The sequence below is a fragment of the Chaetodon auriga genome, chromosome 9 (assembly GCF_051107435.1).
Source record: "Chaetodon auriga isolate fChaAug3 chromosome 9, fChaAug3.hap1, whole genome shotgun sequence".
NCBI lineage: Eukaryota > Metazoa > Chordata > Actinopteri > Chaetodontiformes > Chaetodontidae > Chaetodon > Chaetodon auriga.
In genome coordinates this window covers 3,699,332-3,771,420 of record NC_135082.1, presented here as the reverse complement: position 1 = coordinate 3,771,420, position 72,089 = coordinate 3,699,332, and the positions used below count along the sequence as shown (strand labels likewise).

General features: G+C 40.9%; 3 protein-coding genes, 1 long non-coding RNA gene and 1 other non-coding gene across 5 annotated transcripts; 1 reads left to right on the top strand and 4 right to left on the bottom strand.

The window, feature by feature from the left end:
- Positions 1–28,897: 28,897 nt before the first annotated feature.
- Positions 28,898–38,149, top strand: tctn1 (tectonic family member 1). Its single transcript, XM_076739873.1, has 14 exons — positions 28,898–29,192; positions 29,492–29,609; positions 30,787–30,920; positions 31,201–31,349; positions 31,450–31,552; positions 32,558–32,670; positions 32,922–32,942; positions 34,595–34,729; positions 34,982–35,107; positions 36,412–36,500; positions 36,653–36,790; positions 36,887–37,040; positions 37,577–37,708; positions 37,819–38,149. The coding sequence occupies exons 1-14, from the start codon at positions 28,898–28,900 to the stop codon at positions 37,963–37,965; spliced, it is 1,854 nt and encodes a 617-aa protein (XP_076595988.1). The 3' UTR covers positions 37,966–38,149.
- Positions 38,132–42,874, bottom strand: hvcn1 (hydrogen voltage-gated channel 1). Its single transcript, XM_076739874.1, has 6 exons — positions 42,815–42,874; positions 41,633–41,854; positions 41,052–41,156; positions 40,723–40,954; positions 40,033–40,145; positions 38,132–38,894 (listed from the first exon to the last, which is right to left on the bottom strand). Exons 2-6 carry the CDS (start codon positions 41,804–41,806, stop codon positions 38,838–38,840), a joined length of 681 nt encoding a protein of 226 aa, XP_076595989.1. The 5' UTR covers positions 41,807–41,854; positions 42,815–42,874; the 3' UTR covers positions 38,132–38,837.
- Positions 42,875–46,611: 3,737 nt separating this feature from the next.
- LOC143325452 (uncharacterized) lies at positions 46,612–49,549 on the bottom strand. Its single transcript, XR_013077536.1, has 4 exons — positions 49,491–49,549; positions 47,821–48,198; positions 46,870–46,924; positions 46,612–46,677 (listed from the first exon to the last, which is right to left on the bottom strand). It is a non-coding gene; the product is annotated as an uncharacterized LOC143325452 (long non-coding RNA).
- Positions 47,450–47,648, bottom strand: LOC143326347 (small nucleolar RNA SNORA74). The gene has a single exon (XR_013077623.1). It is a non-coding gene; the product is annotated as a small nucleolar RNA SNORA74 (small nucleolar RNA).
- Positions 49,550–50,390: 841 nt separating the features above from the next.
- Positions 50,391–55,203, bottom strand: cfap96 (cilia and flagella associated protein 96). The gene is made up of 8 exons (XM_076739458.1): positions 55,101–55,203; positions 54,620–54,728; positions 54,152–54,371; positions 53,791–53,928; positions 53,220–53,295; positions 52,092–52,277; positions 51,797–51,960; positions 50,391–50,943 (listed from the first exon to the last, which is right to left on the bottom strand). Exons 2-8 carry the CDS (start codon positions 54,717–54,719, stop codon positions 50,889–50,891), a joined length of 939 nt encoding a protein of 312 aa, XP_076595573.1. The 5' UTR covers positions 54,720–54,728; positions 55,101–55,203; the 3' UTR covers positions 50,391–50,888.
- Positions 55,204–72,089: the final 16,886 nt, after the last annotated feature.

Genomic DNA, 72,089 nt, shown 5'->3' with positions numbered 1-72,089 from the left:
CAATCATTCACATATTATCAGACAATTCAAAGAGATGTCTTAATCTTCCACTCCTGATTCAGTAAGAGTGCTCTTTCAGATATTTGTTCAACTTGACAAGAATACAGTTTTCAAAGAACACTTCTGTAAATATGATGTGAAAATACAAGTGAAAATATTGACAAATAAAAATATCAGTCAGTTCTCAGAAAGCTACGATGGCTGCAGGAAACATGACTACTGAGAGAATACCTTACATTGTAAGTTGAATTCTTTGAAGACATATAGGCTACACACACGCACACACGCACGCACGCACACACACACACACACACAGTGATGTGACCAGTACCCCCTCCTTCAGTGTCTGCCATGACAAGGTGATTATAAATGGAGAACGGGGGCTAGAGCGGTCAAATGGTTCAACAATAGAGCGTGTGTGTTGGTGTTGTTATGTTTCAATACATGTGCGTGTGTTTCATCCTGTAAGTGTGTGTGTGTGTGTGTGTGTGTGTGTGTGTGTGTGTGTGTGTGTGCATGTGTGTGTGTTGTGGTGTATCAGGGTATTGGCTGCTGATAAATGGCTGCCTCTTTAGGGAACTTATCTCTTTAAGTGTTGCCGCGGTGAGGGATGACATCATTTGGATCCCCCGGCTAACTGGCTGCCATGACGACACCTCACCAACCTATCCATTTACCAGATGGCCTGATAGTGTCTGCACACGCACACACACACACGCACACACACACACAGGTAATAGGAGGCCATGTGGAAATTACAGCTAGAGACTGTGGCAGCTCCTAGCACTGATACACACACTGCTGTGATAGGGAAACACACACACACACACACACACACACACACACACACACACACACTAATAATATACGCTCAGTAGCAGATGTCTTACAAACACACACACACACTAAAGCACACAGCCCCGCCCCCTCCCTCGTCTTATCACACCTTAACAGAGAAAAAAGCATCGAGGAGGAAAAATTAAGTATTGATCAAATTAGCAGTTTTTAAAGCATCCCTCATGGGTGTGTGTGTGTGTGTGTGTGTGTGTAGGTGGTGGGGTGGGGACAGTTGGGGGGATTTAATGAACCCATCACATGGCAAACAAAATGGAAAGGCCAGAAGGATGCTTGACCTGCAACACACTCACACACACACACACACACACACACACATATGCAAGAGAGGAAAATTTACATATCCAATATGATGAAAAACATGATACACATCGGGTGACAAAGATGCATCAGTGCTTCTTCAACATCCCACAGACATCCTCCGAGTTACTGGTGATGCAGACACCGGCAGCACAGACAGACAGTGGAGTCAGTGATGTGTTTGGGTGCAGAACAGAGAGCTCAAGTAGTTATAACAGCAGAGCTAACAGTAGAGTTTGAGGTCTTCCTGCCCGTGCAGGCTGTGTGAATTGATGGCGTTGGGTCGATAAGTCTTCATTTTACTGCTAATTGGCCCTGTCTGCATGAGAACTGCACAAGAACACAGACTGCTAGAGGCTGTCAAACACAGCGGAGAGCTGATCAATAATACACTGGATGTCTCTGGGAAACACTTTATAGTTAGTAAAATAGTTTCACATTTTCTCATTTTCTTTCAGAGAGTGTTCAGATTGACACCATCCCTGTGTCTGTTAGCGCAAACATGAAGTCGGGACGTAGTTAGCCTGGCTTAGCACAGAGAATGGAAGCAGCTAGCCTGGCTCTGTCCAAAGTTCAAAAAAAAAAAAAAAAAAAAAAAAATCAATAAACAGTGAAATTTGAGTTTAAAATTTGTTGTGCATATTTCATTTTGCAATAACAACATTTTTAAAACACTTTCCACAATTTCTGCACATTGCAGTTATATTATGTTCAAGGTTAGGGGAAGATTGTTATCTTAAAAGGGCTAAAGTTAATTGCAGGTCAGTGAACCACACGCCCATCCACCACCCAGCTACACACACTTATTTTACAGTAGTAATAATAATAATAAGAAGAAGAATAAGAATAAGGATAAATTTATTTGTATCGCACTTTTCATACAGAAGGAAATGTAGCACAAAGTGCTTTACGATATATGTAATAAAATAAAATACCTAAAATTGATTAAATTAAAAATGTGTTAAAAGCCAGGCTAAAATGGTGGGTCTTAAGTTTGCTTTTAAAAGTATTTATATTACATATTGCCCTGAGATCTTCCGGCAGGCTATTCCATAAACGGGGGGCATAGTAATAAAAAGATGCCTCACCGTATGTTTGGGTACTGTAAAAGGCCACTTCCAGAAGACCTGAGGGCTCTGCTGGGTTCATATGGTAAAAACAAGTTAGATAAATAAGAAGGAGCAAGACCATTAAGAGCTTTATAAACCGATAGAAAAATGTTAAAATCAGTTCTAAAACGCACAGGAAGCCAATGCAGAGACTTTAAAATCGGTGTAATATGAGCTCTCTTTCTGGTCTTTGTCAGCATTCCAGCAGCTGAGATTTGAAGTAATTGTAGTTGAAAAATATTCTTTTTAGGGAGACCAGAAAGAAGAGCATTGCAGTAATCAATCCTGCAGGTAATAAAAGCATGAATAACAGTACACCACACGGAGAGAACACTACTTCTTGAACTGGCACTGAACATTGAGAGGCCTGATTGTCCAATATGAACATCATTTCCAGGACACAGTGCTATTCATTCTGCAATCATGCCTACTGGCTTGCCATGGTAGTCTGTCTGCTGTTAGTTATTTAGTTATTTAGTCTGTTTCTTTTTACCGGCATTCAGTCCATTTGTCCATTCATCCATCCTTCACAGTATAGTTTATTCATAGTTGGGTTTCTTTGTTTCATGGATAAAAGGTTGTCAGTTAATATTTTTCATCATTTTCGCTGAAGACAGTTACACTGGGTCAATAAAGAAATTCCAAAAACATGTTTTGTCAAACCCTCATTTTATTTTTTTAATTTGCATTTATGTGCTTTTGTTTTGTGGAATCATAAAGAGCTTTTTAACGCACATCAATATTTCCTAATTCCTTCCCTGTGGGTGACATCCCATAGAGGAGAGTTGTTCACATTCACAGTTACTGATAGGGCCGCTCTTCACTATCAGAGTGACAATTACTCATTCTTAAAATGAGTGGTTTGTCCCTTTAGAGCCCTCCAGACTGAGCTAATAGTTGCTATCAGTGACAGAATAAGTCAAACAAATGCTGCTGGTAATGATGAGCTATATGTTCAGCCTCTCTGGACCTCATACTGAATATTCAGACTGGAAACAATACAAATACACACTGACCTCACTGACCTCACAAGCAAGCACTGGCACGCACACACACACACACACACACATACACACACGCAAGGGGAAACTTATTAGGTTATTATCTTTCCGCCCCATAAAATAGGAATAACTTAAAGTGCCGCCGCAATTAATAACCCAACTATAAATCTGAATATTCCCTATGAATATTATTCTATATTACTCACACACACACTCACACACACAACGATCAGCAGGGTGTATGGGAGCAGGGAGAATGATAAAGCCATCAGAGAACGTTCTGGATGAAGTGAGTCAAACGTGAACGTGTGTAACAGAGCATGTGAGTGTGTGTGTGTGTGTGTGTGTGTGTGTCCCATCAGAGTGTGTTCTGCATGGTAGCTTTATGCATCAACACACTGATGCATTCTCCATCTCCATGTTGAGGGGCCGTTCCCAGTGCTGCTGGATGCACTGGTTAAATCAATGCTCTACTCAGTAACCTCTAACACTGAAACACACTCTCACACACACACAAACACACACACACACACACACACACACACACACACACACACACACACAAACACACACACACACAGACACTTCATCTGCTGTGACCTTGCTGCCCGGTAGCAGAACGGCACATGCACAGACACAGAAGACATCTTCATAATGTTAAGGAATGATAAGAGTTGACTGATAAATCCACTTTGGCCTTTTAAGAGATCTTTCTGTTGGTTTTGTCTCCTTTGCTCGTCCATTTGGCCTCAACATCAAGAATCACTCATGTATAACTACTTCTGTCTGTTGACTTTGTAGTATCCATTCTCTTTAATCATGTAAGCTGTTAATGACACCAATTTGCAGAAAACATTCTTGTTAATTGGATTTAGCAAGGGAATACTAAAGGGTTTCTAATGAGTCAGTCTTCATAAAACAATTATAAAATTGTGATATATAGCTTTATTAATGGTAAATAAATAATTCACTAATGCTTTACAGATCCGTGATCATTTAAAGTTCACTTCCTGGTGTAATTCGTCCTCCACAGCTAACTATTGACAATTTCTAATAAGCTAGTTAGCCAGTAAATGCCAATAAATTGTTAACATATGTTGTCCCACATGCCCAGAATATCAGTGTTGAAACAGTCCAATGGAGAGCTAGATAAACAAATGGAACAGGTGTCACACTGGATGAGGATAAACACTAGTCAGCTGGAATTGTCACAGCCTCGCAACTGAAAAAGCTCTTATTAGAAATGCTTAGAATGGATCAAAAAGCATTAGTAATATATGAGCGTGACACTTCAAGACCACTTATAAGCCTGAGTGCTGCAGGAAAAACTAGAAAATGAACCTTAAGATAAGGTTTGTTGGTCAAATACTGTTTGTCATTTATCAGCCATTTAGTACTACAGCATTAATTACAATGTACAAGCCTTTCTGAATGGTGGCTTATTGGAAAGTGGTGCAGTTTAGTTATTTTGTTGTTGTGTGATAAATGTAATCAGGTTTATGAGGAACCACAACCATTGCCATTACTTAATTCCTTCTGTAGGTTTAACAATTAAACACATATAACTGGTCAAACTGGTCAAAACCATATTTTTTACAATTACAATCGTTGAATGTGCTCCTTGTTATTTTAAATTCATTCATTTAATTTAATTTGCAGGTTAATTTACATTACCTATACACATTGTAGAGTGTTTTTGTTCATCAGTTATGACTTGCAGGGAACACAGACAGGCCCTCCAGCTCCATTATTCTCCATTATGATATCTTGAGTAATGTATATTGTGTTAATGTTATAATTAGCAAGAGGACTATCGGTCCAGCTAAAAGTATTGCTTTCACTATCTGCTTTGGGGGAGACCTACACTATCTGTTAAAAGAGGTGATGAAACAGACGTTAGTCATTGTAACTGTGGTTCTGTGATGAAAGGTGTCAGCCTTTAGTGCAGCTGAGGCACCGTGAGCCCACAGGTGCACTGACCAACTCCAGAGTTTCTCAGTTCTAGGTTTTTTCCATAGGCCCAGGTCAGTCTGCGTAGCTGTACCGTGCCAAGCCACACCGTGACGACATGTGTTTCCACTGCAGCTTCACAGCAGGGGCGAGCTGCGTTACACCATGCCATGCTGCTGTGGTTCTGCCTGCTTACAGGGTTATCATATCCAAGCATTAAGAGAGAGGGAAGTCACAATATCATGCCCAGCAGTTCAGTTTGGGGCTTTTTTTTGTTGTTTGGAAGCTTTAAAAAAGTGAAGGGATCAACTTGTCTGAGTGCCGGCATTGATTGCTGTGTGGTTGTCTCTGTCAGGAATGAAAGGGTTTACAGAGAGATGGTGGACAGATTGTCTACCATTGGAACTGCACAGCCCGACAGTGTAGAGAAAAGAGTAAGATTAAAACAGGGTTACAAGAAACACAAGGACCACAACAACAGAAGAGGAGACAAATCAAAAAACACACCAGTGGGGCGATGCCATGGACACAGTTCTGGGATTGTGACATGATAGAATCAGCCATAATACATCGTCACTGAAGTCACCAACTGCTATGTTTCTTTTTGCTGGAAGATTGAAACGTTAATAAACTGTTCTCATATGTGGCTTAGACAGTCAAAGGAATGCGGCCTGGTCAGCTGTGGCCCGGCCGTATTCACCAAGGAGAAATGTCTCTCTACTCTGCTTACATTGGCACCTAGAAACCCCCCACATGTGATCTAGGTGAGCAAGCTAGGCAATGCTTTTTAACACACCACCACACTGTAATGGAAAAACAGTGGAGTTGTGTGAAAAACCCTTCTACTGTACCAAATGGTAAACAGAGGATGTACACTCTGTGTAGAGCACACACAGGCATCATCATGACACACACAGTCCTACGCTGGGGGCAAGGCTGGAGTACAGCTGTCCCCAGGACCCTAGAATCCCAAGTCCCAAAGACTCCTCAGACCAAGTTAAACACATCATAAACTGAAATGTTAATTAAGTTGTACACTGTTATTATGTTAGTTTATATCAGATTGGCACAATGCATTTTACCAAATACGTCACCAAGAACGAATTACAAACTAGGGGGTGGGCAGTAGGGGCCCACTTGTGATTTTTGAGTAAGGGCCCCCCATAGGTTGATCTGGACCTGACTGGAGATTGGTGATAAAATAGTGTGTGAGTGGGTAACTGTGAAATTGAAGAAAGTTTTAGTTTTATTTATCCAGGGTTTGATATATCTGTCTCTAATATTTTCACCACATACTGCTCACAACAAATATTTTCATTGTTATTTGGGTCAACTGACCAGTTAAGTTAAATGACAATTTTAACAACCTAATAGATATCTGCTCATCCACACATATCCACCTCTAACCCTTGCCTGATGTTGGAATCAGATGTGCCAAGCATGCTATCATTCTCTCTCATTATCTCTGTCTCACACACACAATGCTGACAAAGTGGGGTCAGGACTACTGACACCAGTTTATGTTATTCTTTGTCCCGACATCCCTTGTTCCCTCTCTTCCTTACATCTTTCTCTCTGTGTCCGTGTGTCTTTGTCCCTTTCTTTCCTCCCTCTGATCTATGTCCTACAGCTCAATCTTTTAGCCCCAACACCAACATTCTCCTCAGGCCTGGCTTCAATTCCAGCTAAACAGATACCATCAGAGGAGAGGAGAGAAGAAAGCTTGGTTTCTTGACATCTCTCTCTCTCTCTCTCTCTCACACACACACACACACACACACACACACACGCACGCACACGCACACTCACTCACACACACACATCATAGCCACTCAGTGAGCTGACAGATGTGGTAGGACAATAAAACAGTTTGTAATAGAGGTAATATGATTTAAAATACTATCTATTAGCCTGGATAGGCCTGTCAGGTGTGTGTATGTGTGTGTGGGAGATAAAACAATGAAGATGGCAGAGAGAATATAGGGCTGCACATCTAAATCACAGTCCACCCCCCCCCCCCCACACACACACACGCACACACACACATACACACTCACACACACAGTGTACAATTTATCCCATTAGACAACACAGATCTAAACCTCAAACCAATCCTGTGAATACAGTTCATACAGTACCAATAAGACCCATATGTCACACAAACACTCCTGATAAGAGAGAATATAGTGAGCAGCGACAGACCTGTAATACATATCTCATAATAACAATGCTGGAGTTGGAATGCACCCAAAATTCAAATATAGTGAAAAACTTTCAGCATGAGACATTGACATTTTTCTGATTGTCAAAAGATCCCGTGAAAAGATCAAAGCCAACAATGACTTCATCCAAAGCCATGTATCTTAGATAGAGCAGAGGTGGGTCACACATTGCACAAGTCACAAGTAATGTGCAAGTAATAAGCAAGTCTCAAGTCTTAACAGTCAAGTCTCAAGCAAGGAACAAGTTACTGTGGTGAGAATAAAGTCACAAGTCAAGTCATACAAAATTCTGATGATCTCCCCCAGTTTCCACATTTGAACCAGTCAAAAGACGGTGGTCATGAAAAGTTCAGTTTCATTTTCAATATTAACAAAACTGTTAACACCTTAGGAATCTTACTGATATCTGATATATCATAGCAATCAATAACAAGCCTCCAGAAGGAACAGTAACGGAGAGTTGGATCGAACAAACAGAAGAAACACTACTATTAAGATCAAATCATGGATACTGTATATATATCAACCAACACCACTGAAGCTGTTGTCGACATACACTCAGATTGTTTCAGTGGGAAAATGGATTACATCACCAGCTGGAAAACTTCACTGACCGCTACTACCTACAGTGCATCATGCGTCACACTCCACTCTGAAACAAGAGGGAGAGTGGGGCTCTCAAGATGTAATATAGCCATTTTGGATCAGTTCTAACATGACAGTGACAATGGTGCACTATAAGTTGGGTGGTCAAGCAATTAAAAATGCATCTAATCAACGACATGCTTTTTGATTAATTAATCTATATTAATCGCATATAATCTGTCACAGATAGGTGTCACACTAACTTCACCTGTGACAAGACTGGTTGCGCACTGTAGCATCAGGAGCTGTGTCGGGTCAGACCTCTGAGCTTGCTGCTAAGTGCTTTGTGTTAAGGTGATATTTCAGGCTTGATGTAACTGATGGTACAACAGTTCCTTACTGTTAAACTTGCACAGCGCTCCTATCAACAGCTCCATCTGGACACTTTTTTAATGTATATTTTCCATCGACTGTGCGGACTGAAGTTTTGTCTTCTGCTTCCATCATGTTTACATAGCGACTGGGAGCAGTTGTATGTTCAGTGAGGAGTGTCATCAAGGGGCATCGTAGAGTGTGAGAGAGAGAGTGATTAATCTTAGTTATTTTTTTAATGCATTATTTTTTTTCTATCATCAATTCATCGAAATTAATGCATTATTTTGACAACTGTAATTATAAGCATACGCTACAGTCAGGTCATGTTGAATCCCTTTTTTGCAGCCTTTCTCACATGGTTCAGCTCCATCATTTGCAGCAGCAAAAGTAGCAGGAATATAAAATGGAGAAATAGATGAGAATAAAGAATACAGAATAGAAAATAAAAATTAGCTGTGTATATACATTCTATACAAAAAAAAGAGGGCAGGTGTCTAATATTGCTGATGGGAAAAAGATTGAAAATTGCACGTGGATTAAAAAACTATTAAAAAGCTGCACATGGTTTAAGTACAGTGTTTTTCCACTAGTGTACAATAGATTAAAAAAATGTGCAATGCAGCATATAAAAAACATATGCTCGGTATGAAAAAGATACAAAAAATATATAATATTGATGTTGTGTTTTGACTGATTTTACAGGACCCAAAGTGGCAGGCTTGGACAAATGAGGAGGTGGGAAAATAGTTTTAGTTTAATGAAAAAAAGGCAATGATGGAGTTCAAGCAAAGCCAAGTCCTTATACTGAGCTGATGGTTCCTTGGTGAGAGTAGGTAGACAGGTCCAAGTCCTCTGTGAGAGCAACTGACTGATCCAAGTGATCCAAGCACCTTAGCACAACAGGGAAAACACAACTGATTAGGAATACTGAAGGTACACAGGACAAAAATTGACAGGGTACTTAGCATGAGCTTCAGATTTGGTCATTTCCATCCAGCAAGGCAGACGATACCACAAATACTGGTTGTAATCCAGGTGCTTATATACTGAACGAGCAGGTGGGTCTTGATTGATGATAGTGTGCAGGTGAGTTCAGGAGGCCGGTCCCAACCTGCTGGCCACGCCCTATAGCAACACAGACATGGATTAGACAGACAAGGGAGAGACAAACAGGAGATGCCAGGGAGAGGAAACTCTGGAATACAGTGGGACAAGAGGGAGGGAGACTGCAGATCTCCACAACTGAAGAAAAATGGAATTTTGCACAATGTAATGTATGGATGTAATTGCAAGATGTTGAGACAAAACAAAACAAACAAAAAAAAAAAAATCACACAGTCGTGCAAAACAGCAGATATGTCATATGTCAATACTAGATTTGAACAGTCTAATCGCAGTCGGAATGAACGACCTGCAGTAGCATTCCTTCTTACTTGCTGCTTAGAGGCACCACCATATCATGCAGAGGGAGGGATGGGTTGTCCATGATTGACGTCAGCTTGGCTGACATCCTCCTCTCACCCACCTCCTTGATGGTGTCCAGAGGGCATTCCAGGACAGAGCCAGCTCTCCTGACTAGTTTGTTCAGTCTATTTTTGTCAATCTCAGAGCTTCCACAGCCCCAGCAGACCACTGCATAGAAAACTGCAGATACCACCACAGAGTCATAAAATGTTTTTAACAGTGTCCTACATACTCCAGAGGATCTCAGTTTTTCTAGCAGATAGAGACGACTTTGGCCCTTTCTTTACAGGACATCTGTATTGTTTGTCCAGTCCAGTTTGTTGTTGAGGTGAACACCCAGGTCTTTGTACTCCCCCATAATCTCAATGTCCAAGCCCTGAATGTTCACCGGCCTTCCTTTGGAAATCTATCACTATCTACTTTGTCTTGCTGGCGTTTATATACAGGTGGTTCAGTTCACACCACTTCACAAAGCTGGTGAAGACTTCCCTGTATTCCAGTTCATTCCCCTGTGATACACATCCAACGATGGCTGTATCATTGGAGAACTTCTGGATGTGACTGCTGTCAGTGTTGTGTCTGAAGTCCAATGGTTGAAGAGCAAACCTGGCCAAGAAGCACAGAGGTCATGCTGCACAAGTTCCATCAAGAGCCGTTCATCAGGACAAAACCGAGCACTGGCCTGTATTTGTGTGAACAAATTAGTGATGTGCCCTTTGTGAACAAGTCAGTCGGGTCACATCTAAGAGCCAATATCTTTTTTTCTTTCTTTCTTCTTATAAATCAGTACAAGACAAAAGAATAGAATGATTTTAACATATTTGTTGAATACCAGAAACATCTCACTTTGACATTAACATCAAGACCAAGCGTGGTGAGAGTTTTGTATGTTGCTCTGGTCGGCAACATACAAAACATAGTGCAGACATGTATAATAGTGTTTGATGTGTTACATTATTCAAGGTTTTTTTTTATTTATATGAAGTATAATGTGTAATATGGGATTTTGGAAATAAAAGGTTTAGTAAAATTGAATAATTTAAGTGACAAATGAGCACACAGTCCACTCACAGGTCAAAACATTGTTAAATTGAATTATGTATTATTGTAATATTGAATTATAAAAGGGCGGCACGGTGGTGCAGCAGGCAGCACAGCAAGAAGGTCGCCGGTTCGATCCCCAGGTCGGGTGGGGCCTTTCTGTGTGAAGTTTGCATGTTCTTCCCGTGCACGCGTGGGTTCTCTCTGGGCACTCCGGCTTCCTCCCACAGACCAAAAATATGTTCATTAGGTTAATTGGTGACTCTAAATTGTCCATAGGTGTGAGTGTGAGTGTGAATGGATGTTTGTCTGTACATGTGGTCCTGCAATCAGGGTGTACCCCGCCTCTCGCCCATTGACAGCTGGGATAGGCTCCACCCCCCCTGCAACCCCAAAAGGGATAGTCAGGTATAGAAGATGAATGAATGAATGAATGAATGAATTATAAAAGCCAAAAGTGTTTCTAAATGAAGAGCTGTTTAGCAGCTGCTGAGCTGGCCCAATGATCTGGCTCACTAAAAAGAGCTGGTGCAAATACCCCGGCTGTAAGGGTATAGTGGGAGTGCAGTTCTCAAAGTGTTCCACTACTTCACAGCTGAGAAGAACTGCTTCATCAATTTCCACAAGCAGTGAGGCAAGATGGCAACACAATGGTGATAATATATTTAAGGAAAGACACTCACCAGGAAACAAAAAACATTTAAATGTAACACAAATGATCAAACACTGAAATGTGACACACCATCTTGTCTTGAAGAGGGTTTTAATGGTTTGGTTGAGATAGATTGTTGATGTAAAGTTTAGTCAACCATGCTCACACTCTTTAACACATTCCTTCATATAGGCTGTTCCACAATGGGACACTGCTGTCTGACAAGCAAAGAGTTGAACAAGAACGAAAAGAGTTCATTGTTAATGTTTTCAGTTTCAAATAGCACAAATTTCAAGCTCGTGAGGTGATTGAATATTTCAGTATTGTGAGTATTGTGAGACATTTTCTTCAAATTTTAACCAGTTACTCATTCTTTGCCAATATGGCAGTGCATTGCTTCAAGGTAACGGACCCTAAATTGTACCCCCAAAAATAATTTCTTGAAAATTTCTTCAAATTATTTTTACTTGGCCTATTTTATGCTTATCAAGTTAGTCTCTCCAGACTAATATATTTAGTCTGTTTTAGTCCGGACTAACATTATGGCAGATTCAAAAACACATTATAGTAAAGCAAAGCCAATGGTGAGCCAAAATTTCCATGTGTACACAAGAAATACTAACATCTGGACCAGGTTGCCATGACATTTTCTGGCTATGTTCATGCTCACAGCAGGATGAACCCTGATCTTAAGATCGCTCTAGGGATAAACTTTTAACCTCACAACTACTGGGAATAGTGTAATGCTGGTTACTCATAGTGTTAATAATAAACTGAATAATAAATTGATTGTTACTGAATTGAATCTACTTTAGAGCTCTGGGTAAATCAAGAGCAGAGGGACAGCTTCTTGTGTGTAACCTGTCTTATTTCATCTTATAATATGACTGTCAGTATGTTGTTTGATTTGCTCATCACTTTTAGCTTGGACCACAGCAGCCTTGAGTGACCTCTAACAAGGCATGTGACTTTAAAGAATTAGTTTAAGTTGACGAGAAAAGAAAACATGAAAAATGAGTGATTAATTATCCATGACAGTATTTCTATTCATGCATATTCCTCATTGCTTTACTTACAGGGATGCATTTAAAATCTGTGGTGAGCCCATCAAGAAATAATTGAGAATGCTTGGGCAGTTTTGGTTTGACCCAAGCATTCACATTCTCAGCACAGATAAGATAGAAAATGGTGATAGTTTGAGGTAGCCAACTGGTGAGTAAAAGGGGAAAAACACAGAGCCATAAGCATCAGCCACTCAGATAGCCTTTAGATGGAATAAAAACCTCTAGGCAAGCTGAGAAGATAGAAGACATATCAACATGGACAGAGAAAATAAAGGAGCTATGGAAAAACAGAGCAGTGTTTGCAGAATCCAATTGAGCTGACACTTTTTCAGCCACATACCATTTTCTGTTGTTTACGGCTTTATGAGTGGCTGACCCCAGTGTCTGTGTTTTCATGGGTGTGGGTGTATGGCTGAGTGGATGACCTGTGTGTGTTTGTGTGTGTGCGTGTGATTGAGGTTGATAGATGTTGACAGCTGCGGAGAATCACTTTCCTGTTGGTAAAACACCATATTGACCCTGTAGCCCCACCACAGGCAGAGGTTAGCTGTGCTGAAGCCCAGCAGGCAGAGTGGGAATGACATCCAGCTGAGGGCTGAGGGCTGTGCTTGAACCCACGGCATTACACTGACCCACAGAGCACCCTGGACACACACCGACACACACCTCCCATCCAAAACCCCCACACCCACCAGGGCTAGTTAATATATTGGGGCAACAGAAGACTTTCAGGTGACACACCTTGTGGCAGCCATATTGGAGGTCTACATTTTAGGTCAGGCAACAATGCATTGCATTTGATGAGTATTATTTCAACTTGTGTCAACAAAAGTGAAAAAACATGGTTAAAAGAGCATTTAAGCATACAATTACAACATAATGTTGCTATAGGTATTATGTTTGCAAATTAGCATTCATTTATGTGTCTGATGACTGGGGGGTATACTACGAAGCATGTTCCACAGGTTCTATGCATGATCTGGTCCGACAAAACCAAAAAGTCCGATCAGAGATAATGGGTATCATGATGGTGGTTATCAACTTTCTTTTGTTAACTCAGGTTTTCTTCAGGCTGCCTACTTCAATCAAGAGGAACGGATTATTATAATGAAGGACTATGAATAATAATAATAATAATAAATAGTACAGCAAAAAGCAACACTTGTAGTAAATAAGACAAGGGTCTTGCCTCCTATTTATTTCTAATGTGACAATTGCACAAGCTCTTAAACTACACACTTGATACAGTGTATGACTCTGTCCTATGAGGAAGAATACTTAGACCACTTAAGTTTTTGGCCCCATCCATGTGAGATGAATTTTACTGTTTGAATATTATCTGTAATAGACTAATCGATTTTCTAATCGCTGTTCAATCAGCTGCAATACCAGCAGTGGAAAATGGACTTGGCAGCAAGTCAGGACCAAGCATAAAAACATAGTACACAGTGGTCTATACCTGCTGTGCCATCAGTCTTTTAGTGTATGAATCATATGCTGTGCACAATTTAACGTGTTAATATTACCTGAAACAATCAGGGAAACAATTATTTTCTGCGTTACCAACTGAATGCATGTTGGTTCCTGTGGCAAGAAAACACAATGCAATGCATACAGTCTGCACCGCTGTAATTATATGACTTCATTCAGTGACATCACTGACATACAGCTCAGCAAGTTTGCATACATAACATAGCTGAGAATCTATGTTGAACATAGAGAGTATCATCAGGAAGAGAATTAGTCAAAGGATGGTGCTTTTTATAGCTAATTTAAATCTAAAAACTCTGAACATAACCTCCCCTGGATCAAGTTAGGTGTGCAGTGTAAGCCTTCACCAGCTAGTCTTGAACTTTGTCTGTTTGCTGTTTGGTGCTGGGCAGGTGATGTACAGTGTGTTTATCTGAGCTTTTTCCTTGAAAACAGCTGCCTGCTGCTACTGGAGAAAGAGTTGATGAGAGCAAGGAGAGTGACAAGCAAAGTTGTGGCAAGTAAAACCTAAACAATGAGCTGTGAGATGCTAAACGTTGTCATTGTTGTCAGAAATCTGTCAAGATCTGACTACCTCAAGGTTTGAAATGTTTGAGGCCTGTCTATTAGGAATAATGCACAAGAGGTGTCCTGATATATTTAAACAGTGAATAGATAGTTAGAAAGACAAAGACAAAGTTGGAATGAAATTGTACTCAAATTCATGCTGCACATGTCACACAAGTGCAAGCAGGGTACAGGGAAACAAGAGGTAGGACCCAAATGCAGACTACGGAGGTGGAGCTGGTGCAGTTCAAACGATTTATTACAAAAAGGCAATAAATAAAAGGCTTACAGTATGGTGAGATAGGCAAGAGTCACAATTAGAGAAGGCTGTCCAAACAAGTAAACAAATCCAACAGGAAGCAGGCAAAACTACAAATTTAAAAAACTGGCAAGATCCAGCAATAACAGAGGAAAGGTCCAAAAACACAGAAGGGAAGGCTTATGAGGGACAGGTCAAACTAATCATCACAAAGGCAGCAAAAACACAATGACAGGAAGTGAAGTATGTGAAACAAGAAAAGAAGTATGTATTTCAAAATAAAACAGGAAACAAACAGCAAGCAATCTTCTGGAACCTGACAGATTGGCTCCCAGATGCCCCAACAAAAAGTTCCAGATTGAGCTGGGTGGGACAATGGCGTCCAGAGGAGGGACAAATCCATGGTAAAAGAGTTTTTTGTGGATGGCTGGAGAACAGTGAAAGTAGAGACCTTGTGCAGACGACCCAGTGGCTGGAGACCGGATGAACCGTGAGCCTCCAGTGGACGACCCGGTGGAGAGGGAGAAAAGCGCCACACTAGACGGCAACCGGAAGGAAGAACAGATGTCCAGTTTTGCACTTGATGGTGGAGAGGAGGCAGAACAAATCGGTGGAGCCACCCAGGAGGACAACCAGGAGGCAGGGGCGATTGGCAGTGTTGTTCCAGTGAGTGACCAGGAGGTAAGACTGAAAAAGTGGAGCAGGTCTGGTGGGCAAGAAAGAGGCAGAGCTGATTTAACTTTAATTTTTGGATGAAGGCCTAGATGCTGATGATGCAGAATTGAGGAAACCAGGCTGGACACTGGCGGCTAAGGTGGAACCCATCTGGAGGTCAGGGTTTGTAGCCCTGTGGGTGGGAAAAAGCAGCACTGCTCTGGAGACCAGCAATGAGGTTGGAGGTCAGGACCAGAGTCCTGAGGCCACTAACAGTGCAGCAGTAATGGAGACCGGTGGCTGAGAGACTGGCTGGAGGGCTGGTGGAGCTAAGGAAATAGGAGACTGCTACAGCACAGGAACCAGTGACTGCTGCAGCTCAGGTGGAACAGGAGACCACTGCAGCTTAGGGAACTGGTAACAGCTGTAACTCTGGCTTGGCAGATCACTGCAGTGCAGGAACAGGAGACTGCTGCAACTCAGGCCAGTTGATAGCTGCCAGCTGGAAATCTGGAGGTTTTTTGGCTGTGCAGCAAGGTCTAGCAGAAAAGAGACCAGGGAGCTGGATAACAGGGAGCCTCAGTGATATTGGGATCCTCAGTTTCTTGTGGAGAAAATCTTGATGACTAGCTGGGTCTCCCAGAATAGAGACTCCTGGGAATCATCACAAGTGGAATCAGGCAGGAATCACCACTAGAAAAGAGTGCTGGCTGGAAGCTGGCTACTGTGTATCCGGAAAATAGCAAACAACAAAAAACAGACTTGTGTATATATATTTAAATTGTTATATTTTATGCTCTTATTTTAGTAGATGTGTCATGCACCAAATTCACCAGAAAAAATTCCTTGTATGTGTAAAAGCGTACTTGGCAATAAAGCTTTTTCTGATTCTGATTCTGATACATGTATACAACCCTGCATCCCCACAGTGCTGCTGGAAATAACTACTTGTTGTTCACCTGTATCTGGGTTACAATACATCAAGGTGTCACCTGGTGTGGTCTGGAGTGAAAAAGCCAATCTAGCTGCTATGGTGGCACTTTAATTCATGTTACTGTTAGGTTGTGTTTGGCCACCCTGACTTAATAACAAGGTTGGTCAGCCAATAGCACCCTGTTGTCCTCCATGTTTCTGTGTCACAGAGCCCAAGGCTGGGCTGAGCTGCTGGTTGCTCGTGTATTCCTTTCCAAGGTGGTTAATATAGTGTTCATTGGCTATTGCTGATGGTGGTATGTGTATTTGTGTGTGCTTGCATGCATGTATGTGTGCGTGGGTGTGTGTGTGTGTGTGTGTGTGTATGCGCGTGACAGCGAATAAAGGGTGTAGGTGAGGGGTTATTCACCTAGAGAGTGCAGGCTGTAATTTAAAACAACTAGAGCAAATCCCCCCCACCCCCCACCCCCTTCCACCCCCTTCTCTCTCATTCACTTTCTCTCTCTCTTTTACACAGACTAGCAGGCAGCTGATTGGTGGGGATTACTAAAACATCCTGCCTGTCTCAGCAGCGCCCTGCCAACCCTCTGACAGGATGTGTGTATGTGTGTGGGTGGGTGTGTGTGTGTGTGTGCGTGCATGTGTGCTTGGGGTCAGTCATGCCCCATCACCCAAAATGACCACAGAGAGTATGTCCTTTAACCACTCTCCCTTCCCTCCATTCATTCCTCCATGTCATCCCTCTTTCCTCCTCTGTTCTCTCTCTCATGGCTCATCACGACAAACTGCTATCTACAATGCAACTCCAAGCATGGAGTCTGCATTACGAGTATGTGACAATTATTAGTTTCAAAGTTCTTCTTTTACTTGATTTTCTATCTAGATGCATCATAATATCTGAAAGAATAGACTGATGGAACCCAGTTAATTATTGACATTCTAATCATCCCTCCTCCTCTTTCCATTGTTTGTGTTCTTTTTAGCAACAAGCTGGTACTGAGGATTGTGATGTTGGTTCAGTTAGTCAGTCTTTTGTCTTTTGGACAGCCTTACACATTGGCCATGCATTTATCTCAACATCCACTGACTAAAATTGAATGACATCTGTGCTGACCTTTTCTTTAGCACCATTATCAGATGATGACAATTAACCTTGTACGATGGCAATGTCGATATCAAATGGCCAGTTTGTTCAGTTCAGTTTTGTGCTGCTCATTCATGTTTCCCAGAGGATAAACTCTTTCCATTTTGGACACTCAATCATTTTTTCCTCTTGCCACGACAACTTTTTAGAACTTTGTAAGATACCTAATGGCTAAAATGCCAGGTATTTGCTGTGGATATGTATGCATCCATGATGATGAACCCAGACAACTGTGGTCAACTGTGGACAACTGTGGTCTCCTTACATCTTAAATTCCACCCGATCCAACTGAAAGTTCCTTCCTTCCTTTTCAGTACCATAATGCCAAATTTACTGCTTGTATATAATATATATCTCAGAATTTAATGAGTGGATCAGCATTGAGCTTACTGAACTGTAAGGTTTTCCAGGGGATGTGTTTGTGGATGTGTTGACCCTCAAACTAAATTGCAAATATGTGAACTCCCAATGATCACTGCCATATCTGACAGTTAAACATGTGATTCCAAATCCATGGGCATTAATATGCTGCTATAATAGCCTCTACTCATCTGTCCAACAGATGTTGAACCTGGCTGCTGGGTTTTGCTCCCATACAGCAAAAACATTAGGTCCATCACTGATGGGGTTTAGGTCAGGACTGTATGGGCCAGTTAATTTCTACACCAATGCTGATTATAGATTATATATTAAGTATTAGCAGTTATGTACAGAACTGTATCACCTTAAAAGTAGATGTTGCTATAGATGTCTCCAGGCAACTGACTTACACATTACTGAAGTCTTTAAAAGCTAACACACAAGTTATGATGGAACCTGATGTAAATCACTAGCTTGAAACTAGCTAGAAGTCACTAAAGAAGGACTTTTACAAATAGCTGGTGAAACCCAGTCTTTTTCTGTAGTGCCACCCTGAGGAAATCATGACATTGTTAGCCTCACTACTGGTAACACTCTGAAACTAGTTGAATGTTCTGTCCAGCGCTGATATTGTAGGGACATCTAGAGGGCACATGGGGGGCAAACGGGGGTTTAAGACTTCTAATTCAAGATTGAATTTAAGCTCAATGTTGTACTTAGACTGGAATTAATAATGCAAGGATGTATCTTCCATTGTTGGTTGAGAAAATGTGCTTCTCCTCTCCTCTCCTCTCCTCTCCTCTCTCCTCTCCTCTCCTCTCCTCCATTAGAGTTGACCCCTACATAAAACACCAGTCTGTAATGACAGACTAAACTAATGCCATTCATCATCCGCTTGGCTTTGACACTGCTCTAACCTCACCATTCTTTCACACACATACAGCAGTCACGCCAAACCTAGTGGGTCGAATCGCTGCACACACACCAACAAAGAGAAACACATGTACGGGACATACAGTACTTACACACACATAGCAGCCCCCCTAAAGACAGAGATCTCCCTACAGAGCAGGGCAGCAAAGTGGAACTCACGGTAAAACAGCAGAGCGTATGAAGCTGTGTGTGTGTGTGTGTGTGTGTGTGTGTGTGTGTGTGTGTGTGAGTGAGAAACATGAGTCTGATTGCTATAAAAGTCACTGGCCACCCCGCTGTCTCCCAAGCCTCTGTGCCTCTCTACTTTATTAAACCTCACTGAATGGTTGTAGCCCTGCAGTTTTAGAGGATTGTAACTGAAAAGGTTGCTGGTTCAAGTCCCTGGCCTGACTGGAAACAGTATGTACGTCCTCATTTTCCCATGTACTATGCAACGCTACGTGCGAAGTTGACTTTGAGGTCTTCACGTCACCACAGTTCATTTCTCCCTATGAGCTATTCGCTGGCCACCTATTGATCTCCACACAATGTATCTCACAAATCATCTGTCTGTCGATCAATAGAGAAATCTCCCGGAAAATTCATATTGAGATGCCGTATGTGCTCGCCGCTCGCCTGCTGAATGGGAGATATTGAATGTTTAGTTGATTAATCGGGCTAGTTTAAATTTGGCCACGGCTAGCTCTATTAAAACAGTGGCTGGTGTAAATCAAGATGCTGCCATTTGTGATTGAAATGAGCTGAGCTCTGCACACGCAGCTGCTGAGGATAAATCAGTGGTTGGGTTTTTCTATTTTCATTGGCAGTAATAACCAGTAATAACTGGATGGAAATCTGGCAAAGCCAAGGTCTTTGTTATGATGGATTTGAGGGAGCGAATACGATATGAATGTCTGTTCATCTACTGTATTTATATTAAAGCTAGACTGGTATCGTTTTACCCGCTATTTAGCATGTATAAGCAGTATATAAACACTTAATAAGCAGTTTATAAAGCTCAATGATGTACGATAAAGGGCCAGTATTGTCCAGATATTAGAAAGAGTAAGTACTTTCCACCTCTGATTTGATGGATATGACTGACTGATATATGACTGTTTGGATATGATTGACTGATTATGTGTTTATTGATCTGATTAAGACAACACAAATCACCTGTGGGACTCAACTGACAGACAGCTTGAAAGGATCCCACTCATGTGTGCTGAGTCTTGTTTTGATCCAGATTTAGACAGATAGATCGGTAGAGATCTAGATAGATTGGTTCATGGGTTCTTGTCATGTAAAAGTTTGTGAATGCCAGTGAACTGGTACACCACACCCATATGTTAAGGGCTCTGTGAGACTTTACTAACAGTAACAACACTCACGTGCAGATGTATACTGTATAGGCAGGTATAGTGTTAACAATGTAGCTGAAAACACCCTTTACAACTCAAACCAACCTTAGTTGCCGTGAATGTTCAGCAGGGCGGGAAAGCCCATTCTGGCTTGCCACACCAGAGAGACCACATTGAAATGTTACCTGTGCAAGCAACACAAAAGTGAGATTGATGCTTTTTCTGAAGCGTTTTTAAGTAGCATGTTTCAGCATAACCAGGAAGCCAGTCTAGTATAAGAATAAGAATTATGTTTCTTTTGGACAAATCAAAGCAAAGCATGACTTATGTCCAGTGCCAACATTCAGTACCAGCGCAGGAAGTTGTACAGCAGGAAGTGAAGGTATGGAGGTCAGAGGTCAAAAACAATCTTTCCCTAACCTTAAGTAGTTGTAAGAACATTGGCACTGGATGTAATACTTAACTTTAACTTTCCCACTTCTCATAACGCACATGGCCGTTGTGTTGCAGCTATATCTGCCATGCAGCGTATGAGACACAAAACATGGTATTTTCCAAAGCTAGAGCCCTCTTGGTACAAAAACCTCTTGTTGTTTCCTTCCCTAGAATTTGGTACTAAAAAGACAGTGACATTGGTGGAAATAACAAGTTTTCCAAATCTCAGATGCTCAAATATCAAAGTCTTGTGTGTTTGCATACATCCCATTGGAAAAGATTAAAGCAATGTTTCCATGTTTTACCATAAACCAAACCTTTGCAGTTTCACCATGATTAACAACCCTTCCTCTGGCCTTTATTACAAGGCAATGGTAAAACACTGTGACCTACACACACACACACACACACACACACACACACACACACACACACACACAAAGACACACAGAGCAGGTATGTGAAAGTGAAGGGCATAAGGCAGGTTTTCTAATTTGGAGAGTAGATAACATGATGCTATCAGGACAGAGAGATGACAGACTGACCGACAGAAACAGACAGAGGAAGACAACAGAATAAGGAATGTAGAGAGACAGAAAGATACAGACAAGATGTCCAGATAATATTCATCATTGCATCCATGTAGAAAAACATTACTGTATATGAGACCGAATTTCAAGATACTACACAAGAGCCGATGAGGATTAATTCTTTCTTTAATTGATTTTTTATTGAGAGACAGTGCAAATATCAAAGTGTGATTTCTGAATTCTGAAGATACAGTTCCTGCAGACTATGTCTGATCTGTGCATGTGTGTTTGTGAAGGACACCGGTATCAGCAGAGAGGGAGGAATGATGTTTGAAGGCTGAAACAGCAGAGAAGATGACCTGATGAGAGATGCACAGATAAGTGGACAGATAGATGGAGACAGAGACAGAGAGAGGAATAGGCTGAGAGGATTAGAGGAGCAGAGGTGGTGCTCTGTAGCACTGGGACATGATACACTACAAACACTCATACATGCTTTGTATAGTGAGTTACAGCCAGACGAGAGCAGGCTGATGTGAGAGAACATCACGAGAAATGAAGCAGATTTACAGCTAAGGACACTGTTTCCTGTGACGCAGTGGTACATGGTACAAAGCACAGTGAAGGGCACACAGCATGGGTGAGTCAGTCTTTGTCATTCAGTGACCAGTGGTTAATGGTGCAGTAGTCAAGCAACAGTCACCACAGCTAAAAGTTGAAGCCAGTGTTTGAAGCTGCAGTGTCTCTAACAGCCACTGGCCAGGGCGTAGCACAAACGTCTGGACCCTGTACATAGGCATTCTCTATGGGTCCTTCTCTGCGTCAATGGCTATTCATTCTAGTTTCTTTGTGGGCCCTCCTGACATGAGAGCCCTGCATGCTCAGTCAACTTTCCTTTCCCAGGCCTATACTCTACACTTCAGCTCATACAGTTGGAGAACAGATTCCACACTGTGAATTCTCATTTTTCTCTACATAGAAACTCAGGATTCTCCAGGATACTTAAACTGGAGAACTGCCAGTTAATGTTGTGCTAATCAGTTTTAATTATTTCAACGGCTGTAGATACTATGTTATTCATACGCGTAAGCCACATTTGCTATAAGAAGCCACCAGAGAAGCGAATCAGAAGCTGACCATATAGGTCAACTGTGCAAGCAGGCTATTGTGACCCATATTTAAGTTTATCGTTAGGTGGTGTGTGACCGTAATAATTGTGATTGGGAACAAAGAATGAAGTCAGGTGATGCAGTATAAAGAGCAAGAAAGTGCACATATGGAGGAAGGTTAGGGTGGTAGAATAGGTCAAAGGCAAGACTTTCATTGAGGAGACTGCTGTTTGTGTCTCATCTCAAAACAAAAATCCTTGTTGACCAATTTTAAGTTGAGTCACGTCATGTACATAACAGTAACATACTCATTTTAACCATGATCTTTTCCTAAACTTAACCAAGTGGTTTTGGTGCCTAACGCTTAGCAAACTACAGAACTGTTCCACAAATAGAATGAGTTTGATGGTTCTAATGCACATGGCCTGTAATATTCCGGGTTCAGTGTGCACACTAATTACAACTTTGATCCTGAAGATCACACAGTGGCAGTACAGTGTCTCCTCGATCTAGGAGTGAGACCAGGCTTGATCCCGTGGATCTGCAGCTTCATGACCATCGTCAGAAAGTGTGCTACCAGGGACATCTCTCTGGTTGTGAATATCCCACACGTGGAGTTGCACAAGGAACTGTACTAAGGCCTATAATCTTCCTATCACTGATTAACAGTGCCTTCTAGGATGGAACCAAAGGTGGATGCCCCAGCCACCCTGTAGTCGCTAACAGACCCTGAATGGTCTTGACATCTGGGTTTGGGAGTGCAACATAAAAAAAACAGAGGAAATGTGAAGTTTTACATGTCACCAGCATGAGACTTACCTGCCAACAACATGCTGGACATCTGTGACCGTCAGAGTCCTGGGTAACTTGCAATGGGGCAGTCTGGTGAACCACATGTTCATCTCAACCAACATGAAGCTTTTTGCTCTTGTAAAGTTTGTTTGAAATTTCTAGTCTATTTCAAATTGTGGTGTACGTAGTATTGACATCTCATCATAACAGCAAAATAATTTAGTGTTTTTAATGACAATTGTCTTTATGAATGTGTGATAATAGTGAACTTTCAATAAACAACAACTGTTTCACAATGTTAACGAGGATGATGGTCTGGTATGACGAAGGTCCACCTTTGTCATAGCAGCCCATTGCTGGCACTCGCTAATGTTGATTTATGTCTTTTTGGGAGTCATTGGCAATCGACATATTCATTCATGTAGTCATGAGGATGTGATGAGAGACTCATATCTTTCCCAGGCTTCGAAATACTCCAACTATTAGTCACCTGATGTTTACACAGAAAATCAACACAACTTATTCCCACTTGGCTGCTCTATACTTAAGAAGTGGCAGAAAAATTAAGTCTGTGTGTAATTATTTTAATGCTAACAAGTTTCATTTTTGTAGCTCTGCTATTCTTTAAGTTCTGATGACAATGTACTCAGTGAAAAAGTGATTTTGTCTGTGAAGATTCTCAGTCATCCAGGCCATGGTTATCCAAGGATGGTTGAATCAAGGGCTGCTGGACTTGGTCATAGAAACTTGAAAATGTTTTGTCTTTCACCCAACAGGCTTCTTCAGATATAATCAAGCTTGACTTGGATGTTTGTTTACAATCTGTCTGACTGTCTCAGACCATATAATGATAATAATAAAGAAACTTTATTTGTACAGCACCTTTCATACAGGAATTGCAGCTCAAAGTGATTTACAAGAGAGAAATCACATGCACAAAGTGAATGCTTTACAAAAAAGGTAGAATGGACATAAAAACAGATAAAAAAAAAAAAACTAATGTAAATTAAAATGAAGCATAAAATCCACTTGATAATGACAAAAAGGATGAAAATAAAAATAAAGACAATGCATAAAACAGAATAAAATAATAAGATACAGGTATAAAAAAAATAACATAGAATGCATAAAATCAAGTAAAATACAACATTTTAAAAGAAATGCAGCAGTGTGTAAGTGAGAGGCAAAGCACAAAAGTTTCAGACCTGTATCAGGAAATCATAGCTAGATATTTAAATGCTCAAGTGAAGAGATGAGTTTTTAGCTTTCTTTTGAAATATTTAGTGATCTGGCTTCCCTGGTATCTGTAGATAGGGTGTTCCAGAGTTTTTGGGCGTAATGGACAAAGGCTGCATCCCCAACTTTCTTTATACTTGCTGGAAACCTACAATAAACCAGCAGCAGATGATCGCAGTGTTCTTAAAGGCAAATAAAAGATGAGGGGGTTCGCGATATAGCTTGTAGGATTTCGGTTTTGTCCTCGTTTAACTCAAAAAAAAAAAAAAAAAAAAAAAAAGTAGCTCATCCATTTATTTATTGCCAAAAGACAGTTATTGATGGAGTCCATAGCTGCAGCATCATTTGATTTAGCACAGATGTAAAGTTGTGTGTCATCCACATAACTATGGAAACATACATATGCTCTCTAATGATATCACCAACTGGCAGCATGTAAAATGATAACAGTAGTGGACCGAGGCAGCTGCCTTGTGCAACCCCAAAACAGATATCATGTTTTAGAGAAATATGATCTCCAAGACTGACACAAAACTTTCTCCCTTTAATGGATGTTTGAAACAGTTTAACACACAGTCAGAAAGACCAACCAACTGTTCAAGATGACCGATGAAGATATCAAGGTCAATTGTATCAAAGGCTGCACTCTAACAGGACAAGAACTCTGACCTTATTTTCATCATTATTTATTCTGAAGTCCCTGATTATTTCAGTTAGAGCAGTTTCACTGCTGTGGTTTGTTCTAAAGCCTGACTGAAATTCCTCCAGGATGTTATTTTGTTTAAGAAATAAGTTACTTTTCACTGAACTATCTTTTCCACTATCTTACTGATGAATGGAAGGTTGGATATTGGCCTGTAGTTAGTGAGTGCATTACTATCTAGGTTGGGTTTTTTTTCAGTAATGGTTTTACTACATTGGGGAAGATGCCTGTTTGCAGAGATGTATTTATAAGCTTCAGGACATGACATGAAACATGGTGAAACACCTTTAAAAATGCTGTAGGAACAGGATCAACACATGAGGTGGACGAGTTAGACTCAGTGACAGTCCTGCAGAGCTCAGTTAATGTAATACAGGTGAATTTTCCCATGGTTACATCTTTTTACAGTGTTTGCTGAGGTCATCTGTGTTTTTATCAGCAGCAATGCTGGCTCTGACTGAGGTTAGCTTGTTATTGAGGAATGATGCAAGTTCTTCACAGTTTGACATAGAGCACTGTGTTTACATTTTATTATATCTGATAGACATGATGTCCATTGCAAGGCAAATAAAACCTGTAATAATCATTGGTCTAAACTGTTCAACATTTTAAAATGTTGAACAGTTTAGATTCTCATAGCAAGTGATGTAATAGATTTTTTTTTCTTAGAATATGAGTAGCAAACCCAAGAAACATGGTTCAGTTTGTTAAGAAAAGAGATTAAAGAAACATGAGCGAATGAACTGAGTCACAGAAGCTATCAGCCAAACAGGAAGAAATGTTGGCACTTTGTTTATGGCAACTGAAAGTCAAGGAGCAGAGCAGGAAGTCTTTCAGTAACACTGAGTTGTAAATAAGTAACTGGTCTATTACTCCAAAGTTACAGCAGCGGCTTCACAATGACATCCAGGCAGAGGGAGAAAATACAGAGAGGAGGAGGTTGGCTGCTGTGTGTTCTCTTAATGACCACAGGATTTATTCAATAAACCGTTTGCTTCTTAATTAATGCTCTAATTAGACTTCCTCCCTCTCACTGCCACAAAACCACACACACGGTCTCACAGCCACACACACACACGCAATGCCAGTGAGGTGGTGACCTTGTGATAACCTGTGTGTTCATCGTTCAATGACCGTCCTCCAGCACTCACACATCACAAACATGCACCATGTACGCACGCACGCAAACAGTATGCAGGAAAAACACACTTTCTCATACACACTTGGCCATTACCATCCATAGTGCAGGTGTGCCTCCCCCTGACAGTTATTACCCACAAAGACTCAGATTGAATATATTCATCAGAGGTCCAGCCCACGCCACCTTAATGGCCACTGAGAATTAATTAATGAGTGTAAGGGGCGGGAGACACTGCAGGGAGAGAGAGAGGCAGAGAGAGAGAGAGCAGTGTAATGTAACAGGAAACACCAGCACATGTAATAAAGAAACATGTTTAACTTTTCCAGGATCCATCAAATGAAGAGAGGCGAGAGGAGGGGTCAGAGGTCAAAGAGTCACAGTTGAATCAGGACAACGAGCAAAGGTGAGGGACCCCATTTGACTTCTGTTGTTGACAATGTGTAACATGAATGGGGTCAAACCACAGTGAATAATCACCAGCTCTGCCGTTCACCTCAGCTTTACGGAGCATTTTAATGGCTTTCAGCTCATTGTTTTGGTTTTACAGACCACTATTTTATTGTTTTCATGTCTTCTCAGCTCCCATTAACCTCCTCCCACCAGCAGCAGGCGGCTGTTTTCACTGAAAATGCTCTACAAAGCCGCTGTACACTACCTGCTCAGCACCAAACAGCGGTTAGAGTAGCTGGTGAACATAATGGAGCACTAAGCATGACTCCAAATAAATGCTAACATTGCTGTTTGCTGGATGTTTAAAAAGGCAGCTGTCTGCTCGCATATCTGTCACAATATACCAGTGTTTTGTTTTCAGCTAGTGGCCAAAAAAAACGAATTAATGCTGCTTTCATCTTCACACTGGTCATGCAGGCTCCATGCTCATAATTTCACAGTGGTGTACAGTGGGCGGTCCTGATCAGCTCTTCAGTGCATACTGCATGGAAAGGGTCTGTGATGGTCTGTTTGGCATCATATATTGAAAATTCTGCCATTAACCGAGACCCTGAGATAAGAGGTTTGTGCTAGTATTTACAGTCTAAAGCTGAGCTCAACAGCTCAACCAGAAGTTTTCTCACCAGTTAAATTTAAATCATTTATCAACTGAAAATGCATGTCATTCTCTTGTTCCATCTTCTCAAATGTAAGGATTTGCTGCATTTATCTATTTCATATCCTTGAGAACTGAAGATCTCTTGGTATTAGACTCAGGTTGGAACACATAAGCTTGGGCCCAGGGAAATTGGAATCACAATTTTTCACTAGTTCCGTACGTCATAGATTGATAGATTACAATTTGGAACGTGGCACCTGTGTTTTACCAGCTGAGCTACACTTAATATGATGCATTAGTTTAGATCTTAAGGTCTTTGTAGGGTTGGCACACATGAAATGCAATTTATTTATGGGATCAGCCTACCAATCAGTGTGACTTATGAAGCTACAGTGGAAGTTCACCCTGGAGCCTCACCTCAGCACTCTTAACACTCATCTATTATTTGTCTGCAGCCTGTTAGCCACTCATTTTACTTCACATTTTTCCTGTTATTCCCTGACCAATTCATCCGTTTTCAAGTGATTTATTCTCTCTTTCATCATTATTCCCTATTCGCTTATTCTAATGTCATTTCTTTCAGTGTGACTCTCCTCCTACTCCTCCACTCACCTACATCAGCTCACATTCAGTATCACTCAGTGATTAAATGTAAAATGTTTTCTCAATTTTATCCTGTATACATTAACAATTACATAATGAGTTAGTCTGTATTTGCTTGTTGCTCTCTTGGTTGAAACTTGTTGCCTGTCATCAGTCAAACAGCCTAAAAAAACCCTGTTCCATGCACACCAATAACAGCGTAATGTATCAGTTTAAAACAGCATATTCACTTACAGTAAAAATGGTAACTGTTATAATAATATCACTGTATTTGTGTTGTGGCAGCTGGAGGATGAGCATGATGATGTGTTTCACTGTCATGTGCTTCCATCTTGTGGACAATCACAAAACTGCAACCAAAAAAGTGGTACATTTTTGGATTCCGTTTACAAACACAGTGAAAGCTCTTAACCTAAAATTTCGCAATCTTAGCTTAAGATCTAAAAGTGAGAGGAACAAGGAGTGAAGAAGAGCATTTATCTGAGCTAGAGCCAGAGCAGACTGGGTGTGGAATAAAGGAACAAAAATAAAGAAAGCATTAAATGATGCAGCTTTAAATATCATATAATGGGATATTATAAATGCCAATTAAATAAATACACAAGAGCATGGTAATGTTATGACAAAGGTACGGTTTACAATTAGTTTCAAGTAAGAAATTCAGCAACATCAGTATGTATACAATAGTTGTCACATTTGTCTGAATGCTGTGAGGCAGGAAATTCAATGATGGTGGTGATGACAATATAAATAGTCCTTCACTGGAAAGACAAGCTGTATATTCTTTCAAATGTGCTGCAAAATGACCTGAGCATCAAACAAGAGCAACATTATTCGATTATTCGTTTCTGAGGCCTGTCTCAAAAAGGATGTCTGCTAATAGGATATCCTTCCATCTCTCGATGGACTGACACGGAACACTTCCTTGTATGGACACTAGGTGGCAGTAATGCGTCTTTAAAGGCAGTAAACCTTTAAAAGGATAAAAGAAGAAGAAGAACCATAGCAACGACTAAACAAAGATGGCGGCCTCGGCTGTTGTGTACAGATTTACTTCAAACCTATTTAGCGTATTTCTCTTGTTTACTGCTGTTACTACCAACGAAAATACAACCAGCTACAACTTAAATACGACTGTGTTTGATTACGAGAACGTCACATATGACGTTATGGACAATTATACAACTACACAGCCGACAGAGTTTGATTCAACAACGCCGACACCGAGCTCCAGCAGCACAGAGGAGCCCGCTCAGCCGACTCTGCCCACTGAGCCCCTGCCCGTCTCTGGCAGCCTGCTCACTGCTGTCACCAACGGTAATCACCTGCTGTTATGCCGCACAATAATGTTCAGCAAATCCTCCGTTCTTCATATGATGTGAAATAAATAATTAGGTCTGCGCAATATTCTACAAAGCTAATGCTGCAGTTAGCTAGTTAACCTTAACCTTAGTTTATCAACAATTAGCTAAATTGTGTGCACCTAACTGAACATATAATAGATGTACACAAAAATATACAGACAGATACAGATACAGACAGGGATAAAATGCAAATCGCACGTGCTGACACTTAATCATAATATTTATAGTGTGTGTGTGTGTGTGTGTGCTCAGTTGACAGCTTGTGTCCCTGTGACCAGCACAAGGATGTGTGTGACGTCAACTGCTGCTGTGACAGAGAGTGTGGTGAGGAGGTGGCTCTGTTCACGGGCTGCTCAGTGGACACCATCAGGTGAGTCTCTCAGCTGGTGCAAAAGAAGGTGGAGCACCAGGAAGAAGTTCCAGTGGCTGCAGTTCAGTAGGAGACGCACAGCAAAGACTTGTGCTATTAGTAGGTTACAGTTGAATAGTGCTGAAGAAGTGATACAATTGTTCAAACGTGATCATAAACTACTATGTGTCTTTCATAAATTTCAGTCCAGATGATTCTGGAGACGCAAAGTGTTGAGACTAAGAAAGCAGGAAACAGAGAAGACAGCTGATCTCATGTTCTCTCAATTCTGAAAAGCCATTATTCAAATAATAACTGAACACAGCACAGAGTCACATCATACTCACCACCGTACTCCTTTAAGCGTTTCTTTTGAAAATAAATACTGCTTTTTAATGCAGAAATGATTTCCAGTCACTTCCATTGCTGACATTTTGATGAGAAGCCTACTAGGTCAGAGGGATCAAGCCCTTTGATCCCCTGGAAGACTTTTCATGTGAAACAAGTGTTACTTCATTGACGGTAGCCCAACACACATCGAACAAGAAAAGATAGCAGTTACTGAAAACAATAAGGGAGCGAAAGCAATATTTCTGACAAAGCGAGAGCAGCAAAGTGGTGATGGTGACATGATGGAATAAGCGCTGTGGGAATGTGCGTTATGTTGAATTCAACACAGCTAAAGGTAAACATGGAGGAAATGCTTAGTTTGTAGTAACAGCAGATTGAAGTGGGATCATGTCAGAAAACGGAGATCTCTGGCTGAAATATGATTGAATATGAAACAGAACAATAGGAGGAAAAGCATATCTGAAATATAAGGCTGTTTCAAATAGAGGTCTGGTTCTCTGCAGCTGATGCACACAAGGGCTCCAAGTCAGGCCACTATTTTAAAAATTATGGTCAAATTTCTCAGCTTGACTTCACCTTACAGAAAATCTGAAATAAGATTTACTCATGAGGCACAGTTAACTTGTAAATTCACCATGTACATATGTTGAATTGGATGCTCGTTTGTGGACGGACTGTGCAGTTCAAACAATACAATTTGATTAAATGAACCACTCCCACTACTCTTTAATGACCTGCTGTGTCTATCAGTATCAGTATGAATTCTGACAGGTTTACACATGAAGTAACCTCTGTCTACAGTCTATGAACAGGCTCATACCTGCTGTTGATTCTTTTCTGTTGGCAGTGGCAACAAGCAGCTGTGCAACCGAGATGTAGCATCGTACTCTTTAAGGAGTACAATAGATGGCTACTCAGAGCTACAGTCATCTGTCCGGAAGGAGACGAATTATGATGTTTTCTGCATTCAGACACAGAATCGTAAGTCATTCATGATGCTCATTTGGATTAGAAATTCCATAGGAATAAAGCATTTTTCAAGAAAATATTGTTTATCACTTAAGTCTACACCAATTGGTCAATTAGTAGACTTACATGAATCTTGATGCTGAATGTAAGGCTGGTGTTTTTTATCAAATTGCCAGAATTTAACCTATATAGAGAATATTATTGTCTGAGAACTTCCTTGTAGGCTGTTCCAGACCTCAAACAGTCTCCATCTCCAAGTCTGTCTCCCCCGCTGACTATTTGCTCTGTCTAGGTGTTGATGGATTATCTCATCCATCACCCGCTCTTCCAACTGACCGCAACTTTGACTCGCTCTTCGAACAATTTACCCACTTTATTTTTGGATCAGAGGAGAACAGTGGTCAGGTGTCCACTGCAGAACTGCAGAGCTCTGGATACCGGGTGAGTAACTGCAACTGTTTACCTGTTTCTGTTTGTGTCAAACTGAGGAATCATCATGAAATAACAATGTTCTTCCTCTGCTGATGCTTTATTTTTTCAGTATGGGGATGTGATGGGGACAGCAGGAGAGACTGGACAAAGAGGGACGTTCTGGCTGCCAGCTCCAGGTGTCAGTGCTGACTGTGTGGACAAGAATCCTGCAGGTAACTACTGCTCACTGTAATGTGGTCACTTTGACTGTGGCTACTGTGTGACAACTGTGGGATAATGATAAATGCTAAAACGTGAAGCTGCTTGAGCAGTTCTGTTAGTCTGGAATTAGTACACTGCACCTAATTGTGTTGTATTTCTTATTTCAGTCATAAGAGGAAGAATGTCACTAAGTTTTTCAGAAGTTACATAGTGTCCCTTTACTGAGCTGAGATAACCACACAAGTGATTCCAACAACCACACGAAGCGAGCCTGGTCCCACACCTCAGAATATCCTCCCACATATTTGATTCGTTCAGCAGTTCAAGTAGGTCTGCTGTTGTGCTCATTGTCATCCGTCACCCCCAGATGGATAAACAGTCAAGCTTCCATAGGCGAGATAAAATATCAACAAAACATGGCCTCAAAAATGTAGGTTGTCAGTTAACTGACGGAGATAACAGTTCTTAAATTTGACATGTCAATAGCTGCAGTATGGATTGGTAAAAACAGAACAAAATAACCCCTCTTCCCAAAAGAAATCTGCTGGACGAACACAGTGTCAGACTGAATGAATGAAGTGAAACAAAACCACCCCCTTTTTCTCAGTCCCCAACACTTCAGCCGTGTCATAGCAGCTTCTGATGGACATGTCACATGACTGCTGTCATAATGCGCACAGCCTCCAACAAACATGGTTCAAAGTGCCACACAAATAAAAGTGAAACACAGTAAAGGCTGATTAGTCTGAATTACACTCAGATGTTCAGGAGAGTGGTGCAGTCCTCTTTCTTCAGATTAGTTCATCATTATTTTTTAAACTGCATCAGTTAGCAGCCTGCTAAGAGTGCTTATTCTGCTATGTTAAAGGAATAGTCAGACACTTGAGGAAATAAGCCTTTTTATTGTTTTATGTCATCGTGATTTCTGGTTTCAAACATGCTTAAAAGAGTTTAAAACATTTGGATTTTTCATTGTTGTGCATGCTGTTGTTTTGGTTCTTCCTGTCTGCCCCCAGCGTTCCTGAAGGATCAGAGCAGTCGGTGTTCCCGGCGTGTGGTCCTGGACCAGGACTGTGGCACTCTGTCGGCCCTCAACATGGACACCTACACTAACATCCAGCTCTTTGCTGTGAGTGCCACATTCACTGTGCCACACACTGCTGCTCCCTCAAAGAAAATGTCCACCCTCAAACACTCTTACTCTCCTACATGTTTGTGAGCAATGTTCAGTGCACTTTGGGAGAAGTCATTTGGAAGTTTGTATGTACGTTTCACAAGAGCTACTGTATCGAAAATCCTTAAAACAAAGAGAAACTCTGCAAAAGAGAATGAGCTGATGTTAATTCAGAGAAGTTAAACTCAATCTTTTCCACTCTGCAGGGGAAGAATGAAGATGCTGCAGTAAGTATGGCTACTTTTTGTGTTTAACACTGAAGTGATCAGTCAGTTAATTAGTGGATGGACAGAAAATTAACTGAGGATTCTGGTCATCGATTAATTGTTTAAGTAATTTCTCAAACCAGGATGACAGAAATTCACTGGTTCCAGCTTCTTGAATGTGAAGATTTACTTTTCTTTGTCTAGTGTGATTGAGAATGAGTATTTTGGATCGTCAGTCGAACAAACAAGTTATTTGATTGTCGGCTTTTAAAGAACATATTTCATCATCAGTCAAATTTCAAATGAGTTGATTCATTGAGAAAATACACGGCAGATTAATCACTACTGGAAACAATTTAGCTTTTTCTCATAATAACAATTGGTATATGTGTATGTACATGATGGAAGTGGCCACATGGTCACTGTAACAACAGATTTATAGAATCTGAGGTTGAATGGTACAACTTCATAACAGTCTTCTTGAAACACACATAATGCAAAAATAATGCCTCCATATCTGTGTATCAGCCACACCGTCCCTCCATGATGTGCAGTTATACACTCCTTGATGTTGTAGTTGTCTTTGTTTGTCAGCTGATCCACCTTTTTAATGGTACACCTCCATAAAACCTCCCTTTTTTTTTTAGGGCCCAGTAGTCTCCACATCCCATAACGATCTCTCAGCTCAGTGTTGATGTTTTGAATCCCCGCTAGGAGGAAGTTTTAGAGAGCTGCATAAAAGTCTGTGTTAAAAGCGTTCACATGCCGTCACAGCCCCCACCTGACCAGGAAATCTTACAAGACATTCCTTTTGCGCAAAGAATAGACCGGCCCCCCAAAATATGTCTCCTTTCAACTTGCCTCATAGTGCAATAAGTTAGCACAGACAGATGGTTGAGGGTAAATGCTGCAATGCAAAGACAGGAAAATGACATTTCTCTGAAAACTTTTTGTTTGGTTCCTGAGAAGAAGGAAGCACTCAGCGGTTACACCACGCTGCTCTTTTGCTTTATGTTGCTTGTTTTTCCTACCTTCCATTGATTTCCTTTCATTTTAGAAGAGTATGAGTGTGTCTGCTTATCTTTACATCAGTTAACATTGCTGTAATGCAGTGTTTTAAGTTCATCTTTGATTACCCTATAATGAAGTCGTCTGTAGAAATGGAAACCAATGGCTGGATGCAATCAGTATAACTCACACTGAAAGTCAGCTAACAGTCTGCAGTCGTGCCAGCAGCTCTGTGAGGCTGTGCTTAGACATAACAGTGCTCCAGCTAAACGCTGACATCAGCATGTTCACAATGACAATGCTAACATGCTAATGTTTAGCAGGTTTCATTTTTACCATGCTCACAGTCATAGTTTAGCATGTAGCATGTTAACATTTGCTAATTAGCACTAAACACACAGCATACAGATAAGGCTGATGTTCTGCAGGTATTTGATCATAAACCAAAGAATTCAATCAATTCATCCTGTGGACGACATGAATGTGAAATTTCATGGCAGTCCAGAGTCTGGACTGAGAAGAAGTGGTGGACGGCCTATCCCTTGAGATGTCCTCACTGTGACTCTGTGACGTGGGGTAAAGGAGAGCAGAGGATGAGTGTGAAAAACCTTTAGGGTAAATGTTAAGAAACGTTGACTAATGGGCTGTTTTTGACATTGTTGGAGGTTCTACCTGTGGAGGTGGCTTCAGTCATCCTGCAGTCTGTAGATGGGACTCAGACTGAGCTACAGATCAGTGGAGGAGAAAACCTTAACCCCGTTCTGCTCAGCCCCACCCTCTGTGCTAATGTGGTGCTCAAGGTGAGTCCCCCATACTCCAACACATGACTACCCATAATTTTGGATGAAAGCTGCTAGTATATTTAACCAATTCATCTACTGGGACATTATTTTAGTATTTGCCCTTAAGTGCTCTGTTCTTGTCAAACAGAATATAGACACAGTACACAAAATTACCAATGATAAAAATTCTGAATAGCTGGAATTATAGACGTAGAATGAAATAAAACAAGTCATTGTCTGTGGAGCAGTTAGACATTTTTGTCTTCTTAGGTCATCAATGTGATTAAGTACAACCCAGCTGGTGAGATCGTGAATGTGACGGTGTCTCTGGTGCTTGGATTTATCCGTGAAGCTGCGCTGCCTCTGGAACAGGAGTTTCATATCACATTTGTCCAGGTAGTGTCTCAACAAGACGTTTTCTATATCGATGATGGAGTGTTATCCACAAGAGCTGCTTTGTTCTAGATGGGGTGATCTTGGTTGTGTTATGTTGCACTCTATGAACTACTATTTGAAGTAGAGGCAGTATTTGCTTACAAAACAGGTTTAACAAAAAAAACAGCTACTGCTCATTTAAAACTTTGCCCTGGCCACAGCCCTCCAGTGTCTTAAATACCATAGGGCCCCACAGGGAACAGTCCTGGTTTCCTTCCTCTTCACCCTCTACACTGCAGATGTAACGCACCAGTCAACTCACTGCCACCTGCAAAAGTTCTCTGATGACTCTGCAGTCATCAGCCTCACCACAGATTGGGACGACAGGGAGTAGAGAGAACTGACCCAGGGATTTGTGGATTGGTGCCAGCTGAACTGACCTCAGATCAATGCAGGGAAAACCACAGAGCTGGTGGTACACCTCCACAGGTGCAGCCACTCTCCTCCTACAACAGTGAACATCCAGGGAACAGACATTGACATGGTGGAATCCTACAAGTACCTGAATGTTCCACTGAATAATAAACTCAACTGACAACACAAATGCACTTTGGACAGATCACCATCTGCTGAAGCAACTCAGGTCTTTGGAGTGCAGGGAGCTCTACTGGGGATTTATTTTGACTGTGTGGAGGTACCAGCCATCTTCTATGGAGTGGTCTGCTCGGGCAACGGCATCTCTTCTCGACTTTCACACTATCCCCTTTGCTGGAGTAACACTGCAAATATATCCACACTATGGGATTGGGATTAATAAAGGATTATTTTATTTTATTTTGTCTTATTTTGTTATGGTGTTCAGAAGGGTCTTTTATTTAGAGTTGCTGTGGAAAAGGAGACAAAGCAGCAGAGTCTAGCAACAGTTCTCTGAAACCTTTTAGAATCTACTCCAATGATGGAGCCATCCACAGCACTCAACATGTCCTCGGCCTGGACTACGGACACTTTTGCTCTTTTTGCTGCTAAAGGACATTGGCCATGGGGATTGCTGGGTTGCTCCAGAAGGTTTTAAGTTTGTCAGATTCTCTACTTTTGAGAAAAGCTGCAAAACCATTCTGTAGACTTCCAGCAGTGAAGAAAAGCTTACCTCTCCTTCATTGTTAGGAGGTGTTGAAATAATTCACTCAAGTTCTTGTGACTTAACAAAGTAACAAAAGTAAATCTAAGTCTGAAAATCTGAACAAACTGTAAATGTAGTACATGAAAACATGTTGTTCTTGAGACTAAACGTGAGTAACATACTTTGTCTTGTGTCTATTGAACAGGAGGATAGGGAGGAGGTGGCTGTCCACTACAGTGGAAATCCAGGTTATGTGGTTGGACTGCCTCTCGTGTCTGGAACAAGAACAGCAGAATATCCTTTACCTGCCTTCCCATTGGACTTCCCTCACCCTGGTCTATAGATAGTATGATAAGTGTTATGTCCTTGGACAGCAGTAGTAAGAAGTTATGGGAACTCAAAGCACCTGCAAGGCCCCTGGATTTGTCCTTAATGGTTGTCATCACTGGGATTTCTCGAAGCATCAACCCCAGGGACACTCTGTCTCTGCTCCACAGTGCTGAGGACCAGGACTGTCTGCGAGGACCCCATAAACGCTCTCCAGTCCTGTTTGGTCTGGACTCTGTGTCCGGCTGTACATTAAGGCAGGATATCCTTACATTCAACAGATCTTATTACTTCGTACAGGTACAGTGTTTCCTCATGTCTGAATCCATATGTGACTTGTCTTTTTCCTACAGACTGGAAGATGCTGCCAACTGCTCCCTGGTCTTTCAAGTGCTTCTGGATGTTCTGAGAGGACCAAACTACCCCCAGTATGTGGCTTCCTTTGGAAACTCCCCATTAGACTATCTACTGGACTGGGTGCCAATCAAGAGCAACTTCAATCCCGCGGTGAGCACAGTTTGAAAACAGACAACAGTTCAAACCCTGAATCTGATAGAAGTGTACAACAAAGTCAGGAAGTTCAAACGCATTTGGAGTCCAGACATGACATGTCAGACACATTATTTTATATTTATTTTTTCTCTGTTTTCTTGTTTTAGTAATTAATCTATTTATTTTATGCATTTCATTTTCCTTTTTTCATTACGTTTATTATTTCCAGTGTGTGTTGCTCTTTATGACATCATGTATTCAGCTTTTCTTTCAAACTGAGATATAAAATAAGGTAAAGATAATGTGTGTCATTTCATTTATGGAATTTGGGTTGCTAGCAATATTAAAAATCTTGTAAGAACACAATGTTGCCACAAAACATTGGCTTGCAACACTGGTCTCAGCCTTCCAAGGACATTTAACAGCAGCTGAACCCAACAGACATATCATTTTTGAACAGACTGTGTGCTACTTATTTAGATTAAACCAGTGCTCATTCTATGCATTGACATTGTTGAGAACACGTTCAGCAGTATGTTTGTGATTTGCAGGAAGCACAGAGTTGCAGCATCCCGTTGTCACTTCATTTAGAAATTGAATGGACTAAATATGGATCCCTGGTGAACCCCCAAGCTCAGATTGTGAGCATCAAAGAAGTAATCCAAACCAACATCACCAGTGTGGTAAGACTGACATTTTCAGTTTCAGTTTCATTTTACCTGGCTGGACACATGTAGGTCTGTACAGGAAAATGAACGGATGCAGTGGCAGTGACTGTCCTGTTCTCCCACAGGCCCTGTTATCTGGAAGCAGCAACACTCTGCCAATCACAAGCTCCGTGGCCTTCATTCCAGTTTCTGCTGCTGCTCTTCCTGGTTACAGAGCCACACCCACCATCAACACCAAACTGCCCTTTGACTTCTTCTTCCCTTTTGTCTGAACAGTCCACATGAGTTCCACTCACCAGTGAAGGGTAAAATGTGCTGTACATACTGGTGTGTGGCATTTATAGCAACAAACACTGGGTGTGTGATCAGTCTGTTACTGTATATTGTGTTAATACTGTATATAGGATTTTTGTAATAAGTTTATTCAACATGTTTTTTAATAAATGAAATCACTTTTTTATTTAAACTAGATTTTTTTACACAACATACAGTACTTCTAAATGTTACAGAGCAGATGTAAATTTAGTTTTATTTACAAGTCATCAGTCTGAGGCAATTTCAAATATTTACAAGCACATTAAAGGGCCAATGTGTAAGATTTCAGGGGTCTACTGACAGAAATAGAATATTTCATAAGTATGTTTTCATTTTTCACCTGAGAATAAGAATCATGTTTTTTTTTACAGTAGAATGAACTCTATATCTACAGAGGGAGCAGGTCCTCAGCCATGGAGTCCGCCATGTTTCTACAGTAGCCCGGAATGGACAAATCAAACACTGGTACTAAAGAGGGCCTTTTGCATTTTTTCATGTTTTTAGTGGCCACCACGGGGAGGGTGAGGTGAGGGGTATTCAGTTGGTTGCAGTCTGCAGCCTCAGTGTTAGTTAACACTAAACCCTGCACACTGGCCCTTTAAGGTCATGACCTTATACAGCTGTGTGAAGTGATACTCAGTCGCATCTGAGTATCTGACAATCATTAAATGAAGACCTTCAGCTGGTTTCCATCACTATAATGACAGGAAACGTGAAAGGAAAATGAAAGTTTACCATGAAATGTATAGTTTACATTTTTAAATGGTAGAGAAAGGTACATGGTATAAATGACACTGAACAGTAGTTCCACAACGGTTAGCTTGACGAGTTAGAAGTCTACCCCGTGCTTCTTCAGAAGGGCTTGAAGTCTCTGGTTCTCTTGTTCCTAAAACAAACGGACAGAGAGAAGAGTCAGTCTGTTGTTGGACTTCATTCATAGCTCACACACCACACTGTCAGTTCAGATGGAGTTCTGTCTCAGTTATGCTGAGGTACTGTAATATTAGAACATTTGTGTCCAGATAGCCAAAGATCTCACTATTTAATCTGCTGAGCACGATGTCATTGTGACTTATAGTACCAATTACCAGAGCTACAAAAAAAAATTGTAAGAAACTGTTTTGTTTTTTTTCTTAAAAAATTACCTTGAGTTCCCCCAGTACTCATGTGCAGCATTTAGAAAACACACACACAACACAACCAAATCCACCAACAAGTAGCAGACAAGAGAACGGAAACTGTCCATTCTATAAGGCTTTATGTAAATTACACAAGGTGTTAGCTGTCTCTCAGGGAACTGTTTGAGGAAGGAAGTCTCCTGGTAGTATGCAAATATTGCTAGTTGATAAATACAAAACTAAATGTCACTACAAATGACAGACATGACACAAAGGCAACATACAAGTAAAACATCTATTCCCCCTCATGAGAAGTGACAATGTGTACTTGCAGCACATTTGTGTATGTGGTTGTTTTCTGTTTTCACAGCAGGTTTCTATGTTTGCAGTGTGTTTTCTCAATGCTAAAACTTCTTAAGTCGCAGTGTGGTGAGCTCTCAGGGCCACTATGCAAATGACCTCAATATCCTCAGCTGTAGCTGTAGCCCTGAAGACATTATGGAAATAAATTCCTTCATATAATACAATTACAATTTGTCATTTGGCAGACGCTTTTATCCAAAGAGACACACATATGAGATTTTTATACATCACAAGCAAGGTTCTAGACGGGAGAGAACAACAAGAGTAAGTGCCCTAACGCAACTTTCTGGTCTAACTGGACATAGGCACTACGAGACAGTGCTATGAAGTAATGCAAAAAGTGCACAGAGCCGACCGAGAGTTTTTTGTTTTTTTATGAAACAAGGTGTTCAGCAAAGAGCTTGGTCTTTAGTCTCTTTCTAATATCAACCTCTGGCAGTGGAGCATTAAAAACCTCAAAGAATGAACACTCTTGTCTTCAGAGTCTGAGTAAATCTGGACCTTTAATATCACACTTAGTATGAAGCAGCTGAGAGGAATCACCAGTTTATCATTGCGCTGCTGGAGCTCTGTGACTCTCTGAACCAGGTGGTCATAGCTCTCCTTCAGCTTGTGGAGCTTCTGTTGGGCACGGGTCTTCACTGACACCAGGATACCTGCAACATATTCAAACAGTCATCTCCAGGTGTAGTGACTGCACTCGCCTCTCATGCTCTTCTTTTTTGAGATGCATGTTTTCACTGTGAACTGAAGGAAAGCCTTCGAAATGACATTGAGTAAATAATCCTAAAAACTCTGCCAAATGGTCCCAGGCTGCTGAGGAGGGGAGTCCTTCATATGAAGACTGTGGGTGAGGGCCATAGTGTCATTATTAGTCCATATCAGTCTATTATTATTACTATATACCCATCTGTACCTATGGAGAGCATTCTATCAAATGTATTTAATATACTGTGCAAATCTGACTTGAGCCTATTTAACATATTAGATCTATTTATCACAAATAATTACTGAATGGTTTTCTGGGTCATATACCTCTTTACAAAATGTATGTAATAATTTACTTATAATAAAGTCAGAATATTTGATCTTTATGAGACATGCCAGAAGGTGTAGGGACTACCAAAGTCTAGGGCCAGAAGAACCCGCTAGGGGGCCCTGGTTCAAAAAAGCTATGGGCTCCTGTTACCTCTCCACACTCTGCACATGTTTTTAGGCTGAAGTGTTACTGACCGTTGATAATTCTGGCCACCCTCCAGAGTCGCAGCAGGATGAGGAGACCTAGTCCATCAAAGGCGTCCTCATGAAAGATGAAGACAATGTCCAGCACGAAGGAAATTATCACCACCAAACCATCAAACACCTCAAACTTGTGGTCAAAGAACTCCAAGCGGAAAGCGTACAGTTTACCAGCCAGCTCCACCATGAAGAATGTGAGGAGAGCCAGGCTCAGGTAGTGAAACACCTGCGAAAAACCAACGTCTCAGTATATCATATTATGGAAAAGGTCTCAATAGGAACTGTGAGGTTACTTGGAATGAGTGGACGAGTCCGTGTCTCACCTCAGGAGCAATGTGGCCATGTTCCAACTTGATAACAGACAGATCTATGAGCAGCTCCGCCAGAACAAAGATAGCATCCAAGATCACCAAACACACCACCATCACCTGAAAGCAAGACGATCAGTAGAAGGTGTCTTTATACAGTCTCCAGCAACTGTCTGTCAGTGGTTCAAGGGGAAATGTACTGACCTTACACACGACACGTGATCATGTTGCATTGTGGGTAATGTAGGTGCCAGATTTTGACATGGAAGAAGAATGTGTGGAATAATACACATACATTTTGATCATTCGTGAGTCAGATGATGTTATTAAGAGTCCAACGCTAAAATAAGCAGAAATGACAAACATTTTCTGCTTCCAATTCCTCATATGTAACAATGTTCTGTTTTTATCATTGTAAATTGAATGTCTTTGGGTTTTGGACAATGGTTGGACAAAACAGGCTATTTGGACTGATGGGTATTTTTCCCCATATCTGCACCCACATTGTTAGCATCAAAGTGGAGAAACCATAAAACTTGCTTTCAAATTGACAATGCTCCACCAACAGATGCACTGGAAAGACCAGAGTGGCATACCTGGAACCGATTGCAGCCATAGAGCCTTTGCAGTGATGCCCTGAAGGTGAGCGTTGTTGGGAACTGGCCGGTGGCTGGACTCAGCTCCTCACTATCCACGTGCAGCTCTTCTTCCTCCAACTGGGCCGGCTGCTCGTCGCCCACAGCGGTGAAAAACCTCAAGTACTGAGCCATGACGGCGGGCTCTTTGAAAGGAGTGGACCACGTCCCACCGCAGCTCACCTCGACGGGAAGAATGGAAGTGCAGACACATTATGCAGCTGCTTCTTTATGCTACTTCATGCACTGCAACTTACAAACTGCTTGTGTTATTTCAGGGAACACCTCTGGTTGGCTGTGCAAAATAGCTAAATATTAGAAAATGTGCATACTAATGCAATTCAGTGACAACCAGTGAAGCTGTTTTTACCATCTTCCACCCTGAGCTGTCAGAAATGTCAGCATATTTCTCCACATGTTAGACAATCTGAGTTTACTTCTCCTTTTTACATTTGCAACATGTTCTTGAGAAAGCAGGTCATGTCACTCGGGTGTCAGAAGGAAGCTGTGGGCATCCTTCTTATAGACCCCCCTGCCTACAGCTGAGGTGGAAGACATCCACACATCATAATAATCCCCCCCTAAAGGGACATCATCTTCATCCACAGAGGAACATCTGACATCAGGACATGGACCTCTGCTGCTACAGGGGACCAACTGGAAGCAGCAGAGTCCTGCTGACATAAACAGAAAATGCCACTGACCGTTGATTTGCAGAGGCAGCAGAACCAAACTCCACTCATGTTTTGGTAAATTTACCAGCATAAGTTTTCAGCTAAAAGGTTGAACTTTTGCAAACATAACGGGACCTTCACGATGCACCACAGGCAGACAACAAAACAAATTCAACCAAATCTGAGCTGTGACTTTTTATTTCTGCGCATTCTTTCATCGGGATATGAACAAAGTCAAATCGAATGTGCAGACTGTTGTCCTCTGTGATGAGCTGTCAGCCGTTGCTGTTGGACAGCAGGCTAAAACTCGTGATAAACACATCCGTTTCATTTGTTTTTGCCAAGCAAGCGTTTTTACGGCGTTCAAAGAAAATCTGCGTCTGGCGATATTGTTGCACAGATTTAGCGCATCAGAAGAGACGTTTTCTACACCAGTCGCAGTTTTATCGCATTAGATGACTTAACTTACCTTTTTCTTGTCCCCTTTGCCTTGAAGACTTTCAAGGCTCTTCTCAGAGGAAAAACTCTTGGACTCGTAAACTTGAAGCAGAAAAACTCCGCCTCTTAGCACAGCCTTCGTTCTGCTCTGGCCGCTCTGCCAAACTCCGTTTAAAAAACTGCAACTTTTATGTGTCGTCACTGACCTGTAAACCGCAGGCTACAGTGAAGAACATTTGATCTAATTCATGTTAAACTACAAATATTGTTTACACTACAACACACGACTGAGCGTTGAATTAAAGCGTTGCTCCTGACATGTTTTAAATAGTAACCACAGAGTATAAGCTTATATTTGCAAGCTCATTGGAATTTTATCTTATTGAAATTAAATGTTCCTTTTTTGGAAAGGAGTTCGTTATTAAATACCTGCCCTGTATGAGCAGTCCCTAATTAGAATTTCCCCAAAGGGATTCAGCATCCTGTCTGTCACGCTTTCTTCAACAGTGTGAAACGACAGCAAGCACGTGATGTCTAATAAGTAGGCTAGCACTGTAATAATAATAGTAATAATAATAATAACAGTGATGTTTTTAGTAAGTAATGTAACACATGTACATCCTTTTAATAAACTGTGTTTGTTGTAGTTTTACTATGCACTAATGAGCTTTGCTCTCCCAGCCTCAACTCTGTACTACTACACCTCAAAGGGCCATTTCCTGTGGCCACACTGCCGCCTACTGGCTGTAGGTAAGATTTTGCAGGTATTATGTCAATGAAGTATCAAACCTGCAGTATACTATCAGTTATTTAATGTCCAGTACTGACTGACCTTTCCTTAATTGAACAAACCTGTCAGCTGTTCATGTTGTTGTTGGTCCCCACAGTGAGAGGAAAGTTTGCAGAAGATGACTGGTTCCGATGAAGGTTTTCTGATCCGTGTTCTCTCTTGTCATGAACACTATATCAACAGAATTGTGGGTATAGTGAAAAGTGAAAGTTGATGGTCACTGAAGTTGGCATTTGATTGGAATTTGTCTTTGTTTTGAGAGATCTTCTCCAGTCTCTTTTTAGCAACATTCTGCTTTTTGTTTCTTTGTTTCCATCTGTCCGTATGCTTGCACGTGCAATACTTGATGTATTTGCTTTGAGAGATTTCATGTAGGAAAGCACTGTTGGTCTGGCTCCAGTGGGAGAGATGTTTGTCTCAGATAATGCTTTTTTGACACAGCTTCATCCATGTAAGGTTGTGGCATAAAAGAAATCCAAACACAGACAGTCAAGAGGATGCTTATGAATCAAAAGTCTTTAACAGCTATGGGCTAATGTGTTACAAAACATCCATTTGGCTTTCACCCATCTTTGTATCTGTCCTAATCAACATGTTCTGTCACCAGGTGATCATGTGGCTATGTGCACTGTGAAAGCTGTTCACTGTTCACGCACTAGCATTCAGTTGATTGAGACGGCGTAAACCTGTGGCTGTAATCTGACAATTAGTAGGAGAAGATATGAAACGATTGATTGGAATTGAGTAAATGTATCTGACACACTTAAATGTCACCTGCTGACTTTACACACCATATTTCTCACAATCGTCTTGCTGTACTGGGGGCCCCAGGTCAGAACTATTAAGTTAATAATCCTAAAATATTGATATGATACACATGAATGCTTTAGCGGGAGATTCAGACTCCTGGAAGCGATGCGCTGAGTGTGATCATTTTACTAGTCAATAGTCACCACTCACTCACTTGTGGGACTGCTGAAGAAGACAGTCCACTGCAGATTGTAGGGTGGTGTTTGTTTTACCTTAAAGTGATTACAGTGCAGACACAGGCTTGTGGATCTCCTCTTCAGCCACATTTCTGGTTTCCCAGGCCTGTCTGTGACATTCTCAACTGATCTACCCTCAGCCCTCCTCTCCTTTCCCCTTCACCTGACTGCCAACCACACACCTGTTCTGACTCCTCTCATCTGCTCTGCAGTTGTCTCGACTTCCAGCTCACTGGCTCATCTGCAGCTCGTTCCATCATCAGCCACTCACCATACTGCTCTGCTTCCTTTGTTCCTGGCCAGATTGTTCAGTCACTTCCACCTGCTTCTGTTACTAAGTTACCTGTATCTGTTTTCCCCTGCCTGGCTTCAGTGTGTCATCTTTTGCCTCCTTATTGGACTTATTTGCTTGAGCCCTCTGGTTTTGACCCTAGGCCTTCACTGTTTGTTCTTAGGCCTTATGCTACCAAAGATCACTGAAGCAGATCTGCCTCTGTGGTCTGTATTTGGGTCCACCCCGTTACCTTATACATTGATTGTGACAATTGCACAAAGCAGCCAAAAGTTTCATCTTGGCCTTTGGTGAAGTTACTTATAGAATTAATAGTAATTAGCTACACTTTAGTTTGATGTCACTGAATTGTGGCATTTTAATCAACAAAAACAAGTCAGTGCTGGCTAAAAATTAGCAACCTGCGGATGATACCAGTCTTTTGTTCATGGTCTTGGCTCATAAGAGCCTGACACTTGTCCTCTCCACTCATCTGTCACTAATGAAACTGGTGTTTGGCTGTGTTCATCTTTGACGATCTAGACGAGTGTCGACCACAACAATGAGATCCTGAGTGATGTTACAGAGTCCACCTCAATACATGTGCTGCTGACTAACCTCATCAGGGTGGAACTGCTTCCCTCTGTTGGCCTCTGGATAACCATCTGACCTGCAGTAGCCAACCAGGTTCCTCCTCAGAAACCTTCAAAAGAGGCTTTTTCTGAGGCTTATTTCAGTAAATTCAAAGCCATTTGTGGCCTTTAAAAACAAAACAACAAACCTTCAATAGATCAATGAAGTGTCAAACAAGGCAGCGAGTCAGAAGTATTGACAAGCCAACACATGGCTTTGGTCTTTTCAAGGCACTTGTTGTCAGTAAACTGAAGACCTGATTCATTCTTTAGGCCTTTGATTCAACTTGACCAATAAAAAAAGACACCAAACTGGATATTGAAGTGCTGCAAGACCAAGTTTTATTCAGTACGAACAGAATATACACAAAATAAACAGGTCAGCATTAACAAGTGGCGTAGGTTGTACTAAGTTTTAAATATACTGACCTATAGGTACAATTGCATTAAGTTTTAATGTGTTGTAAAACTAAAGCAGATTTCTCAAATTCAGTGTTAGTATGCAGGACTTTGAACATTAATGCATCACTTGAATTTGTCAAATATTGACTGTAGGACCACTGACATTAAGGGCATTATTAATAAATATAAACCAACACTATCAGCTCTTCCAGGTACAGATGCCCACCCAATCTTTTAATACAAGATGCAACTTCATTCAAAGACCAGACTTTATATTCTGTTCTGGAAGATTTGCTCATTTCCTGCAGATGTCAAATGCAGGTGAACCCCAATCAGGCTGAGCAGACATGGCTGAAACATGGGGGGGGGGGGGTCCTGATGACTTGCGGTCCAATCACATCCCAGCAGGTGACAGACACACTTGTCCATTCATTCAGACCATCGTGGCAGGATAACTCTGAACACGCCAAAAAACACCAAGCACAAGTTTTACCAGACAGCCCATACCAAAGTTTAGTGTCACACTATTACAATAAGCTTGTTTCAGGTCTTCAGTCAGGTTCTGGTAAATGATTGTTACTTAAACCTGTGCCAAAGTCCTGAGGTTTCTCTCCCAATTTTAAGATTCCACAGCAGAGAGGAGGAGGTCTCTGCCCTGGCAGTACATGATTGGGTTTACACTGGCTCTACACACTACATACAGAATACTGTGAATCCCCTCTGTATCCACACTGACAGTCATACATACCGTGGCCAGTCTTAGTTCTCTATAGGTATTTGCTGCCCCCTGCAGGACAGCTGTCCCACACACTCCTGTGAAGAAATGGGAGCCGTTAGTACAACCAGAAGCGGGCTGCTGATCACTGCTGACAGTCAGCTGCTATGCTCAGGGTTCAATGTTCACCATGGTGTTTTGTCTGCATGATGTGTTATGATTTCAGTCATCACAGCATGTAACATGACTGTTAAGATAAAAAAAGGTAGACCTGGTTCAGCCACACTCACCCTCAGTCAGCCTGCAGCATGACTGCCAGCTCCACAGCTCAGAGGCTGATGCTGCCTGCAACATTCAAGGGAAAGAAATGTTTGATTCAGACGTGTTTGCAAAGGCTTCGACTTACCATTTGTCTGATTTCTGGTAACCTTTGAAAGCACTATCAACTGACATGTCAAATGAGAACTGAGTCCTATTAAATTCAAGTCCTTGTAGTTCCAAACTGATTGTAAAAATCACAAATGAAACAGAACTGGGAAACAGCTGCAGTAAGAGCTTCAGGTCTGACTTCTAGAAGTTGGCTCCTCTTACTGGCTAAAAACTGAACTCTTGGAGAAAACGCATGATTTAAACCACACATGCAGACCTGTAGTTCAGTCTGAATGACTTTGAGCACAACACTGGTCAGAAAAAAAAAAGCACAGCTAAAATGCAACCTTCAACAGGAACTGGCAATACAATGGAAAGTAAAGCCAGGTTTTTCTGGGGTTGGGGTAAGGATTGAGCCTGGTGGCAGTGGGAGAAACATGTTGTACATCAACACCAAGAAGATGACAATCTCAAAAGCAGCCCTTGTGGTGTCACTACGTGAATGTGCGGCCCTGAACTAGGCCTGCCCTGCTGTCACATCAGGACAGGCCACTCTCATTGGGCCGTGCTCTGCAGCATCTCTGAAGCAGCAGACTCTAAAACAGAGCCTGCACCGCTCAGACCACATCCAGAGACTTCATCTCCCAGCACTGTAACACTGAGCCAGACACACTGTCTGGTCAGCTGACTTAGAGCTGGAGTGGAAGGGAGGGAACCACCAATAACAAAGTACAGCCTTGTGCAGAGGTCCATCACTGAACAATCTGTCCTGTGCGTCCTTCACTGTCACTGTGCTCCCCTTGTAGGTCAAAAGTGATCACATGCTAGCTTACACTTTGTTCTGTAATACGTCACTCACAGTCTGTGCTTACCTTTAGTCCCAAAGGCAAGGCCGGAGGTTAGTAACTACACTGCTCAGGATAAATTCAGGGAACAGGCTGATGCCCTTCTACGGCCCTGGCCAGCTATCCTTGTGTAACGGCTGGTCTCCCAGAATCTCCTCCATGCTCTTGAGAGAGCAAGGAGGGAGCAAGTGTCTGTGGCCACCACATGGAAAACCATTCCCTTTTTGGGGGTTGTATTGCTTTTGCCTCTCCATTGCACCAAAGCAGGTGTAACTGAGTCACAATCACTTGTCTAACTGACTTGGTGTTATACTGTGATGATTAAGTGTTCCCTTAATTTTCTGAGCAGTGTATTTCATGGTTGCCGTCTGCCTCAACATGTGTTCCACAGGGGACCCAGCATCTCTGAAAGGGATGACATGAACGTCACATTAGTGCAAAATGATGAAGCCAACCAGTCAAACATTAGTGGACAGTGGTGTACAGTGAGGATCTGTTGCTTGCTGTGAGTACACCCTTCAATATGGACTGCAGGGGAAACACTATTCAATTCAACTGTTGCATCAGCAGTGTTGGTGAGCTGTTCTTTGGCAGCACAGTTTAGCTGACCTTACAACTGCTCTAAGATGACAAATTGTTTATACATATACCATAGAGCAGCACAGAGCTATACACACTTTGGATTCTGGTTTCCTGCTTTGCCACATTAAAAATGCTGCTCTGTATTCACTGATAAAGTGGCCAGTCACACGTTTTTAGGACACAACTCCACCTCTCAAACAGCTCAGCTGTAGGTAAAGTCACTTTGTGAACAGGCAACATGACAATTTTAAATGCATTCTCTCATCTTAAAGCTTCCCAAGGACAGAACTCAAGGGAAGAAAGTTTGGATTTCAGTGCATGCACATATTGAAGTTTTTGAACATTTAAGGCGAGGACATTCTATACAGCAATCAGTGTATTCACATTTTTGAGAACTATATGTGCAAGAGCACGTTTTCACCACTTACCTCCTACCATCTAAATTATGCAGTATACATTTTATGAGAATAAAACCCATAAATGTCATTGGGAACCAGTAATGCCACATTTCCAAGTGAACCGACAGTTTTGTTTTTGGCTCGGGACCAGACACTCTACAAGGATGCACGAGGCAGCGTCTGCGATGTTTCAGTTATTTTTTAGAACAGTGTTCCTGAAAGGTTTCGGGCTGCTTGTCGTTAGCATTTCGCCGGTCTTGATACTGAGGATTGTATCATCCAGTCTGTGAACACTTGACTTTGTCTGTAACGCCTGGAGGTTTAATATTTCTCTTTTCAGCATGTTTTCTATCATTTTCGCCTGTTTTTTCTACCATTTGTCCACCGTCAACATTCCCAACGGTGAGCGGCACCAGTCCATTTTAGCTAACAGCAGCCAACTTTTTGCACTCACGAGCTTCATGTTGCGCACTTCCGCGGTTTTCTGTCCTGTAACGTTAACTCGCGGAAAAATTACGAAGCGTTTACTACATTTTCAAGATGTTGTCATACTAACTAACATAAACCCGCCATTCCTGCAGACATAACATAAAGCGTTTTTGTTTGATAGCTGAATTACACAACTTCGGGTTACCCGTTTCTCTCACTCGTGACTCGTTACTTCATCAAACAAAGTATATATTTTAACGTGAGCACACAAACACGTGAAATTCTTACCATATTTAACAGAAGGTCGGACACCACACTGCGACGCATGGTCCCAGGAGAAGAGAGGCAGAGCGGAAATCACGCATAAATTTATAAAGTGCAGTGTGCCGCTTTGCATTATGGGAACGGAAGCCCAAAGCTGTTGTCGACCAATCATCAGCCAGACACAGACCTGACGTGCTGAGCCAACGTGCGTATCCCCATTAATTGTTTGTCTTTATTTCTTTTGTTTGAGCGGACGCAAGAGAAAGTTTGTTTTCGTCTCTGTGTGGATCTTCTCTGTTCATTACACTTTATTTCAGTAGAATTTCTCCTGATCATTTGATTTTCTCAGAGAGAACACGAGAGAGAGGGAACATCATGCAGCTGAACCTCTTAAATATAAGATATTTAAGACTCAAATCTAAGATATTATATTATATACACATTAAGTTTGTTTTGTTTTCAGTAATGCTATTGTTAAAAATTCTATTCCTAAGCTTGTCCTGGTTTATTGACTGTTGTTGTCTTCTTTTGCCTGCCAGAGAATTTCCAGAAGAAGAAACATAAAACAATGCAAACCAAAATTCCTACTTATGAATATGTCCTGATTATTGAAGTTATTTATGAGCCATTCTCCCCTTGTCTGCCAGCTTTTACTGAGATGAGTGGAGACAGAGTGCAATTTGAAATCTGCCATTTAGAAGGAAAATGCTCATTTTGATGTTCATCTTTAGTTCACATTTAAGTTTTGTTTCTAATCAAATAGCTTCCACATAAGTTCCACTAAGTGTTTGCACTAATATTCAGAATTGTTAGTACATATGGACATAAGAGTCTGCATTACCAGCACACAATTAATCTTAGAAGACCAAACAACCATTGTGTGTGCTTGGTGCTACAAAACACTGAAGACAACTCAACATTTTTGTAACAGGCAGCCAGCTTTGTTTGACTTGTTCTCAGCAGAACAACACATATCCCAGCATCCTTTCCATAGAGTCTAACTACAGCACAACCAAACTTCCAAAATACAAAACTCAGTGGTGAACACATCACAACGATCGTCCAGTTCATCTCAGAAAACCATTATAGACAACTTCCGAAGACACACTGCTGTAGTCTATAGTCTCATAGTAAAGGCATTACATTACAGAATGGAAGACATAAATAACTCTTCTGTTCTTGTTTCTTACTGTATATGTGACATCCAGAACATAACAATTATATCCTTTAAAAAGAAAAGAAACAGGGGAAGAAAAGAAACAAACATTCAAAGAGTTAGTGAAGATGTCTAAAGCCATATCACCTTCATGTTGAAACAGAAACTTGGGCATATCTGAAGGAATCTCATGATGGCTGATATAAAACAGATGCAGTCAAATAACTTCCAGTGCTGTATGCAGCAGGTAAAAAGGTCAGCCAGTGTCAGAGGGTCATCATAGTTGGAATGGCTGAGGTGTAGTTTGCAGAGTGCACACTCCTGAAACAAAGAAGAGGAAACAAGTCAGAAAAAGATTTCAATTCAAATTTGTTTTACATATTGTTTGCACACTTGTATAACCACAAGTGTGCTTTCCAAAGCTGGCAGCTGAAATTACAGCCGTCCTCAGGAACAAGGTACATCTGAAATGGAATGTGATATCAAATTTATTCAACTAATAATGTCTTGAAAAGGTCAAAGTTAATCCAAAATCAATGTATTAAGGATTGGGTGAACTTAATCTCCCAAATGTCACCTCAGGGAAGTTTTTTTTAACCCACTTCAGCTATAAAAAAAAATAAATAAATAAAAAATACAGAATTAAAATCAGACCCCAGGAACGTCAGGATATCTTGAGCCACTTTGCAGATAATTCCCTGGCCAACAAGTCCTTCAAATTAAAACACAAAGCATGTTGTTTGTGATCGCCCTTTGTTTTCTGACCTGATCCTCAACCAGCAGGACAGCATCATCTGTCTGTGCCCTCCAAAATACTACAGTTCATGATTGCCAAAAGAACAATCCAGCAGGAACCTCTTGGTTAAGGTCATGGAGCAATCATGGTTGCACTGAGGCCCACACAGAGTGCTGACCTTCCTACAATAGAGAGCTGGCCTTTATGAGTGATTCAGATTGCCATGTCTGAACTGTGTTCAAAGAAAAAATCACATTATATTACACAAGGTACCATTTGCTTTATACCCAAAAATGTCACATAAAATGATGCTTCCTTAAATTTGGGACTTTTTCTGTAAATAAGAAGTCATTATGTTGTCCAGATGGTGACGTATCACCTGAAAGCCCTCCATGTGAGACAGAGAAGGGGAAGATCAATAAAGAGGCAGGGACCAACCTGTTAACGTTGAGGGCGATGATACTCTTGACAGGTGTACTCTTAGGACCAGGAACAGGACGGAAAATTGGCTGTTGATTGGTTGGTTTGGAACGGCGAATGACGTATGGATCAGCAGAATGTGTGGGATAAGGGTCAAACGTCCCTGCTTTCATTCCTCCAATCTAACACAAGATGCATGGACACAAAGACACAGACTGTTTAAAACGTACAGTAAAACAGAAAACTGAACCATATGACAGGTCAGGGATTTCCTGTAGTCCTGATGCAGTGCAGCACATAGAGGGATGATCACCTTTTTGCTTGGGGACGGGGGCTTGAAGGGGACCGGAGGGACCTTCTGTCCTGGTGGGAGGGACTTTTGTGCAGGTGGGAGTGGTCTGTCACTGCGGTATGGATTGCCTTGGAAATAATCTCGGGGATGAAGGTTGATCTTGAAGGGGCCGTGTTTTAACTTGGAGCGATGGATTGTTGCCTCCTTCTATACCATACACACATGAAAAAAGAGAGCTTCATTTTCACTCTTTCATAACTAAACGCTAAATGCTCAATGGTTAATAAGATGTCAGATGGGAGAAAACAGAGCTGTGGAGAGAAAACAGGGAGAAACTCTGGGAGATAAGTTACTGTGACTGACTTGTCCGGCTCGCAAGTTAACAGGTTTGAACCCTGATATGATCATCTGGTACATTTTCAGTAGCTCACCAGCTAACCCAGTACACAGTACATCACATCACTGTGTCACTAAGCTATCAAGACCTCAGATTTTTAACTAATGAAAAAGAAACACATACAATCCAGTTTTTCTAGTAAGAATGCAAAGTTAATTTAAGAGAAATCCTTGTTTATTACAACTTAGATCTTGTTTTTGTAGTCTTGGCCTTAATGTTTGTCAGTAATACTAACATTCACCAAGGTAACGGCTGTGAACAAACTGGATTTCTGCTGCCAAGCAGGCCAACCAAGTATTGGATTTTGTTTCAGCCACTTTGTTGTGAAAGTCTTACAGCTTTGATCGGCTTCATGTTTGGTTCTTTCCTAATGTATTAAAAAAGCCTCTGTTTCTCTTTCTAACTGTTCAGCTCATTTGTACTTTCTAGCTTAGTCTACTTTTACTGTAAGAAAGTAATCAGTGAAAAACAAAAAGAAAAAAAACACAACATAAATGGCCTTGAAAGCTCATAAAACTCAGCGTACAGCGTGGTCAGCAACCTGACACGTTGCTCTTTCAGCTTTGTTTCTTTGTTTATCTCGCTATACTGTTGGCCTGTTTAAAACCTGATTTGACTTTTTGACATCTGACCTCTTTTTGGAGATGCTGCTGTGTTCTCAGGTATTTCAATACTAAGGTGAGCATAATGTTATTAGACCCAACAAAATCATAAAAGAAGAGCCAAATGTGTAATAATCCAGAGTGTGTTACCTTCAGTACTTCTTTGGCTCTGTCATAGGGGTCTGAGGCATACAGCTCAATTTTGGACAGTGTCACATTGGGAAAGCTGCAGGAGAGAACATGGGATTTACTTCAGCTGCGCAAAATAAAGCAGCCACTTTGTGTTATTATCATGAGTTGGTAATAGTATCCTTGTCACAAAGTATGTTTTAAAAGAAATGAAGTATAATCCATATACAGTATTTAATAATTGAAAAGGGGTCTCAGTGCACTCTTTTCTCTATTGCACATTACTCCTCATTGTCTCGGCGACCTTCATATTGTCATAATTAGAAATTATATTTTAAAAACAGATCTATATTCCCGAAAAAGCTTTGAGATTTGAGTAATGAGTGCACTGGATATCAGAAAGTGTCCTTAAAACAAGGGTCACATAATTCTTATGCAAAATTTTCAAATTTTTGGTTATGTTGCTTACAAGTTTGTGCATGCATTTACTCCATCTAGTACTGTAGTTAGTTTAGTGCTACAGAAGAAAAAAGAAGTCAAAATATGCCCGTTAAGCACGTGAGCTACTTTAGAAAGAGTTCTTGCCATCAACCTGTAACCAGTGCCTTTCTTGGGAGGTGAGGTTACAATGTTGCGTCCAGGTGAGCGATGGGCCTTCCGGGCGACTGACAGTGGACTCATGGCTTCAACTGGTCCTGACAGTGTGCCAAAGTAACTACCTGAGCCACAGCTGGAGGCAGACAGACATCGAGGAATGGTGAGAAAGAGTCAATAATACAGTAAATTAGTAGATGTGAGACTGCACATGATTTTAGAAGTATGCCACATGATAGGAAAGCACATTTTTGTACAGAATCCCCTCATTCACTGTACTTATAATCTCAGTGTGCACATTTTGATGCTTGTTAATGTTTGTGGATGTGCTCTCTGCATGTGCCTGTGTGTTCTCTCACGGTGTCTTGACTCCATTACAGGGCAGGAAGGCCTTGCCCAGGTTTTTCTTGGCCTGCTGCATGCGGTTCAGTCGGGCCAGTCTCAGCGGGTCACTCAGTGCCTCACGTTCAAAAATCCTGTTGAAGGTCTTGTCGAAAAAGCCGCTCTGCAGAGCACATCGTTGTTTAGCGATACCTGCCTGCATCTGCCGGCTACGATAGGCTGACTCATTGAACGGACCTGCATATGGAAGGAAGACACCACACGTTTACATATACCCTGCAGTATTTTTGACAATGATCTCTATAGAGCGATACATGTGTGTCAGCAAACACATGAATGGAACTTAGAATGTATTAATGTGTAAGTAATGTGGTTAATGTGTGTGTCATCATCAAAGGGTCAGTTCCCCCATGTGACAAAAATCAGATTTACTGTACTACTAGTGGTACCAAGCCATGAAGAAGATGAATAGGTACTATACTTACGGTTTGTGAGTGGAGCGTATTTGTCACCTACAGAGATGTAGCTCATCTCTTTAAAGACACCCAGGCGCTCCATGTCACTCTTCCCCTCACCTGATGGCATCGTTACACACTGGAAACACACACACATACACTTGAGACACCTTTAACATAAGGTTAAAAGTTCTTATTTATTTAAAGCAGTTTGAGATGTTGGCCAAGATTCACTGACTGTAATGTACTGTTACTGTGCTCTTTAAATGTTTTCTTCACCCATATTCAGAGTAAAAACTTTTAATATGGTTATAAGATAGTTTAATTAAAAAAAAAAAAGATAAAATGAAAAAGATAAAATTAATTAAAAAACATGAACTAGTTAGTCAGTGTATAATCCAGTGTTTAAGTGTATGAAACTGTAAACTTGACAATTAAGTAGAAATATGACCTAAAACAAACATTATAAACATGGAGACTGACATGCATACAAATACAGGTCTAAACATACCTCTGGTTGACGTGTAGCAGTCACGGATCTATCTATCTATCTATCTATCTATCTATCTATCTATCTATCCATGTCTTTGTAGCTTTTCTGTGTCTGTGTATACAGGTTGGTTACCTTGGCGAAGGGGAAGTAAATAAACTGTGTCAAGCTAGAATGATTCTTCCTGGAAGGAAGGCAGTGTTGCCTTCAAATTAAAAGCAGAACATTTGCTTGATGAATTAAGAATTGTGTTCTACAATAAATAAATAAATAATAAATAATAAGTAATAGTAATAAGAAATACATTCATGATGGAATGAGACTATTGGACTTGAAATCTTGCCTTAAAAAGACCAAGTGGCTTTGTGTTACATTCTTGGACCTATTGTAAATGTAGCGCCAAAGAAATTTAGCTCAAGAATTTTAAAACTCATTAAGGTTCTCGGATCCATCATCACCATCTTAACTTCTGTGTGGATGCAATTATACCTCAAAAGACAATAAAACTCCTGTCTTTTGTGTTTTCCCTTTGTATGTGTGTGTGTGTGTGTGTGTGTGTGTGTGTGTGTGTGTGTGTATGTGTGTGTGTGTGTGTGTGTGTGTGTGTGTGTGTGTGTCATGGGCTTGGCCACATTGTCCCTCTCTTGGGACAAGTTGATAATCCTGATAATTTCCTGGTGCTAACATTGTGTTTTCATGTGCTCTCCCTTGTCTCACACCCTGGGTGATTAAACCTGCTGCCACCTGTCTGCTCTCCACCACCATAGCTTCCCTCTCTCTGGCCATTGTGGCCATCTCTCTCACTTAATCTTCTGTCATAATTCATCTGTCTTATAAGAACTTGGTATCAAACCTTTTAAACTACTCCTCACATCTGTGTGCTGCATTTGAGTCCACCTGGTTTCAACATTACAAGCACAGAGGGAGCTGAATGAGTAACTGTGCACAGCTCAAATACAATACAGGGAATCAACTGAAAAGGACTTCTGTCTGTGCAAATAACATGAGGAAACAATGGACCACCAAAATCTATTAGAAATATGACTCCCACCTGCTCACAATACATGAAAACTCTCGAGCAAATGACTCTTCTACATTGGGTTTGATTCACATGATTTCTCTTCAGAACATGACAGTGTCATAACACTGTAACAACTGATGATTGTGCTCTAAGGATAGATGTTAGTCCCTGGCAAGTCATAAGAGTTTTTAAAAGAACAAACACCATTAAGGCAACATGCCTTGATGGTGTCTCAGCTTTCCTTTTGAAAACGTGCATAGGAACCCACACAAGCCTCTCAGTGTCTATCTTTCACAGGTCTGTTGATTCCATCTCTCTGGAAAACAACAATCATTTCTCCTCTTCTTGTTCCTCTGACCTCTATTGTAATGAAGTGTCTGGAAAGTTGATGGGATAGAAACTGAAGTCAAACATAAATGGGCGGCTACATTCTTATCAGTTTGCCTATAAAGACAATTGCAGCACTGATGATGCAAAACTAACCATAATACACTTTAATTTACAACTCCCCAAGGTGTATGCCAGACTGCTGTTTGCAGACTTCAGCTCTGCTTTTAATACCAGGCAGCAGCCACAAATCCTTCTCAGTAAGCTCACACAGATGTCTGTTAACCCATATATCATCCTTTGGGATCACTCATTTTTGGCCAACAGGAGCCAGCAGGTGAACATTATATATAAATGATTGCACAAGCAGTCAGCCCAGCACTTTCTTTTGTCAAGTTTCCTGATTACACTGCCATCTTGGGACTTGGGGATAAAGGCAATGGCATATCTAGCTATAGTTTGGGGGTTAAAAAGTTTGTACAATGGTGTGATGACCATCGTCTCATGAACTGCTCCCGTCAGGTGGACGCTTCAGGGTTCAAGTTAAATACAGGAAAAAATATTGAATATGTGCACAAACTTGAATGCATTTTATGCCTATAATTGCACTATAATTCTATGTATTCTCATGTAGCAGCCTTAATGGTAAGAGTCTGCTCTAGCTCTTCCTAATGGTGGTTCTGCACAGCGACTATGGCCACAAGGTGGCAGGCCGGCCCTGGAAATAAGCGAAGCTGGCAATAAAGAGCTAAACTGCAAAAATCTTGAATTCTCTCCTCTACCTATAGAGGAGCATTGAGGTACAAAGATAGATAGCAATGTATGACAGTGTAGAGATGGAGAGATAACATACAAAGAGACACATCAAGAGTTGGTGACAAAAAGAGAGAGAGACAGTAAGACAGTCACAGAGAGTATGGACATATATCAAATAACAGAGTGACACAGAGATGTAGAAGCAGAGATGCCTGACTGTGACTGTGTGACATTGATTATCGTCTTTTTCTTTGTTCTAGTTTGGTACGTACACCAGGTAGAGTAGGGATCACTTTGTGGAAACTAATGGGGATCCGAATAAAGAATAAAGAGACACAAAGGGACTAGAATGGACAGAGACATTTAAGATATAGAGCAAGTGCCGTGGAGGAGAACAGAGCAAGGACATCTGACAACATGGACAAAGTGAGAGAGGTTGAGAGACATTGAGACAAAGGGGTTGAATCTCTATTGGCAAAACGTCCTTGGAGAATGGGGGAGGGCAGCTCAGCAGCAGCTGGGTCTCACACACACACGCACACACACACACACACACACACACACACACACACACACACACACACACACACACTCTGACCATCATGCATACATGCATGCTATATGTAGAGATGTTCAACCCAGTGCACAGCATGAAGCAAACACACAGAAATCTGTTCCTATCGAATGATAGTAATGTGTGTTTATTTATTTGTATTTATTTATCTCTTTCTAGTTCATATTTACTTCTTTAGATTTATTCGAGATAAATGACCTCTGTAGCTTTTTTTTTTTTTTTTACACTGCTTGTGTGTGAATGAGACAGTGTATTCTTGTGACGAATGTACCACAAAATTCAGTCCACAGTCCACAGCCAGTAGGAACGTGTGGTTGCCAAGTACAAGTCAGTGTGCAAAGTAACAATGTGTCAGTGCAGGTGTTCCATTTGTACAGTTTCATACACCAGAAACCGTGAAAACTCAACAGCTGGCGACACTCAACCCTCCTAATCTATGTTCATAAGTGCCATATAAATGCTTAATAAATTATTTCTAACACATTATAATATACTTGTGAGTTGGAAAATGCCACATGTGTGCAGTAGATTGAAATGAAAATAAAACTTTCAAGTTACAAAACTGAAAAGTTCTCCAAAACACCAGTTGGGTATGAATCAAGAAATAATTTAATTTGATTTTATGAAATGTAAACTTTTGGAACTCTTGTTGTTTGGTGGTTTAGGTGTGACCTGCACGGCATTTCAACCCACTGAACTTGAGCCACAGACGTGCCGTTAACCCCTGGGTCGATTAAATGTTTGCAGGCCTTGCATGAAAGCGTTATCGATCATTGACGGTTCTCTACAGATGAATCTGCCAGATGATTTATATGTCACTGTTTTAGTTTAGCTTCTGGCCGTGATGCCAAAGAGTTGAGTGGGAGGCAAAGATGTTGTGTTATGTATTTGAGCCAAAATCAGACGTCTTCAGTCAAATCTGAACACACAGACCTGAAACACTTGTGACTTAAACTTAATGAAGACAGCATCTACAACGTCCATAAATCAGCGTCGACATAATAGAGCTTGTCTGGGAAGATACGTTCTCTTGAGTCTTCTTCAGTAATCCTGTGATAGCTGCTAATAGCTAACAAAAAGTAACATCTGCATTTTGGAACATAAAACAGCATTCTGAACAAACGACTCAGTGCAGCACTAGGCATGCATTATGGGAAATTTGTCATTTGGAACTTTGCATTCTTGTACACACACACACAGATGCAAGCAGGAAAGTAAAAAACATGGAAGAGAGTGAATGTGACACAGATGGGGTCATTTCTAAGAGGAGAAAGACAAAACGAGGAGCTCAGACCTAAAAGAGGGGCTTCTGCTGTCGCGTGGACATGGCTTCGGTATGAAATATACTTTGAAAATGATGCTGCAGACAGTAAGGAGAGGCTCTTCTGACGAGAGCCACAGACAGTACAGTCGAGTGCTGAAAACAAACACCAGACTCAGATGTTGGGTTATGTTGTTTGCATCCATACTTGAAAAGTGTTTTCTTTTATATTTATTACAATTCCAATACAAATAGTCACTTGGCAGACGCTTTTATCCAAAGCAACGTACATATGAATTCACACGCTGATGGCACAGCATCAGGGGCAGTTCTGGGGTTCAGTATCTTGCCCAAGGATACTTCGGCATGTGCACTGCCGAGGCCAGGAATCAATCCACCGACCTCCTGATAGGTGGATGGTTGCTCTACCTCCTGAGCCACAGCTGCCCCATTTAAAGAGTAATATTTTACATTTTGGCATATACTTAACTGAACAGAGAATATAACAGAGTATATAATTCAGAATGTAATAAGAATTGGGCCTTTCCGCGTGGTCATTATGTAAGAACTATTTCTTTGAGTTTACTGAAAATATGTTGTGTCATGATATGTTTTATTATCTGAAAATGAAATAACCTGCATTGGAATATGAGATTTTAGTCATATCATACAGCTATTACCAAGTACAAAATTTAAAACGAAACAAAAAGTCGCTTATCACGGTAATGCTTTAATCACTTCTTGTTGGAAGTAATCAGTAAAGTAATTCAGTTACTTTTTAATGAGGTAACTAAGAACTGTAATTACTATTTTTCAGGAACTTGGCACTACAGCAGAACATCTGATGAAGGGTCTTCCTCATCTAGTGGCTTTAATTTTTTTCAGTTTTTCCTAGATGTTAATGTTAGTATGTTGCCAGATTACCAGAAACATTTCCTTCCATGAAAGTCAAATTTCAGTGACTTGATAAAAAGAAGAAAAAAGTAGAAGAAGAAGCAGGGATCCACTTTAAAACCGAGGGATATTGTAATTTAAATTACAAGAGGACCTGCCAGCTCATTGAAAAACAGTAATTGCAGCTGTAATCATTACTGAGGTGGGGGGTGAAAAAGTACCCACATCCATGCTCCAGTCACAATTTAAATCATGAGTCCAGGTGATGTTAAATCACATCTCCCACAGAAATAAATCCAGGCCGAATGGGGCTTTAGACAGTACCGAAAGGTTGAATGGAACAATTTCACAACTACGCCATAGACCCTTTATCCATAAAATAAAAACTGAACTGCCCACATAAAGAGAAGAGAAAGTGTTCAAACCTACAACAAGGTGGACCAGGTTGGCATGTCGTGGGCACATTAGGTGACATGTTTCAAATATCCTGCAGTCCCACAGCAGCCTAACGTTCCAAGGAACAGATGAGTTCTCTATTAACACCACATTTACTGCACTGGCCTAGCTGAACTGACCACAGCTTCAGTGACAGTGAAAGCATAGAGAGTTGGATTTATGGTCAGCACTCTGCCTCTCTCATGAGTGAAGGTGCTGTTCATAAAATGTGATGTTAACAGGGTGGACGTGAAGGTGCCATGTAAGTTAGCCGCAGCCAGCATGAACGTTCAGACATAAACTGCGCGCATGTGATTGTGTTTGGTTTGTTGATTGATTGTGTCATCATTCAAACTTCAGCCTTTCAGTTCCTTTATAAGCAGCCTTCCACCATGGTCAAAAGACCTGTGAAGATTGGGCAGTTTGTCCATAGTATGAAAAAGCAATGGCTCTTTTCCATGTCATTTTTGCACACATCCAGTTCAAGTCCTTTACTGGATTTGGTCCTTGGTTCATCTGTTGTTCACTTTCTTGTGTAACTCCATGTTGATGTTTCTGGTTGAAGAGTTTTAAAAATGGTTGCTGAAATAGAATGCTCTAAATACTTGACCAAAGAAATGTTAAGTGCTGTAAGGTCCACCCCCAAAGTTCCAGTACTTTTGGAGAGCACCACATCCCGAGCTGGGACTTTTTGGGAGTTAAAATAACATCCCTGGAACTTAACTGAGAGTTCCTTGAAAGGTTCCCTGGGGAAAGTCCCTGCGGCTGTGGTTACATATCATTTCATTACCATTTCAGTGAGGCTGTTTGAACATTGAACAGCTTCTCCTGGTGATGCTGGATACACATTTCTTGGGAAACGATGTACAAAAAAGTTCAATCCTTTACAAACATGACATTGTTTTTGCACATTCTTACACGTGACCTGCCATTGTAGTAATGGCGACTCATTTGTGTCAGCCCACAACCTGGATTTGACCACAAACATGAAAATGAAGCCTTCCTCCGCATGACTGGATGAATGCAGCACTCTCTGAGCTTCTGTTGGATTTGGTGCTGAAATTGGGTAAATACAGAGTCTAAATCCATTGCCTGAGCCATAAAATACAGACAGTAGACTAGTGATGAGTGTTGGTCTTTCATCTGATGAGTCCAAATGTGACATCTCCATGTGAGACCTCCATTGTTCAGTATTGTGTCATGGCCTGGGGCTGCTTCACTGATGTCAGAGCTGGTTATTTTTTCCATTGGGTCCATTGGCAGTCACAACCAGAATGACTGTCACAGTGTACTTGAGAGGGATCCCACTCAGTCAGGATTTGGCTACTTGGGCGAAGACTTGTGAAGAATGTAAGTGAAACAATTTTTTGCAAAGCCAGAGTGACTAATTACAAAACTGAGATATTCAGACTGAATTCAAAATGAACACAAAGCCACATGTCCAAATATCTCAGTACATTAAGTCCAGCAAATAACCGACTCAAGTATCTGTGTTAAGTGCTGCCTGTACAGAGTTACTTAGAGTTTGATCAGTAATTTGAATCCCATAAATACTGATACCAGCCTTCTAAGTTTCCTCCTGTCAACAATGCAGAAAATCCACCCCATTACCAATCCAAAAGGAAAATCATTGAAGAATTTGGCATGAATTGATTGTATTTTGGAACCAATCTGTTGAGTTTTAAATTGAAGTCTATATTAGAAAGTCTTACTTACAGTCTAAATTTGATTAGAGTACAGCAACAATCATGAGAAAACAGCACTGGGTATTCAGAGACACAAATAATCAAAATGACGATAATCAAAAACACGTGACTAACTAGATACCGGCGTCATTAGTATTAATGGAAATGTGCTGATGGGAAATGGTCACAGCTGATGTAACAGCTGACATTGGTCTATATATATGGTACATATATATGGTATATGTGGTTACTCCTTTTAGCTGTATGGTACAAATGATTAATAACATATCACCTTTGAAATGACCATATTCCATTTATTCATAGAAATCTAAAACAAATAACATTTGGTTCAGACATATAACCCCACAAGATGAACTGTAATGACTTTGGTGATCACCTGACATTTCTGGTGCTATAGTCAGGTAAGAATATCAATCTGTCCAACACTTCTGTTTCTGACTAAATACCTGCAAAACTGAAACAGTTCTTTGTGCTTAGTGCTACTATAATTAGCAAATGTTAGTATGGTAACATAATGAACTAAGATGGTGAATATGATACACAGTATACCTGATTAACAGCACCAAGTCAACATTTTTGTGAAATGCTAATGTTAGTATTCACCTCATAGCATTGCTGTGTCTATTAAAGCCTGACATGGTTCCAGCATGGCTGTAGAGTCCTGATTCATTTTCTCATCATGTCCAGACATTGTCCGTTTACCTTTCACACACACAGCACACAACAGGAGATTGTCTGTGTTATGTGTATTCTCACCTCCTGGAAATACTGTGTTTAGTTGAGGGTGGTTCCTGTGTAGACAATGCTGGAGGAGGAGGAGGACTCATCCATAATGATGACTGTTTTTCCACTGATATTAATACTACATGTATTTGGATATATCCACAAAATCAACAAAAGAGTGGAAAGCAATATACAGGCATGCAGCTACAGTCTGTGCGATGTCATCAACAAGCCCAACTCGCTTACTGTGAATTCTGCAGACAGTGACCTGCTCAATTCACACATGGGCTGGCAAGGTGAAGTCTGTTTAATGTCTGCTTCATTTTCAGACATTTGTGTTCTCACATACAGCTCCTCCGGTCAATGTACAGTCCCACAACTTATGGCAGTGCACTAAACTTCCTGAATTCACTTACAAAAGAGCACTGCACTGATTTAGCATTGCAATCCTGAAATGTTGATGGGCAGTTCAAAAAAGGATAAAAATCGAATTTGCACACTTCCTTGTCAAAACCTGGTGCCTACATCATCCACAATGCTCCTCGACCACTGAAAAACACTGGAGACACTAAAGGCTTTATACTACTTTTTTCATAAACAGTAGAATTCAGCACACGGACACACTTTGATGTGCAGTATTGGTGGAGTTCCCCTTTAAGTGTTGGGTCGACTACTGACTGAATCAGCAACCAACATTTCCACTGTTAAGCACCACCGCAAGCAGTATAAACAGTCTTTAGATGTTATGGAGTACTGTGCTTACAATTATCGGGAAGACAGTCATTATTGATTTTAAAATAAATGGAACAAAACATATCTACATCATAGCAAAATGTGAAAGAAAACCAGTTCATTGGTAGATATGAAGAAAAAAAAAAAAAACAGGAGACAGGGACAAAGGTCCCATGGCTGATTCAACCTCAGGACATTGTGGTTACAGGGTGTATCTTAACCAACAGAATGCCCCAGTCACTCCTGCTTTATTCAACCACCTCCTTCCCTTCACCCATTCATTTATCTATCCTCCATCTCTTTCTAAATCCATTAAGCAGTGGGACTCTAAGCAGTGTGTAGTGATGAGGAGAGATGGCAGCCTCTCTCCTCCACTCCACACCATCTTTTTACCTCCCAATAAATCACAGAGATTTTCTCACTTTCTCCATGCACTGTAGTAAAACTGAGGCAAACACTTCATTTTTTTACGATTCATACTGTATGTAAGAGGTGATGTGCTTCATGTTCAGATGTTCCACAGCAACATAGATTTACAGCATAATGAAGGTAATAAAATATCAGACATGCTGCTCAGCTATTTAGATATGAGTAAAGTAGTTTTTAGCCAGCAGGGAATTAGAAATGCAATTACATTATTGGATGCAACAGACTATATGAAGACAATAAGTTCCAATGTATTGTTTTTTTTCACACATTTTGTCCTGGTTAGCCTTCAGATTGCTTTTATTACAGTGGTTCCTGATAGCAGCCTGCAGGTCCTGTAATATAAACCTTGTTTTGTTATGCTCTATTGTTATTTGGTGCAACTATAGCACAACATTTTTGGAACAATGCCTGCTTTCTTTCTGAGTGAGATGGGAAAATTGATATCAATTTCATGTCTGCGCATTAGGTGAGGAGCAGGGGACAGATGTATGAAGAATGCATGCGTGCAAAGAAATATGTAAACAATCATAAGCTGGTTATTATAAAAGAAGCAGTGAGAATGTGTGCATACAAATACTTCAGACCATGCATACACAGAGCCAGCCATGAGTGAGGTGGAGATGGAAAGTAGGTGAGAGACAGAGTCTAAATAATAAAACATAGTTAGTGCAGGTTGTTAGCCAGCTTCTCTTCATTGCAGTCTACACACCAGTTTGTAAGAGTCCCTCAAAGGCGCACGTCTAAACATAATTTTGAGTTCATGTGGTTACCTTTTTCAGTGTTTTCTTGGAGGCGTCATTTTATTTTCCTGTATTTGTGTTCTTTTTATTTTATTATACCTTTGATTAAGATATAACAGCTGATGAACAGCACGTACATACAGTACGTAAACCTCGCTGGTGAGGTACAGTTGGAAAAAGGGCAAATATCCTTTGCCTTTCTTTTCAATGACAATAGATGTCAATAGACTGGTATGCTAACCATGATGTGTAAATAGATGTTTAAGGTTGTTCTATGTTTATGTCCATTCATATCTATCTGTGAGCCTTGTGCACATGCTTCCATTTCCACAGTACTTACAAATTAGAACCATGCATATGCACGGCTCTATAAATCTGCCAAAAACAGTTTTTATGCATCTAATCCCTGGATTTAAGATGTGATTAGCCTAGCTAATCATTTTGGAAGAGACTATCTGTGATTTTAGGAGAGTTATGTGCTGAAATCCTTTCATGGCAAACAACAGCCAGGTGCATTGATTGCTTGTTGTCACAGTGATGTTGCCAGGTTTGGTAAAATCGTGCCTGCACAGACACCAAAAGCAAAAGCAAATGGAGCAGAACTTTTCTAGCCAGAGTCTTTAGTGCTATTTGCTTTTCAGGTGATCAGCCCTCAGAGGTAACATTACAGTCATTCAATTTGGCTGTTTTCCTGTGAGTCAAGTTCAACACATGTGCAGTGTAAGGTTAAGATGGAAGGAAATTTAATATTTTCCAAGACCAATTACATGTTGACTATATTCACTGTCACTTACAATAAGAAAGCTCCCTTTGGCTGATGATTGGAAAGCAGTGTGACTGAAACCTGTCTAATCTGAAACTCAGTGGGCCCGGTGTGACAGTGTGGCACTTAAAATAATTGATTACCTTAAGTAATGTACTTTATGCCCTGGAGAAAATAACTGAGTCTAAAAAGAGATATAATGCAAATTGTAAATTTTACCAGGATGCTTAATGATAATAAGATGTTGACCTCATGCAGATGGTGTTGTTATCACTGTCCAGTGCTCCTTTTTATGACCCTCTGACCTTCACCTTTCTCTTCATCTCCCACTCTCTCTCGTTCCCTCTCAGGACAGTATGATGTCATATCTCAGTGCCTCCCCCATCCCATGGGACCATAACCAATCAGCAAAGTGCTGTCCCCCTACTGAACCTCTTAACTCTCGAACCTTCCCTCAAGCTCCTGACCTGTCACCTCGCCATTATCTGCCCAGCGACACCTACCACTGACACCCTCAGTGTGTACGTGTGTGTGTGTGTGTGTGTGTGTGTGTGTGTGTGTGTGTGTGTGTGTGTGTGAAGACCTTGCATAGGTGGCCAGATATGTGCTGGAGTGTATCAATCTGTTTGAAAATGTGAGCTATTGTACATGTGTGTCAGTGAGTGATGATCTTTTAGTCATAGTTAAAGGTCATAGGCCACATGCATAGTTTCTCCCTGCAGCAATAACCATTCAAAAAATGATACACACACACACACACACACACACACACACAGACACACACACACACAGACACAGACACACACACACACACACACACACACACACACACACATATATATGCACAACACACATATATATGCACAACACACAGATGACATCTTCTTCAGTATATGAGTGAATAGGGAAAGTCACTTCATCACACTTAAAGGTCTATTAATCATACTAAACTGTATGGTCCACAGGGAAGGCAGTGCGCACACACACACACACACACACACACACACACACACACACACACACACACACACACAGGTATGTTTCCACTAATTTTCCGGGACATTACATAGACTGACATTTATTTCTTAGAGACGTAACCACAACTTTAACCGCTACTGGCCTAACCCTATCCTGGTTACAGTGACACATTTCATCCAGTTTTTAGATGTCTTTCATACAGACTTAGCCAGTTTGCTTCAGGGTGGTGCTAGACGAAAGCCCATGAAGTGCCCAAAATGGAAAAAGGGATTATCCTCTGAGGAGCATGACGGTGCTGAATAAAGTTCATGGAAATCTGTCCATTCGAATGTTTTATTTGTTATAGAAATGGGAGAGATTTGGCCTGATGGCAGTGCTGGAGGAAAGATTAGAGTGATGACCAGAGACATCAGGATTCATCCCACTGGGAACTTAAATCCTTACAGAGAAAACTATTGGCAATTTTCTATTTTCTACTTATGCTTCTTGACTTGCAGTATTCACTTTTTATCTTACTATATTTATTGTTCCTTATATGTGAAAAGCTTCTTGGCAATAAATCTGATTAGGATTCTGATAAAAATCTGGATCTTGCTTTCAGAAAACCTCTCATGAGAAACGATATGGAGGAATTGTAATTTGGTGGTGGTGGTGGTAGAGGAAAAGGAAATGAGGCACACAAATCATAAAAATGAATCCTTTGGACGACCACGAACACACACTATCATCGCAAACTGGCCAGAGCTTGTTGAGATATGTAGCTTTGGGCTAAAGTGTTGAATGTCTGTAAATACAGCCTGCTATCACCCTGCACAGTGCATGCTAAAGTGTTAGCATGGAGTCCACTATCTCTACTCTCAAGGGTGGGATTACAGAAGGTCTTTTGTCTGTGTAAGTCTATAATAAGTAAGTTATCATTTCTCTGTGAAAGAGGGTATTTGTCTGTGAGAGCATGTGGACAGTGACACAGTGGTGAGAAGCTCACCAACCACAAGAGGTTACAAGTTAGCATGAAAGGTGCCAGAACAAAGACATGCACACAGTGTGAGCAGCACTCCTCTCCCACTCCCATCCAACTACTCTGTTTCTCATCCCGGCTTCTTCCCCACTCACATATGAGAGATTATCCATTCTGTGTTTCCTCCGCTCATGTCCACCTTCTTCCTTGTGTCATTTTACCAACATTTTTGTTGTCTCTTCAGTGATTCTTGACAAATTCCATGTTTTGTTTTGTTTTTTTAAGGCTGACTGTAGCTAGCACTTAACAATATGGTGAATACTGCCTGACATGTATTGCATTATGGGCTGTATGCTTATGTGATGGCTTCAGTCGTGGCACTTGAGACAACAATGGTCCAATGTTCTTAAAAGATTAAAAAATCATGTTAAACTGATTTGTGTTGACACTCATCCGAGTGTGTTTATGAGAGTTAAGAGGACAACAAACTGTGGCTCAGGCCTATAACATATTAATTGTAATTACATTGAATTGTGGAGGTTCTAACCTGTTGCCGTTAGTTTATGGTTTTGCATTGTTTCATGTATTTCATGACTGTGCTTCTGTCAGGATAATCCCTTTATTTTTGTTCAACTCAGCAGCTTGTCTTTGTTTTTATTTCCTCACTGACTCATAAATTATGCATCAAATTCTGTATTAAGCATCCTCCATATCCTTCCAGATAGTAGCTGCATTAAACACAATACATTTCTAACAGTCTAACCTACATGAACATAGTTTACATGTGTCTATATGACATAAATCCCTAACTTGTAACTGTTCGGTTGAAAGAGCCACTCCTCAAAGAACATTTACAATTTCCATTTACAGTGCGAATGTGCCTATCATAGCTGCTTTGGCCCAGAATTAAATGGTTTGTGCCGCTTTCAGAGGCTGTATTCTGCGCCTAGCAGCATGCAGGTTCTTTATCGAATAGATGCGACAGCCTGGAAGTGCAGTTTTTCCTCTGAGCTGAGGTACAGCTTGCATGTAATCAGTGAAGTGCAGTCAAAGGAGGATCATGCTACAAACAGGAGGAGATATGGAAAGTGTGGGTAACTGCTGTACTGACGAAGTGCATGCAGCTTGGAAGGGTGAGTTTTGGATGTAATTTCTGCTGCTAAACAGCAGGTACTGATAAGTGCATATACGTGTAGTCGTATATGGATCTATTGAAAATTCAGTGACAACAGACCAGAGGTGAGTGCATCACGAATACAAGTGCAGGAGAGCTGACTAAATAGATGCTTGTCACGGCAATTTGTCTTGTCATTACCAGGAGAGACATAGGTGTTACTCAAACATTAACAATGGCTCTGTTTCATTTCATTGTGTCTCAGGAAGTCATACCAGTGAGCCATCATGCTCAATATATGCTACCTAAATGGAATTCAGCCAGCATTAGTGATATTGATTACACCTGTGCTTTTCCTGCTATGACGTGTTTCAAATGTCTGCAGTGAAAAAGGCCTATTAGATCAAAACCCAAAGACAGAAATAAAGTTGTAGCTTTGTGGTTATTGATCCTGAACTTAATGCACTATGGCGACTGCACTCTTGTGACAATACATTTGCAGTGGAGCGGTCTGTATTGTTTAAAAGCTTTTCTCATTGTTGAACATGTCAGCATGGCTAGTGCAACAGCTGGCAATTCAGATGCAGCTATGAATATATGAAGTTTACTTTTAGGAAACAATCAGTACAGATTCCAACAGAACCATCTCACATTTTCTTTGTAAATTATGTCTGCTATACTGAAAAAAACAAGTCAAAATGTCAGCCACATTGATGACTTTGACACAACACATCGACCAGTCTTGGGAAATATCTGTGAATGATGATCACAAGAAACTGTCAACAAAGGGTAAGACCACGAGCAACAGCTGCAAAGCTCTTCCATCCAAGTCAATTTTGCACAGGACCAGTTCCATTCATTTCTCAACATCAGGTAGATAGACTTTGAGATCTCCAGCCAAATTCCAAATTGTGAACTATGAACATGAACTAGCTCACTTTAATCTATAGGAACTGAACTTCGTGCTAGCTCTTGTGGAGTGTGAACTTGCATAACACTGCTGACCATGCTGATGGACCTGCCTGTGATGTGTCTGTGCGTGGATGCTGTGGCTCAGTTATTCACATGGAAAGAATCCAAAGACTTGCTGAAAAATTGCCAAATAACTTTGCAAATAATAAGTTAAGATACCAGCTGGCAAACGTGACTATTTTGATGGAGGAGACTAAGTGTAGAAAGTGATGAATGCTAACGTAGGAGACTTTGATGATATATAGGTAAGCCTCAAAGTTCAAAAGTGTAACAACGATCCATCATCAGTTTATTCACAGACAGAATAAAAACAAAAGAGCAGTGTACGTACGGCCTGTTTCCCCCTGGATTCCTCCTCTCTGTAGCATATTGCAGATGTATTATACATGATGTTTTTGTATTAAGCAGTAGTGAAAGTAGATTGAAGTTCTTGCTGGTGCAATCCTCTTTGTCTGAATCATCACTTGGGCTTGTTCTAACTTTTTCCACCAGTATGCTTCACTGCTTCCTCTAAAATATTTGTGGAATTTCCCCTATTCCCAAAAGACACACTGACATTAACCACTGTTATATTTATATATCACATATCTGTATCCACCCCGTCCACCGCAATAAAAACATTGAATGCCACAGTCAAGTTATTCTTGTTGGAAATCCATTTAAAACAAGAATAAATCCAAGAGGATGAACTCCTTTGATTTCAATGACTCTGCTGCATCATCATTACAACAAACTTTCAAATTTTATCCCCACTTCTTATTGTCAGCAAATCGCAGGAAGAGGACAGAAACAACAATGAGTTAGTTATGCTCTGAGTACTTTCTGCCTTCCCTACCCTTACTCACTGGCTCCTAGTGAAGATGGAAATCAGTAAAAACATTTATCTTATCATCGAGTTTTTTAAAACGATCTCTCATTTCCTTAAACAGCAGGACACCAGAGTTTTTATCATATGCTATTTAAACAAGAGAGAATAGTGCATTTGTCAGGGACTATTTTCAACGGCGGATTAATCCATACTTGGTGCTCTAGTGAGTGTTTGAGGCAGTCCAGATAAACAGTTTGTGTGTGTGTGTGTGTGTGTGTGTGTGTGTGTGTGTGTGTGTGTGTGTGTGTTCATGGTCATGAAGGAACATGTCACACGGAACAACAGTGTGGCTCACTGATGTGTTTTTAATAGTTTGTGGACAACAATCAAGCTCTATGGCAGAGAGGTATAAGATATGTCAGGCTGTAGATACACACACGATGCCTGTTAGAAGGATACATTCCCTGTTGGTTTGGGTCTTTTGATGGGATTTACTGAATATATCAAAAATATAGAAAATCACCAGACTGATCCCTCAAGGCCCGACTTGTAGAAGGGCCCTGTATCAAAGATGTGCATATTGCTGTATCCATTTGTGTTTGATCAAGTTCCACCACACTAACTGACACCCTGCAAACCTGGGACAGGAGTTCACGGTGCATTCTTGGGTTCTGACAATGAAGCTGCTCAATATTCTTAGAAATTATGTCCATACTGGATGATTCTCAGAATTTTCAGGCAGTACTGACAGTCAGTGTCACCGGAGGAAGTGCTGTGGATTTTATGTTGCGGGATAGGAAGTAAGGGTGTGGAAGTTGGGATGATGGATGGGTAACATGGAGACCAGAGTTCATGTACCATCAAAGAGGTGCAGCTAAAGTGAGCCTTTTTACCAACCATAACCACGATCCTTTCTTAACTTTAAACAGTGGCAATTCTTAAGGACACTGTTTAAAATTTTGGAAATATGCTTATTCACTTTTGCTGAGAGACAAGAGAAGGCGCGACTTCCTGCAGTTTTTTCATCACTCTGAGGGAGGATGGCCAAGAAATAATGAGGTAAGTGGAACAACTTGTCATTTTATGCAAGGTTTTTGTACAGGTTAAATTAATGAGATATAAAATGTGAATTAGTCTGCATTAGAGGTGCTAGTTGTGAAATGTGTCACCTTTGTGCAGAGCCAGCCTAGTTGTTTCCCACCATTTACAGTTTTTGCGGGTTGTAATAAACATATATAACGAGTGGGACATTAAGCTTTCAGTCATGCAGTCAGGTTGAACTTGCTGTGCTGTCTTTCTGCTTTACTTAGTTCAGTAAAGATTGTTACACCCTGAATATGACACTGACTCAGCTGTCATATCAATAAGACGTCTATAGTGAACATGTTTTCTCAGCTTCATAGCCTGGTCATGTTTAATTGTTTTCTTAATATTTAATATAAACTGCAAAATCTAAACTACATGGCAACACTGTAAACTTTTGTAGTCATAATATTGTGACAGTTTTGAAGAGAAAGATGTGTGAGTGTGAGTGTGAGTGTGTTTCTATTTGTGTGTGTGTGTGTGTACTTGCACAGCTATCTGTGTTGTGAGAACCAATTTGAGTTTTAGACCTTGTGAGTGAGGACATCTCTGGAAAGTGAGGATATTTTTGCTGCTCCTCATTTTCTGACAGATCTTCAAAGGGCTGTTTGAGGGTTCAGACTTGGCTTTAAGGGTTAGATTAGGCGTAGGTTTAGGTTAGGGCTGGGGTTAGGCATTTAGTTGTGATGGTTAAGGTTAAGTTAGGTTAAGGGGCTGGGAAATGCATAATGTCAGT

What these genes read in the sequence shown, in the direction of transcription:
- hvcn1 (XM_076739874.1), bottom strand. Translation starts at nt 41,806, where the DNA reads ATGGCTCAGTACTTGAGGTTTTTCACCGCTGTGGGCGACGAGCAGCCG. An exon ending in ATGGCCACATTGCTCCTGAG is followed by an intron (nt 40,955 to 41,051) that starts GTGAGACACGGA and finishes GGTTTTTCGCAG; the next exon opens with GTGTTTCACTACCTGAGCCT. An exon ending in AGCAGCGCAATGATAAACTG is followed by an intron (nt 38,895 to 40,032) that starts GTGATTCCTCTC and finishes CGTTTGTTTTAG; the next exon opens with GAACAAGAGAACCAGAGACT.
- tctn1 (XM_076739873.1), top strand. Translation starts at nt 28,898, where the DNA reads ATGGCGGCCTCGGCTGTTGTGTACAGATTTACTTCAAACCTATTTAGC. An exon ending in GCTCACTGCTGTCACCAACG is followed by an intron (nt 29,193 to 29,491) that starts GTAATCACCTGC and finishes GTGTGTGCTCAG; the next exon opens with TTGACAGCTTGTGTCCCTGT. An exon ending in TGCTCAGTGGACACCATCAG is followed by an intron (nt 29,610 to 30,786) that starts GTGAGTCTCTCA and finishes TTCTGTTGGCAG; the next exon opens with TGGCAACAAGCAGCTGTGCA.
- cfap96 (XM_076739458.1), bottom strand. Translation starts at nt 54,719, where the DNA reads ATGCCATCAGGTGAGGGGAAGAGTGACATGGAGCGCCTGGGTGTCTTT. An exon ending in TGTAATGGAGTCAAGACACC is followed by an intron (nt 53,929 to 54,151) that starts GTGAGAGAACAC and finishes GTCTGCCTCCAG; the next exon opens with CTGTGGCTCAGGTAGTTACT. An exon ending in CCCCGTCCCCAAGCAAAAAG is followed by an intron (nt 51,961 to 52,091) that starts GTGATCATCCCT and finishes ATCTTGTGTTAG; the next exon opens with ATTGGAGGAATGAAAGCAGG.